The 72,089-nt window shown below is 35.1% G+C and overlaps 2 protein-coding genes across 3 annotated transcripts; one reads left to right on the forward strand and one right to left on the reverse strand.

Moving 5' to 3' along the window:
* The first annotated feature begins 14,378 nt into the window (after positions 1–14,378).
* LOC131150989 (auxin-responsive protein IAA29-like) lies at positions 14,379–16,622 on the forward strand. Of its 2 annotated transcripts, XM_058102124.1 has the most exons (4): positions 14,379–14,902; positions 15,047–15,297; positions 15,393–15,486; positions 16,281–16,622. In XM_058102124.1, the coding sequence occupies exons 1-4, from the start codon at positions 14,673–14,675 to the stop codon at positions 16,330–16,332; spliced, it is 627 nt and encodes a 208-aa protein (XP_057958107.1). In that variant the 5' UTR covers positions 14,379–14,672; the 3' UTR covers positions 16,333–16,622. The 2 variants fall into 2 exon arrangements, with proteins under 2 accessions (XP_057958107.1, XP_057958106.1); XM_058102123.1 differs by having other exon boundaries at positions 14,534–14,902; positions 15,047–16,622.
* Positions 16,623–53,353: 36,731 nt separating this feature from the next.
* LOC131151786 (protein FAR1-RELATED SEQUENCE 6-like) lies at positions 53,354–57,783 on the reverse strand. The gene is made up of 3 exons (XM_058103203.1): positions 57,340–57,783; positions 53,728–55,990; positions 53,354–53,644 (listed from the first exon to the last, which is right to left on the reverse strand). Exons 1-2 carry the CDS (start codon positions 57,518–57,520, stop codon positions 53,751–53,753), a joined length of 2,421 nt encoding a protein of 806 aa, XP_057959186.1. The 5' UTR covers positions 57,521–57,783; the 3' UTR covers positions 53,354–53,644; positions 53,728–53,750.
* Positions 57,784–72,089: the final 14,306 nt, after the last annotated feature.

A 72,089-nucleotide genomic window follows, 5' to 3' on the forward strand; every position in this document is an offset into this window, starting at 1 on the left:
ATTTAATAATATTTAACTAATTAATTGATTAATAATTTTAATTTATTAATTAATTTTTTTAATTTAATTTAATTTCTTTTTTCGGGTTATTACAGAGAGAGTGTTCTTGACAACTTTGACACCTTGTGAGGTACCGTTGAGCCATTTTTCGCTCTTTTGAGTTTTTGACGTCAACTCAGAGTTCATTAAACTCAACTTTCCCTATTTTTTCTTGATATTCATTGTACACTAGTCTTGGTTTGAGACTTTCTAGCCTAGAGGTGACATCTAGTGGGTCGATAGAAACCTAGTTCTTATAGCCTACTCAGGATATGAAGGCTGAGCCACCCCTAGAAATAAACTTATTTCATGGATTCTAGTTCGATCTTAAAGCACATGGGTAGTATGAAAACAAAAAAAAAAAAAAAGTGTTATGATTGTCTTAACTGATCATGAAAAGAAAAAAATTGAAAAAATAAGCAGAAGAAAGAAAAAGAGAAACAAAAATGCACAAGAATGAAGTGAAAGATTGATACTTACTCCACACAACTACAACAAAAGTCAGGGACACACCACATGTTCTCCACATACGAAGACTCTTCACCTGCCTAATGCCTCAGATGTATTTACGCCTGGCTTGTGAATAAGTTGATATAAAGTGGTCTTGATTGGATATGTCGAGTAGGTGAGAAGATGTTAGGGTGAAGGACCCGACACCTCGTAAATAGGCTGGATCATTTTCAGACTAGTCCACTCTGTACAGTTAGCGTTTGTTCTTTATAGTATATGGGATGTTTGATCATGACACTCCTCCTCACATACGACGAGTGAAATCATCATTTTTGAGTGTTTTTGAGGGTATACCAGTTAAGCTAAGTCAAAACGACCGTTCTGTAGGTGTCCATGGATATCTTGGGTGTAACGAGTCATACACATTACACACGCTTCGAGATTTCGCCTATTTATACTTGAATTTATATGACTACATTAACTCTGAATTGTGCTTGCTGGTTAATTTTAAGTGAGTATACTTTTCTTGATGGCTATATAATGATGAAACTGCACGAGTGACTTGCGTCAAAGTTGTGTGAATTGTGTATGAATGAGCTTGTGTGTACTTTGGTAATATTCTTATATGTGAAAAGATATGGTTGTGTTGCATGTGCGTTCATTCATTGAAATTGATATGGCACCACCCTAGATTGCATTCACGTTATTTGTTAGAGACTAGAAAAACGCTAGTTTGGGGGGGGGGTGTGATTATGCATCAAAATTGCGTAATTATGCATTTAAAATTCATGGATTAAACATTATAATTTTTATTAAATGTACTATTACATATAATATTTTGATCATCAAGTTCATTTGATAATTCAAAGATAATTAGCCTACTTTTGTTAAAAATATGTAGACACTCATATTTTATTACTGCAGGGTAATTTTCGAAAATTAAAATCGAGCCATGTACACAAAGAGAGGTCGTTTTCAACACTATTTTGTAATCTATGTTTAACTCTCTCATACGACCTTCGATTTAGATGATTCAAAATGATATAAAAATTTAAAAGAACCCTTTACAACTTTCATGTTTTGCATTTTGAGAAATACTGGCTGCATCAAGGTCGAAATCGGATCTGAAGTTATCATACACTATTTTTATGGACTATTTCGACATTACTTTGCAATCTGAGCGTAACTTTCTCGTCCTAGGTCCAATTGAGATAATTCAAAATACTGTGCAAAGCTTAGGAAATTCTATACAACTTTCATGTTTTGAGTTTGGAGAGTTACGGGCTATAGGAAGATCAAAATCGAGTTTGTGTGCTGGGAAACAAAAAAAGAAAAAAAGAAGAAACAAGAAAAGAAATAAATAAAAAAAAAATGAAGTGGGCTAGGTCTTGATGTGACTCGGCCATGCAAGTGGACGCAAGAGGCGCTGGTCTTCAACTTGCAATTTTCTGGGTCTTTGTTGGGCTTAAAATGTGCGTTTGTTTGTGGGGTTGAAAAGTCAACATAGGTGGGCAAGGATTGAAGATTTAAAAAGGAGGAAAAATGGTTTATGAAAAAAAAAAAAAAAAACCTTTTGGGGAGAGGAGGCCATGAAGGAGCGTGGAGGTTGGAGGCCGCAAGACACATTGGGTTGGTTTTGAATAATTTCTTTTGGGGGAGACACAGGGGAGGACGAAAGGCAGTTGGATATTATTCATTTAGTAAAGGAGGCCACACCACATAGGGAATCTTTTAAAAAAATTACTTTTGGGGGGAGCGGATATAAGAGGCCGAAGGTGGAGGCATCTGTTCGAGGAGGTCTTCGTTCTTAGAGTCTTTTAGAGAGGTTGCGCTGCATTTGAAAACAGCACGAACAGTTGTAAAGGAGGGCTGGCGGCATAGAAAAAATAACATCTTTTTGAGAACAGGAAAGCGGCGATCAACGACGGTGCTTAGGTGTTCGCGGCGTGTGATGGCAGTGTTGTGGGTGTCGTTTTGTATTCTACTCTCCAAATAAAAGAAAACATGGTGAAAACGTTTATGTTTGATTTAATTTTCAGCATGAACTAATTTTTGTATTCTAGGAAAATGATGTAGGCCAGTTTTAAACTAAGCTTGCTCTTTGATGCTAATCTGAATAGTTTTCTTTAATGTTTTTGTGAGTTATTCTATGCTTAATGCTTTTAATTAACTGACCATTAATTAGATGATGTTGGTCTTGTGATTTGCTACCAAAAGGGGGAATTATAGGATAGATCTAAGATAATTTAGCGTAAGTGAATATAGAGATTGAAAGACTTGTATGAACTTATGTAGTATTAAAAAAATCGACGGTCTTATTGCATTTTTGCATTATTAATTTGTATATTCTTATGTTAAATAATAAACGAGAATAGGTTCTGATTGATTATCGAAAGAGGCTTTTGGAAAAATTGGAGATTTGCTAACAAATAGAGAAAACGAAGTCAATTTAGCTAGATGAGTAAAGCATGGTGAGAAACCAGGAGAAATCAGTTTCTTAGAAGTTTTCACCCTCATTAATTTGATACATGGCAGCTAGTTTTATTTTCCCTTGAATAGTTTATTTAAATTAGCCTTATTTCAATTTCGCATTCTAAAATTATTAATCTTCTTAAATAAAATCAAGATTAGTATAATTTCGGTACTTGGTAAAATTAAGACATCAATCCCTGAGGACGATACTCTTCACATCACTATATTCTAAAACCACAATACTGTGCACTTGAAATTTTGTACCGATCACTGGTTCTGCTCTCAAGAATCCCTTTAGGTTTCCTTCCAAGCCTGACATGCTATACTGTGCGACACTGCCAAGGTGTCGACATCATCTTCACTGGAGGTATCCATATAATTATCCCCTCCAACCATGGTCTCCTTTCCCCTGGAATCCATCCTGAAGATAGGACAGAAAGAGACTTAGAAACCCCTCAAAATCATAATTGAAGAAAGTATGAAATGAAGAAACTACTAATATGTATGAATCCTAGGTTTAAAGATGCATTCCCCTAGTTCTGTCACAAAACTGACAAGTTATTAGTCTCCAACATAACACTGACTTGACACATATACTCGACTGCCCAAATATCCCAACCTAAATTTCTGAGCTCCAGTCTCTCAACCCAAAAATGAAACCATCGATAGATTTACCATGGTTTTCCTAAAATTTTCATTCCACGAAAAACACAAAAAACTGTAAAAGGAACTCTGCCTCTAAGCTTCCAGACCAAAACCCAACCTAGTCTACTCATTCTCATCCTTATCCTATCTCTACCTATCTCTGGCATTTATCAACCATCAAAGTCTGCAGAACCTAGCAAATGCCCCGACCTGCCACGTGGGCCTAAGGTGCTACTTTAGTAATGTCTATGTACCTGATACCATAAATAATAGTATAAATGCAGCATAAATAAATAAAATAGTCTCCATAATCCATTACCAGAGTTCTATGTTACTAATATACATCAGAGTCTCCCGATACTCATAATACAAACCGTAATATAATACCAAAACTATTTCAATCCATACACCTATAATACATACTTAGGGCTTCAAACCCAACTTAGATATAAAAGAGTTCTTATTGACACTCATAAAAGCTAACTAGCCATCAACCCGCCCCAAAGTTCGCTAAACTCGACCTTAAGAAGGTCCTGAAAAGATAATTTGTATATTAGGGTGAGACACTTCTCAGTAAGGAAGACTAAGTTAACATCAGTATGTAGTCAGCATGCATTTTGTGTTTACTGAAAACATTCATCCTTCATTTAACTAAAAATAGCTATTTTACTTTGTACTCACTTTATATAGTTGAAAATACACATCTCGTTTCCATAGTATAAACAGTTCAGTAAATAAATAATATCATTTACATAAATCTACAGATATGCATAGAAAACACTCCCTGGGACTAAACACCATTTACTTCCCCCATGGTACGAGTTGTGCAGCCCAAGGTCTAGACTAAGCCTTAGAGGATCAACCCAGACAAATTCATCTTCTGCTAACTCCGACTACAGGCATCCACAACTTGCTTGTGGGTCCGATTGCCTTACGACTTCCTGGTTTGGACTGCAAGGGAAGGTACACCCTTTACGGCCACTCGGCTGAGATCACCCTATACTTTTATCCAGAATAGTGTGGGCCTACATGGTCAAATACTAAATCTCTAGTAATGGTACCGTGCTTATAACATAACTGGTTCTTAGGGTTCTTAAGGCATATTGTGCAATTTAAGTAATAAAAGCTGTATTTCAAACTCATTCCGTATAAAAATATGTCATATTATAAAACTCGGCCCCCTAGTCGTCATATACATCTCAGCTCATAGCCGCTGAACATAATCTCGGCCCTTGGCCATCATTCAACACTCGGCTCACAACCGCTAAACATAATCCTAGACCTTGGCCGTCATATAAAACTCGGCTCACAGCCGCTAAACCAAATCCCTGCATTTTCACAAACAGTTCTAGTATTTCACAAACAGTTCTAGTATATTTCATAATCATTCCGAAATTCGGTTTCACGATAAACCATAAAATCATTCACCTTCCACACATTTTCAATATTTTAAGCATAGCCCGTAGGCAACTGAGAAACACAATCCATTTTGAATGATTCATTTTTGAAATAACAACTGAAAATATAAATATACATATATAGCATTTTAATTAGTTCAACTTTAATAAAACTCTTGACTTAACTTAATCCCCTTACATGTTTACTGAGAGAGTTCTTACAATGCTCCTAAGCCCAACCCACGGCAACACGAGCTCCAAAACCCTGAAAACACATTTTTCCCAAAATAATAACCATTAAATACCCCTAGGCCCATACACCCCATTTAAATAGTTATATGCTCGATAAACAACCTATTTCTACCCTTACCTCAACTTTGGGGTGATGCTTGGAAAGACCCCGTTTAAGAATCCACTCCACTAGACTTGTAAAGAATTTCCCCCAGATCCTCATGGTAACCTCCGATCATCGATTCGGGCAACAAACGGTCACAGGTTTAGAGAGAGAGAGAGAGAGAGAGAGAGAGAGAGAGAGAGAGAAAGAGAGAGAGATGATTTTTTAATGAATAAGAAATGAAAATTCCTATTTATAGACCGTTGACCTGGTCGCATTCGTCAATAAAATGGTGCCTTCGTCTACGAACTGTAGAAGGATGTTCATCGATGAAAGGAGGGGTTCGTCGATGAACCCTAAGCCTGAAATTCCTCTCGGCATTTCCTCGTCGACAATGTCTGAACTTTGTCGATGAACTGCAGAAGGGACTTCGTTGACGAAAACAAGGAGTTCATTGACGAATCTTGCTATTTGCCTTTAAAAAATTTTCCTTACTTCTTTTCTTATTTAATTTTTATTTTTATTTTTTGGGTTTGGGTTTCTACAACCTTCTTCAGCCGACCTGTCATTTAGATCAAAATGACTACGGTCGAACGAATCCCTTTGATGGCAGACCGTTCCTTCATCATGGTCGACCGAACCCACAAAGGGTTCCAGTTCACCTTCAGTTAGGTCGACCAACCCAACCCCTGGTCAACCGAGCCATGCCTGAAAATATTACTTTTTCCTTGGATGGTCGACTGACCTGAGCTTAGGTCAACCGAACCTCACAGATTTGTTATTTTTAACAACACTAATCAGGGGTTAATTTTTATTAATCTTTTTCCAAAATGACCGTTGTATCCCCAACAGTTATATTTTGTGGAAAAACTATCTATACCCCTTCATTTGTCCAGATTAGGGGTTGATTAGCAACTTGATTAAGCAAAATTCTCTCTAAATTTTTTATACTCTTGTTGCTTACATTCTATCATTTTTCAAGCATATTATACATATTCATTTATACTCTTTCTTATTTGATTATTTTTGTTAAAGAAGAGAGTCTTTATTTCATACTCCTCTTCTTGCAAGTCAATTGCAATTTGAAGGGACTTTGTTCTTCATTGTTTGGCATATACTCTCACATAATTATACATATTTGAAAAACCTTCTTGAGAATAAGCTTTTGTGATTTTTCCCATAGTATTTCATATTGATAAATATTGATTGGGAAAATCTCATTTTTGCTTCAGAGTCTTGGCATTCTCATTGCAAGACTTAAAATCTTGCACATTATTTTTTTTGATAAAGTTTTAGCAAGCTTAAAACCTAAATATCAGTGGTGCTTAATATTTGATAAAATATTTTTGAGATATTTGATTAGGGTTTCTAAGTTCCTTTGATTATTCATTTATCGAATATACTATATTGAATCAAAAGTCTCACTCTCTCTCTCTCTCTCTCTCTCTCTCTCTCTCTCTCTCTCTCTCTCACTCTCTCTCACACACACACGCACATTCTTGAGAGTTGACACATAATTTGACAAATCTCACTTGAGCATAAATTCTTATCATACGTAAGTGCATATTGTGCTTATTGTTGTACATCTTTTGCTTGTTGTAGAAGCATTATATTTGTACAAAAATTTGATTATTTGTTGTATTCCCAACGTGTGGTCGAAAGAGGGAGACTTGCCCTGTGAAAAGTCTCGAATTGCTTAGACTCGATTAGTGGAGCACCAGATTGGTTCAGACCCGGTTAGGAGAACCAAGTGCACCACCCTGTAAGGTGTATTGGTTAAACTCAGCCCTGTAATTTGAGCCAAGGGTACACCTCGCTCCTTGGAGGAGAGTTGTATTTGGTGTCGCTCTACCCTTTAAGTGAGCACTTGGTGGAATCCTTGAGCTGTGGCTTGAGCCGGGGACATAGGCAAGTTTGGCCGAATCCCAATAACATTTCTTGTGTCTGATTTTAATTTTGCGGAATTTAATTCCTGCACTTGAATGTTTATGTTTTATCATTGTGTATGATTGTGAATTACTAAGCCTACTATATATGCTATAAATATTTGCTCAATTAATTGCTTGGAGAATTGAGATTGTTTTAGAAAGACCCTAAGTTGTGAAATACTGCTAATATCTGGTTTAACCTATGAAGAAGTTTTAAAATTCCAGTTCACCTCCTCTTGGGAATACACCAATTCCAACACTTAGACATATACCGACTTTCCAATTTCTACCAAACAGCCGCAGAAGATTCCTCATCCATGCCGTGATACAACACGTCATCTGCCAGACAAAGCCTAGTAATCAAATCATTGATACTTATGGTACGTATACATATATGTTCAAAAATCGTATACTAATTTTTTTTTTTTTTATAATTCTTAATTTGTAGGGTTTGCAGCTGTCACAACATCAGCACAATGTCATACGCTACAGTTGGGTGTAGTTTTTGATTTTTTTTTTTGTATTTTTTTGTTATCTAAACTGACGGAATTTCTGTATTTTAATTTGAATTTGTATAATGTATTTATATTTGAATTTGAATTTGAATTTGAATGTGAAATTTGAAATTTGAAATTTGAATTTTTTTTTGTTATCTAAATAGATGGAATTTATGTATTTTATTTGAATTCGTATAATGTATTTGTATTTGAATTTGAATTTGAATTTTAAATAATTTATGAATTTTTTTTAGTAATTATGATTTAATGTTATGTATGCAAAAATGTAAGTACAGATTTTTATAAGAATTAATGATTAAAAAAATTATCAATTTTCAATTATTTGTGACGGTTTAAAAACCGTCACTAATAAGTAGTGATACTTTTGAAATTCGTCACTAATACTCTATTATTAGTGAAGATTTTGAAAAATTTATTAATACTCTACTATTAGTGACGGTTTTCAAATTCGTCACTAATACTTCACTATTAGTGACAATTTTAAAACCTTCACTAATACTCTACTATTAGTGATGGTTTTGAAATTCGTCACTAATATTCTATTATTAATAACGATTTTGAGCAGAACCAATGTAGAATTTATAGTGACGATATTAGGGTTTTAGTGACGGCTATAATCCGTCACTAATACTCTGTTATTAGTGATGTTTTTAGGATTCGTCACTAATAAGTATTAGTAACCGTATTTATAGAGACTAATTCAAAATCGTCACTAATAATCACAAAATCATGACTAATAGTATTAGTGACGGTTTTGTGATTATTAGTGATGGTTTTGATCCTTCACTAATAACCTTATTTTTTGTAGTGCCTTCCAGTTGATCTCTGTATAATGCCTTCACCATACCTTACTGCACTAATAGATCCTTAACCTTTCTCTGTCATAGTTTGAAGTTTCCTATTCCATCGAACTTAACAACATCGAATTTTGCAGAAGAAATTCCAAAAGCCATTATAACCTAATGCTCTAATACAAATTTGTTGTGCAAATTAATGTGTAGCGGAAACAAATGATTTTATAACGTAGCAACCAACAGTGAAATATATAGAAAAACACAATCACGCAGATTATACGAAAGCAATAAAACAATGACATGAAGAATTACGTGGTTCGGCAATGCTTAAATCCACAGGAGCAAACGACAATGATTTTTCACTATCTTCTATCCAAATAAATATGGATTACAACATACAAAATGTATATATAACCCTGCAGAGGTTTTTCCCCCAAAACCCAACCTATACAACTTCCCAATTCAAAATTCGAAAACTAACGTTGAGTAACCGAGGAAAACCATCAATGGTTTCAGACATACCATCGACGGTTTGATGTCGAGACCAAACAGTTGATGTAACACTACAAAATAGTTTATTGTTTCTTCTGAACCTGACAAAACTGTCAACGGTTTCAGGGAAACCATTAACCATTTACTCCTGCAAACCAACTTCTCTGTTTTCTACCATGTTTTCTCTTTTACATGCATTCCACTTAACAGATGAGTCACATATTAAAACAATCCCACATCTAGACCCTATTCAAATCCATCTACTAGACCTATATGATCCTTATTGGCTCTAATCACGCACTTGATCCTCCAATTATTAGCATGTTAAGAAGATTAACTTCACACCTCGATTTTATGATGTCACTTGCCTAGAGTTATGAACCGTTAGCTTTGATACCACTTGTTAGTATCGAAGAAGTCCATGAGTGAGCTTAATACTTATAGGTGACCACCAATTTGACCCAAAAACTTAAACTTATCGAGTCTTAGGCCTAACTATATATATATATAAGCACACATCTTCCATTTTTTTAATTTATTTTTTAATGTGGGACAAACACACAAATGAAATTTTCAATAATAAGTGACTTATAATTGTAGTTCTTATGCCGGCATCAAGTAAGTGATTCGCCTCTTTTACCATATGCTTAGGTAATTATTATATTCAAACAATTATTTCCATATCCCATGAGGTGCACAAAAATGACATAAACACTTTCATATAAAATAAAAGTTTAATAAGTGATAAATAATGTGTGACCAAGAGTAATACACATACACACACATGCACACTCTTCCATGTGTGATGTTGAATTTTGAACCAAATTGCAGAAGAAGTATACACGACACTTACCAAACACATGATATATGCTGTTGGTTGCTTCGTAGGACATGTAGCTAGAGGATCATATATCATCATCATCATCATCATCATATCTCTCTCTCTCTCTCTCTCATATTTCATTGGAAGGGGTGTTGAACAAAATCCGACAGAAAGAATCGTAATTATTTAAATCAAAAGGAAGCTGAGCCTAATAATTAAGAATCTCTCTAATAGTTTATATATATATTAAGTGAGATCAATGCATGCAAGCATGCATGATGGGTGAGTATATGAGAATGTTTTAATTCCCGTGGGAAAGGAAAGGAAAGGAATGGAACGGAATAGATTTAATTTGACTGTGGGGGAGGCGTCGTGTTTGAAAGAATGGGCGCATCATCATGCGTTTCAGCGCAGCCTATCCACTCTTTTTGACGCCCTCACCCAAAATTTGACCAATGAACTATTATTCTCTTAATAATTAACCCAAAAAAGGCACTTTTAATCTCTATTGAAATATTTTCTTCACTCATTTTCTCCTTAACTTTTTAATAAATATGTTATACTCACGATTCACAGGTAACTAGCTAGCTAATTTTACTAATTAAATTCATTTTAATTTAAAAAAAAATTAATAACTTCTTATTAATTATCTTCTCAACTTCAATTTGCATATCTTCTAAAAAATATTTAAATTTGTTCGTATTTTAAAAGGTATTTATTTATATAAATATCTTTCAAGATATATATATATATTAGATTACCGCTTTATCTAAAACTTTAAGCTGTTAAGTTGTCGACCAACAATGTATATCAAACTTTAACACTCCCTCGCACGTGCAGCCCGATAGCATGTAGAGAGATGAACACATGATAAATAGCACCCATAATAAGGAATGCAATATTTTTTATTTTAAATTGTGAACAATTAGACTAGAACCTAGGACCTCCTGGTAACCCCGCTTTGATACCAGTGTTGGGTGGTCTTGGGCATTTTCAACCTCAAAAGTTAGCTCATGGGGTAAGACTTTCTCTCACACTTAATAACTGACCACCAAGCCCATGCCGCAACCGATGTGGGACAAACCTCAACAATCTCCCCCTCACATATCGGGCTCCAAACTCCTCATGAATTGGGATCGGGCTCCAAATTCCGCACGAATTGGACTCACCAAACTGGTAGCACCACATGCCCAACATCCTAGGGAGAAACCATGGGCTTTTGGGCTGCAACATTCATATGCAGCACCAATAGGTTACCAAGTAAGCTGGTAACCATGTTAGAGAACACATCCTCAAAATTTAAGTATTAAGGAGAGAGAGAGTTAAGAAGATCTTATAATGACTTTGGAACTACTTACAGAGACGATGTGAGACTGGACAAACATTAATACTCCCCCTCGAGCCCATGGGGAAAAATGAGGCAACGAGAACCCATGAGAGAAAATGAGGCGAGGAGAAGTTCAACTCACGAAGGAGCTAAGTAGCCTAAGGCCCAGCTCTGATACCATGTTAGATTACCACTTTATCTAAAAGTTTAAATTGTTAGATTGTGAGCCAACAATGTATATCAAGTTTTAACAATATATATATATATATATATATATATATATATATATATATATATATATTCATAAAGTGCAATATCTCTATGACCTAACATATAGAATTTCTCAACATTATTTTAACAAGCACTAATACCAACACGAGATACATATACTTTCATGATACTGAAGCAACTATATGACATTAATATACATATATATATATATATATATATATATGTATATTAATGTTATATATATATATATATATCACTTATAAGTATCTTTTATGCACAATTTACAAACTACACTTAAATAATCATCAAATACATTTATATTAATCAGAGAATATTTATTAAAAAGAAATTAAGAGTGGAGGTAATTTTGGAAGACTAAGAGGTCCAATAATACTCTTCCCACAGCCTTCTAAAGATTCTAATGTTTCCTAGACAATACCAAATATCAACTACACGTATTGTATAGAGCCGATATCATTTTTAAAATAGTAATTATCTTATGACTCGTTAAACACGAACAAATATTTTGGCATAATAAAAATATCAAAAGGAGTGGCACTTTCATTGCTCATAGCCCAAATAAATGAATTTAAATTGGGAATGGAAACGAGAAAAACATTTGGAATGACTGCACCACGTTTTTTGACAAGAAATGGAAATGACATAAAGAAAATAATGTTAATTAGAAGCTAGATAGTCAGTCGACTGTAGGTGACTAATTTGTGGTTGGGTAAAATAGTACACATGTTACCTTAACTCGTTCAACAGTACCCTGTTCCCCTTTATTAAGTAAGACTTTCGGTCATTGTACCATTGTGTTATGCATTTGTTCTTTAATTATCATAAGCACGCATGGTTTACATTACTTTTGTTCCCCCCATGCTACCCTACAAATTTAAGTACGGCTTTCATTATAGTAAGTTGTCCCAATTCCAATTCAATGCTCCCAACAGCTACCTTCTTGATTAGACACATGAATAGGTCTTGCCATTTTTTTGTAAGACACCTTAATAATTGAAGCTGAGAATTTTTATAATGAATGCTTTGAGTTCAAACACGAAAAAAATGACTTTATTATTTTCTATTGTAAAGTGAAGGTAGAACATGGACTTTTAATGAATTTAAAAAGATTAAAAAAAAAAAAAGATTTGCACTTATATTGGTGCCATTGGTCTCCATTTATTTTGATAAAACTAGAGCAAAAAGAAGCGAGAAGAAAATAAAGAATAAAAGATAATAAAGAATGAGTTGCTATTGATGTGTGTTCAATATATGTACAATCTCATATTTATACAATGAACTGGGAAACATGTAATTAAAAGAAAATCAATTTGTATGCTCATTTCCAAATTTGAAATGATCTGCCGACTTTTCTATTTAGGAAAGCTTACGTGATTTTAGTCGTGCTTTGGTTCCTTCACTTTTGCCGTGGAGTACGACATTCCTCAACATATTAGTTAAAAATATTTTCAGGATCCAAATTCTAGGTATCAATCATTTTTAAAAAAAAAAAAATTTAAATAGATTTGTTTGGTATAGAAGAATGTAATGGATTAACCTTTGTCCATAGGCTGCTTTTATACATAATCACAATAAAATGTTTTATTTCATTCTTGTACACCGAACATAGGATAATTATATATGTATTTACTCATTATCTTGACACAATGCATGTTTGCAATACTCGGTGGGTTCGTGTTTTATCTACTTTGCAAACTTCTCCCGAGTTTTTTTGTCGGGGTGTCTTAAAGACATTAAAATTTAGGACAAGGGAAATTCATCTTTACTAAAGTTTCACAAAAAAGATGTCAACCTCGATCTCAACCATTCCCAAGACTTCAAAAGTATTACAAATTTTATCTAAAGTTTGGCAAAAACTTTAAAAAATTTTATGAGTCTCCCCTTACATTTGATTTTTTCTTGGGACGCTAACCTATATTCCATGTCAATTAATTTACCATCGAGTCTAGGATGGGAGTGTAATTAAGTATTTGAAAAATTAAATATCAAGACAAGTTTATTAAAATTTTCAAATGTTAAGGAAGGTTGTCCGCATCCTTTTACCAAACTTTAAGATAGATCCATATATTTTTATATATAAATTTGGACAAAGTATAATATAAAATCACATTAAAATCAGTGTTTCGAAGGATGCATCTTGTATTGCATTTTATGTAAATCTACCAAAATTCACATCTAAGATATAATTTCCAAGATTCCAAACATTGGGTAAATTTTGTTTACACCTATATATTTAAATTCGAGACTTAAAATTTATGGTTCCAAACATTGTTTAATGCATTCAATTGACTTGTCCAAATTGACGTTGCAGTATAGATTAAATCTCATTTTTCATGTCTCCGACTCTATCCACTCTTGTAATCATAAATTTGCGCTTAAATACAACTTGAGTTGTACAAAAAACATTTGAATTGATAATAAGTTCAGAACTTGCATGTTCATATCCCCACTACCCACATACACAATTAAGCTTCAAATTTGAATTTACATAAATTGAAATAAAATTCAGCATAATTTTATATTAAATTTTATTTAAATCTACATTAACTCAAAATTAAGATCAAAATTTTTAGTTCTAACATGGGTGAGGTCACACCAAACACCACCGAGGTGTTAAGGTCTAAAACCTCTCCACGCATTCTAACATTAGACACTATTGTTGCAAGCCGTTTTGACTTTTATGATATATGCCATATACTTTAAAGCACTTGGAATTCAGAATTCTATAATTTAAAATATTGAATGTGAAGTTCTGGTAAACAGTGTGGGGGGTGCATAGGGACACAGGAGAGACAAGAGTTGAAGGGTTCAAGTGTTCAACAGTTAGGAGATGTAGCCATTGGGCGAACCCGGTCCACCCCCACGTCCAAATCAATGCCACCCTTTCCACCCACGCACCAAACATCCCTGTCTCTCTTCAACTTCTCTCTCTGACTCTCTCTCTCTCTCTCTCTCAGCCGACACACACACACACACACACACAGTCTCTCTCTCTCTCTCTCTCTCTCTCTCTCTCTCTCTCTCTCTCTATATATATATATATATATATATATGCAACATTTGTAGAGTTTCAAACAGCTTCAGTTCATTCACTTTAAACATAAAAATTTTTGTGTTTTAAGTTCATTCACCGATCGAGTCCTTCTTGTTCTCGTTATATAAATACTTGCTTAATTTCTGCATATATTAATTGACGTATCTATGGAGATTGAGATGAAGATGGAGCTTGAACTGGGTCTCGCCCTTCCAACCCACAATACCGACATTATAAAGAATTACAGTAATAATAATAAGCGTGGGTTTGAGGAGGTCTTTGTGGGGGAGATACAAACGCGGCCTTTGCTGCAGCCGTGGAGCACTCATCGCCAGCCCAACGAGGAAGATGATGATCACAAGAAACAAAAGAAGACAGCCTCTTGCCCCATTTACAAGTGAGCTACCTAGCCCTTAAATTAATTAAGTAATTAATTCTTCACATTATGCTTAGTTACTTCATTCAACTTCTTTGCTTTATATACATATTTATTTGTATATTTCATGATACTTAATTGACTGGTATATATATAATTAAATAGGAACGGTAAAGAGGAGAAAGGAGTGGTGGGGTGGCCGCCCATTAAAGCATGGAGGAAGAGGCAGTTCTTTGGGTTGGGTGATCATCATGTTCAGAAGAAGGGCACTAATGAAGGAGGAGGATCAATTAATAACTCTTCACTGTTTGTGAAGGTGAAGATGGAGGGGGTAGCAACAACAAGGAAGATTGATCTCACCCTCCATCATTCTTATCAAACGCTCACAAGAACCTTGAGCACCATGTTCTCCACATGTAAGCCAATGACTCCCTCTCTCTCTCTCTCTCTCTCTCTCTCTCTCTCTCTCTCCAATCTGTGCGGTGCTGGGATTAAGTTGTGTATTGGACAGATGAGAAGAATGATCACAAAGATGGTGCATGCTATAGACTCATCTATCAAGACAAGGGAGGGAATTGGCTGATTGCAGGAGATGTTCCATGGCAGTATGTACACTCTAGATTGTCTTCTCTCTTTTGGCTAAATTAATTAAAGCCTGTTTGCTGTACAGATCCAGCTAAAGAAAATATATAAATATTTAGGGCTAGAGATCCTTTTTTATATTTTATTTTTTAAAGTTCCAAATTACAATAAAAATTTATGTAGGCAAAGTTAGGAAATAAAAATTCTCAATTTTCTTATATAAATCCTGAAACTAGAAAACAATGCTAGACATTTTAAAACTTATTTTAAAAACTGGAGAGGAACAATAAAATTGAATAGAGTCTGGGTTTTTTCAAGCCTGGTTTTTTATTTTTCTTTTAATCATATAATTCTCAATAGCGTTTTATTTAGGTGGCAAGTACAATTTAAATTTATATATATATCTTCGATCTAAATTAAGCATAAAAAGTCGGTTGAAAATTAAATGCATCCCTTATAAAATAATTGCATGGAACTATATCCATATACGTACAATAGTCAATGAATTATTAGAATTTGGGAAGACTTCAAATCACTTGCAATGGATATATTCCTCTAATATCTTAAACACCTTTTACTGACTTTGACTTATAAAAATTATTATATGCCAAAAAAGGAATGAACAACAAATCTTACTTTTGAAATCAACTGCAATGATGAAATTTTTACTTGAAGAGAAAATTTCATGATAGACATGTAATAAAAGGGGAGTTTGCTTCAATTGGTACATCAAGAATTACATCGTGTGCGTGCATATGTATGTGTCTATATATTATGCCAGATGATCTAACCCTTCTTGAAAATGGTTATTTTGCAGGAATTTCATGAAGTCTGTACAATGTTTGAAGATAGAAAGGATTGGTGTTTGATTGATTGTTAGGGCTATAGATTGTCTTGTTGGTCAGTCTTTTTTCTTACATACTATCAAATCAATATTCATTAATTTGAATAAGTGATTGTAAACTATGAGTGGAGTGAGGCTACTAAATTAAATCTAGTTAGATAGATAAATTTAGGGAAACTGAAGTAAGGAAATGCTTTAGTATGTATTTGAGATTATATTTTATCTAGAATTTTATTGAATGTATTATCCTGAGTGATTTTATGTATGTAATATAATCATATTTCATAATTGGCAATTAGTGTTTATTTATATTTATTTAGACAAGCTTTTTCCAATGCATCTTACTGCAAGATTCAATCCAATTCATATGCCTTTTACTTGAGCTTCTGCTCTCAAAATATATGTTGATAAATTATTTAAAGAGCTCTTACAATGTGCTTTTTGCATGTGCCATGTGCGTGTTGTGAATATATAAGAACCTAAAGTAATGCAGAAACTAATAATAAAATAGTAAAAAGAACAAGATAAGAAATTAACGAGGTTCAGTATAAAATTACCTACGTTCTTGGGCGCCGAAGATCAATCCACTACTTTTTGAAGAAGTACAACTTTGAGGTGTGTTTGACCACTGGAGAGTTGAGCTTTTTATATAGCTTCAATCTCAAGTCCAAAAAACACTTCTCTCCAATGTGGGACAAATAATACAAAAAATTCAAAACAACTTTTTATACCAATGTGAGACAAAAAACAACAAATCTCCACCTTGACGATAAATTCAACAAATTTTTCAATCACCGACATTTTCTGGAGTTCCACATCATCGGCGCCTTCCAAAAATATTCAAACTTGCAGGATATTGATCAGATTCAAACAATGTTTGACCTTGATTGTTGTCACAATCTTAGTTGACATATCTGTGGGATTTTCAGTTGTAGCAATCTTCTGAAGAAGTATATTGCCTCCATCAATAATATCCCGCATAAAATGAAATCGAACGTCGATGTGCTTCGTTCATGCATGATAGATTTGGTTCTTTGCCAAATGAATAGCACTTTGACTATCACAAAACACAACAATGTGCTTCTAAACAACTCTCAAATTTTTAAGTAAACCCTGCAACCATATAACTTCCTTAAAAGCCTCTGAAACTGTCATGTACTCTGTTTGTGTTGTAGATAAGACAATGGTAGACTGTAAGGTAGACCTCCAACTCACTGGATCATTAGCAAATGTAAAAACATATCCAGTAGTTGATCGACGTTTATCCAGATCACCTGCAAAATCATAATCCACATATTCAACAACACATTGATTAATAGTAGTATTTTTCTCAAATACTATACCAACATCAATCGTATTCATAATATATCTCAAAATCCATTTCACAACTTGCCAATGTCCTTTACCTAGATCATGCATATACCTGCTCATCATACTAACAGCTTATGAAATATCAAGTCTAGTACAAACCATTGCATACATCAGACTACCAACAACACTTGCATAATGAACCTGTGACATATACTTACGTTCCTCATCTAATTTAGGAGATAGAGCCACATTAAGTTTGAAATGAGGAGCAAGAGGAGTGCTTACTGGTTTTGACTGCTTAGACATGCCAAAACTCTGTACTACCTTCTTCAAATACTATTTCCGAGACAAACTAACTTTTCCTTTCATTCTATCTCAATCTCCATGTCAAGTATCTTCTTTACTTCAGCAAGATCTTTCATCTCAAACTCTTGATTTAAATGACTTTTCAACTTGTTGATTTCTTCCCTATTCTTTGAAGCTATCAACATATCATCAACATACAAAAGTAAATATATAAAAGATCCATTTTGTAATTTGTGAAAATAAACACAATGATCATGTTTATTTCTGACGTACTTCTGACCCATCATAAATTGATGAAATCATTTGTACCATTGTCTTGAAGACTGTTTTAAACCATACAATGATTTATCCAGTTTACATGTCCAATTTTATTTTATATCAACCTGAAATCCATTTGATTGAGTCATATAGATTTCATCTTCCAAATCACCATGTAAAAATACAGTTTTTACATCGAGCTGAACTAGTTCAAGATCAAATTGTGCTACCAAAGCCAACAAAATTCGAATGGAAGAATGTTTAACAACTGGAGAAAATACCTCATTATAATCAATGTCTTCCTTCTGTGCGTAGCCCTTAACTACCAATCTAGCTTTGAAGCGAACATTATTTGCATATGGAAATCCTTCTTTCTTTACATAAACTCATTTGCAACCAATTGTTTTCTTACCCTTAGGCGGCTGGGCTAATTCCCAAGTCTGATTCCGATGAAGAAACTGCATTTCTTCATCCATCGCTCTTTTCCACTTATCTGATTCAAGGTTCCTCATTACTTCTTTGAAAGTGTAAGGAACATTATCACCCATAGCTAGAAGTGCGTAAGCCACCATATCAGTATATCGAGCAGGTTTTGAGTTTCTCGTCTTGGCCTCTGAGAAACAATTGATTCTTGTCGCTGTGAAGATTCTCGAATTGAAATCTCCTCTTCTTGTACATTATTCCCCACCGTAATTGGAGAGTTACCTTGTGTAGTCCCATTTCTCATTGGGTTTCCCAAAATTATCTCAACCTCCACCTGTTGTTGAGTACTACTGGTCTTCTCTTCAACTCGTGACTCCTTGCGTGTTGTTTTCTTCATCATCGCAAGTTCATCAAAATTCATATCCCTGCTTAAAATCAATTTTTTTTTGTCTCTAGACACCAAAGACGGTATCCTTTGACTCCTGCACTTATCCCCAAGAATATTGTTTTCTTAGCTCTTGGATCCAACTTAGATTCTTTAACATGATAATAAGTCATAGTACCAAATACATGTAAAGAATCATAATCACTAGTAGGCTTTCTAGACCATACCTCATAAGGTGTTATTTTCCCTATTGCAGATGATGGTAGAAGATTGATGATATGACACGCATATCTAACAGCCTCAGCCCAATACCTTTTGTCTAACCGAGCATTAGACAACATACATCGAACTTTCTCCAGCAAAGTCCGATTCATGCGCTCTACCACCCCATTCTGCTGTGGTGTATCTTGAACAGTGAAGTATCGAGTAATACCTTCATCCTGACATATCTTCATAAACGGGTCACTTGTGTATTCACCACCATTATTTGATCTGAGCCGTTTAATCTTTCTGCCAGTTTGAGTTTCAACTATTTTTTTCCACTTAAGGAAAATATCACGTACTTCCTTTTTATGTTTCATAGAATACACCCAAACTCTTCTGGAAAAATCATCAACAAAAGTTCAAAATAATGCATACCACCCAACAAAGCTGTTTTTGTGGGCTCCCATACATCTGTATGGATACAGTCTAAAAACCCTTCAGTTTAGTGGATTGCAATGTCAAATTTCACTCTAGTCTATTTTCCCAGAATGCAAGTTCACAAAATTCAAGTTTGCACACTTTTACACCCTTTAACAAACCTCACTTAGCTAATTGTTGTAAAGATTTTTCTCCTGCATGTACTAATCACATATGCCATAACCTAGTTGTATCTGAACCTGCATCTTTTTCAGAAACAACAGCTACTGAGCCAATAATTGTACTACCTTATAAATAATACAAGTTATTTTTCCTTATTCCTTTCATCACCACCAGCGCACCTGATTTAATCTTTAAGGTTCCATCTTTCAAAGTGATAGTGAGTCATTTAGATTCTAAGACACCTAATGAAATCAAATTCTTCTTTAGGCTTAAAACATACCTAACATCAGTCAAGATCTTAATAGTTATATCTTGACATTTTAACTATATTGATCCTATTCCAATTATTTTACAAGTACTATCATTATCCATAAAAACAACCCCACCATCTAATTCTTCAAAATTAGAAAATCATTCCCTATTGGGACACATGTGATAGGAATAACCAGAATCCAAAATCCACTCCCCAAAATAATGTGATGAAAATGTTCCAACAAGAGAAAAATCTGACTCACTTCCATCATCATTGGCTATACTCACATTAGAATGTGCTTTGCCCTTATTTTTCTACTGTAATTTAGGGCAATCTTTCTTCCAATGCCCTCTCTCACGATAAAAGGCGCATTCATCTTTAGTAGGTCTCCCACGAGATTTATTCCTCCCATGAGATTTACTTATCCTTCTAGGCATACGATTCTGAGAGCGTCCCCTTATTATTAGTGTTTCTGTTGTTTCCTTATGGACCATCTTATCATTCTTTTTGCATTCAGCACTAATCAATGTAGTACACATAGCATCATAAGTAACTTTATCTTTCTTATACAATAAAGTGGTGGTTAGATGTTCATAATCATCAGCGAGAGAATTCAGTAACAATATAGTTTTATCCTCATCTTTCATCTTTTCATCCAAATTTAACAAATAAGCCAAAATTTTATTGAAAGCATTTATGTGGTCATTAATCGAAATACTTGGTTGATACTAGAAGTGAAAAAAATTCTTTTTCAAATAGAGCCGATTTTCAAGACTCTTGGTCATAAATGTATCTTCCAATGTCTTCCACAATTTATTTGCAGTTGTCTCCCTCATAACACAATATTTCTGATTTTTAACGAGACACATAAGAATCATACCACATGCCTGACGATTGATCTTTTCCTGATCTCTGCCACCTATATCTACTGGTTTATCATCCAAAGCAATATCCAATTCTTTCTAATACAAGATGTCCATCACCTCACATTACCACATATCAAAATTATTGGTACCATCAAATTTCTCCACCTAAAATCGAGCATTAGCTATCGTTTTCAATGATGATGTCAAAGCCGAAGGGGTTGGCATTTGTGTGGACAAAGTTTCTTCTACTGCTGCACTAGTTTTTGCCATCTTCTATATATTCAATAGCAACCAACAAAACAAAATACCTAGGATGAATAGTATGTACCAATTGTGTTTACTCTGTATTATCCTATGAAATTTCACTTTGACTATGCTGACCTCTAGGGAGCGACTGAGCCATAATGGTCTCTGAGCACTCACTTAGACAAGGTCTTTCTTAGGCATCAAATGTAGAATCAAGGATCCTAACAGAGGAACACCTCCGCATCGACACTATTGAACCTATCTCTAATACCAATTATTGAGTCGGGCACCCCACTTGTGTCAAATACCAATACTACAACTATTTCTATTGAATATATAAGAAACTAAAGCAATGCATAAACTAATAATAAAACAGTAAAAAGAACAAGACATGAAATTAACAAGGTTTGGTATAGAATTACCTACGTCATCGGGCGCCGATGATCAATCCACTATTTCTTGACAAAATACAACTTTGAGGTGTGTTTTACAAATGGAAAGTTGAGCTCTTTATATAACTTCAACTTCAAGTCGAAAAAAACACTTATCTCCAATGTGGGACAAATAATACAAAAAATTCAAAACAACAACTATTCTATTAATGTGAGACAAAAAACAACAGTGCGAATAATTTTTGTACAAAAAAAAAAGTATTGATAACCATTTAGAAAATACAAGAAAATGTCGTCATTAGTGTAAAAAAAAATGTTTTAGTAGCAAAATCATTTATTGTGCATCAAAAAGTGTACTAGTAATTTATTATTAGATATGGATCAAGAATTCCCTTTTTTAGAAGAGGAGAGGGATATATTGTCCAAAAGCAATACAATTTATGGTCAAGATGAATTGGGATGATGCAAGGGGTTTTGATGCATTTTCCTTCTAGTGAACCTTTGCATATGGACGCATGATCATGAAGGAAATAAGGCATCTAGCTAGCTAAAGTTCTTTTCGGTATGCTCTTCAAGGAGGACAATCTAGCTCTTAAAGGACAAAGCTAACTAGTAGGTGAGAACATATGTCTTAAGATGATTTAGAGTGTTATTTTGGTGAGGATTATTCTTGTCCCTCTCTTAGAGTATCTTAGATAAAAATGAGCAAATTTGGAACCTTGGTGTTACACTTATTATTAAATTGTTGGGAGACACATTGGATATGCCTATCTAATTATGAAAAGATTAACCCAATTATGGGCATTGAAAGATACAACATTGCTATTTAATTGGGACATTTTTTTGAAGACCAAACACAAATATAGAAGAGTATAATAATGCTTTGTAAGATTGTCCTAATTGGATGATTATCGTCATTCCCTTGAAAAAATTATAAAGTAGACTGGGTCTACCATGTCATCCATAGACTAATCCAATAAAGTGATAATAATTCATGCACTAGAAAATATAACTAAACTACAATTATCATTCTCTTTAAAACAAAATCCATTAGTTGTCAGCATCTTATTAGTTAGTCTATTGATGACGTGGTGGATCCAGTCTACCTAATAAATTTTCCATTCCCTTACTATTTAGAAATGGCATCTAAACTTTAACCTCGAATCAAATGTCATTGATAGTGTGACAATTTAGATGAGGCTTCTCAATTTTTTTATTGAGCATTTTGATAAACATTTTTTTTAATCAATAAGGAGATAGAATGATGAGCAATATGTTTTATTGACTTTTTGAGTCTGATCCCTGTTTTAATTATGACAAACTATAACGTTTCATTTGTGTGCCAAGTATGTACAGATTTATCTTTCTAAAAGAGCACAAATGATGATGCAATATGGAAGCCCTAAAAAGCAACTAAAAGAACACATTCCATCGTGTATTCCAAGGAGCAGAGTTTAAAGACTCCGATTTTGAGTTGTAATAGTAATTAGGGCTTATTTATGCGTGCATGTCAATTGATTTAAAGTGAAACTCTACTATGACCATAGATTGACCTTAAGATTCCCAACTTAGGTGAAAACCTTTTCATACTAAAATACTAAGTTTTACAAAGGTTTTAAATGCTTTTGGAATCAAAGACTTGGCCAAATTCTCAGTTTTTGTTAAGGCCAGCCGATCCACCTGTAAGGCCCAGTCGACTGGAGTGTCCTTATGACCAAAATTGAGATTTTCATATAAGGCTAGTCGACCGGCCTCCCACTATTATATTTGGGCCAATCGATCAGCGAGGGCATATGGGCTAAAAATGTAATTTGAACATGCCTGGCAGATCGGCCACAATTATGCCTTGATTGCTCAGTCGGCCAGACTGAACAAATAAGTACTTACATGCATGCCCAGTCGATCGAATGTGAATTCCGGTGTAATCCCAAGAGGGGGAGTGAATAGATATTTAAAAAATTTAAAATTTACAATTACCCAATTACAGGTTGCTTGACAATTAGCTCAGTGTTTCACAATTTGTTAATTTAATGTGTCACTTTATCAAGCAAACAATAATGTTCAGTTACTCACAAACGAAAAAACATTTTAACTCATACACAATAAACAAGTAATTTAAGTACAAGCGAAAATTAAAAAGAGTTAAGGGAAATAGAGATGCAAAAAAAGATTTTTACAAGGTTCAGTCAACCCGGTCTATGTCCTTGCCTTAAGCAACCCATTCGAGGATTCCACTAAACCTGCTCTTTAACCAGGACGAAGCTTCCCATTACAAACCGTTGCTTACAAGAGTCGTAACTTCCTCCTTACCCGATTCACAACCTGAACTGTTAATATAACAATATAGTTACAATTTTCTGCAAAAACTCAAATGCTTCTATCAAGCTAGTGAGTACAATTTAAATCCTAATACAAACTCAAATGATATAACATGACGCTCAGTTGAGTGTATGTAATATGATCAATGAGACCTTTTGCAATAACAATGAATGATAGTTGTATAAAGTACGTAAGACAAATATGCTACAATGATCTATTCAACTATATGATCTTTATAAATAAAGAATATATATATATATATATATATATATATATATATATATATATATATATAATATGTGCTCCAAAGATCAAAAACTTAATTCAATATTTTTCAGAAAATATTTCTCAAGAATATGTATTTATGAGCTCTTAAAATTTGCAATCAAATAGTTTCTGCAATAACAAAATATCAAATCTTTGAATGAAAATATAGTTTTGAATATCTCAAAGATTTTAGCTTTAGAGAACTTTTCTCAAGTATTTTATTCAATCAATGAATATAAAATACACAATAATGATTTTTGCTCCCAAGAAATATATTAAATAAAATGAGTATGGGAGACAAGAAAATAGGTTTTGAATGCTCAAAATACTTTGATTATCAAACCTCAATACTTACGATGTTTGTAAAATATGTGCGTTAATGCCTTTTGATCAACGTAACAAATGCCCAAACTTGATGTGAATGCTTTGGAGTGCAGACACGAGATTAGCAATATGTTCAAGACTCTCAAATGTATGCAAAAAGTGATTCTCTAGGGTTGAGAGATTAGGTTTATAAGTGTTCTCGACATTTGATCAAATTCTGGCCATCTGGATCATTTAGAAATAAAGAGTTTTCGTTCATGTTAGCGCTGAGACGTTGTTCTATGCCGCGACCTTCGTCGACGAGTGTACAACACTCGTTCATGAATGAGAGACTTGTCTAAGATTTTTAAGCTCTTGGTATTTTCTTGTGGATGAGAACAAAGCGTTCGTCGCTGAGTGGCCTTTATGTGTCCATCGACGAGGCCATAGGGTTCGTCGACGAGCTACCTTATTCAGCATGAGTCAACCTAGGATAAGTGAATTTACATTTTTATATGATGCATGTATCCTAAGGCTCCATTTATATGCCATTTTGAGCTTCCCAGTATATTATGTGAGATATGTAAATACAATCAAATCTAAATACCCCTTACAATTGAAAAGCTCGAAGCTTCTTCATCCTTTCGCTCTTCTAATTCCATGGAGTGTGACAGGTTGTATATGCTTTTAATCCTTATGGCTTCCATGACTTCCTTACCATTTGTGCATGTTAAGTAATGATCATGTTCACAATCTCAATCCACAAGTAAAATACTATGTGATTTGTCATTATCAAAACAAGATTGGACTCATAGAGTCAATAATCTCCTCTTTTTTGATAATGACAAATAGACAAGCAAAAAAATTTAGGTTTAACCTAACTAGGCTCCCTCTAAGAATATGCATGATAAACAGTTTAGCAAAATAATCCAAACAATATGTAGGATAAAGACAATAAACTTTTTAGGATTCTTATCTGAACTATTTATTTTCCTTTTGTCTTGAATAATTAATTTTTATTTTTCCTTTTGTCCAAATATTACTGTGAAATATTTCTCCCCCTTTGTGTCAAAATTTTATCAAAATTTTACCGCGGGATATTTCACCACCTTTGAACAAAATTTTACTGCGGGATATTTCTCCCCCTTTTGACATCAACAAAAAGGTAGACATAAATTTACAAAGTTAAATATTTCTTCCCTTTTTAAAAAAATGATCTCTCCCCCTATGTTAAACAATTTATCTCTCCCCCTTTCTAAAAGTATATTTGTTGTGTTAAACCAAATTTCATATTGAACATACACAACATTTCAATCGACAATGATATAGGTAAGCAATTCAATTCATTAAAGTAAAAAAAAAATCATGTGTGCATCAACACGTATCATATAGCCATAAAAAAAATGACATAGTCATTATTGAATTTTAATTTACGTTGCTCCCCCTTAATTAGGTATTCTAATGTATCTCTAAGCAACTTTTCGACTATGCATCAAGCTTAACTCACGTCTAATTTGAATAAACCTCTCGTCTGTAAGTGGTTTTATGAATATGTCTGACCATTGTTCATCTGTGCACACAAACTCAAGTTCCACATCACCCTTTTGCACATGGTCACGAAGGAAATAATGTCTAATTTCTATGTGCTTAGTTCATGAATGTGATATAGGATTTTTTGAGATGTTTATTACACTCGTAGTGTCACACTTTATAGGAATAGTTTCATAGTGCAATCTATAGTCCAATAGTTGTTGCTTCATATATAGCGTTTGAGCACAAAAACTTTCAGCCGCTATGTATTCAGCCTCGGCTGTAGACAATGCAACTGAATTCTGTTTCTTGGAAAACCAAGAAACTAAGGATTGCCCTAAAAAGTGATAAGTTTGTCTAATGCTTTTTCTATCTACTTTGCTACTGGCAAAGTCAGTATCAGAATAATTGACAATCTCAAGAGATGTGTACTTAGGATACCATAAACCAAGTTCAATAGTTCCAATAAGGTATCTAAGTATCCTTTTAACAGCTAATAGATGTGATTCTTTAGGAGCAGCCTGAAATCTTACACACAAGCATATGCTAAACATAATATCAGACTTAGTAGCAATCAGATATAACAGGCTACTTATCATTCCACGGTATAGCTTAACATCTACTGGTATACCTTGCTTATCTTTGTCCAATTTTGTGGAAGAACTCATAGGTGTTCCTAAAATTTTACCATTTTCCATGTTAAACTTTTTGAGCAGATTTCTAATGTATTTAGATTGGTTTATGAAAATTTCATATTTTGTCTGTTTGATTTAAGGTCCTAGAAAGAAGTTAAGTTCACCCATCATGCTCATTTCAAATTCACTTTGCATGTAGCTGACAAACTCATTACACAACTCTTCGTTGGTTGCTCCAAAAATGATATAATCTACGTATATTTGTACAAGGAGCAAATTTTCATTTTTAGTCTTTATAAAGAGTGTTGTGTCAATCTTCTCTCTAGTAAATCCATTATCTAGAAAAAAACCACTAAGTCTTTCATACCAAGCTCTAGGAGCTTGCTTTAATTCATACAAGGCTTTAGTCAATTTATAAATATAATTTGGAAATTCGTGGTTTTCAAATCATGGGGGTTGTTCAACATAAACTTCCTCATTAATATAACCATTTAGAAATGCAGTTTTGACGTCCATTTTATATGATTTAAAATTCTTAAAGGTAGCATATGCCAATAACATCCTAATGACTTCCATTCCAGCTAGAGGAGCAAATGTTTCCTCAAAATTTATTTCTCCCTCCTGATTATATCCTTGAGCTACTAGTCTGACGTTATTTCTGACTACTATTTCATTTTCATATTTCTTGTTCTTGCAGATCCATTTTGTTCCAATAATAGTATGATTATCAGGTCTCGAAACTAATGTCCAAACTTTATTTCTCTTAAATTGATTTTATTCTTTTTGCATAGATATCACCCATAATTTGTCCTCAATTGCTTCACTCACATTCTTAGGTTCTTCTTGTGATAAGAATGCAAGGTAGCTAACCAAATTTCTAAGTGATGATCGTGTAGCTACTCCACGTGAAGGTTCACCTATAATTTGATCTATAAGGTGATTCTTTACATATTTCCATTCCTTAGGTAGCCCATTAACCTCTCTTTCTACTTGATTATCTTCAGAAGATGTTTTCTAAACTTCATTTCTCTTATCTAAATTATTTTTAATAGATAATTTTTCAAATTCCTTGTTTATCTCAATTTCACCCCCATCGGTCTTTTTGGAGAAAGGATTCGACTCATCGTACTACATGGATGGATTAAATTATAGTCAACGTTCTTTTGTTATATATTTTACATGCTTTACTATCTAAGGCATATCCTAAAAAGATACCTTCATCATATTTCACATCAAATTTTCCTAAATGTTCATTATCTCTAAGTACAAAGCATTTGCAGCCAAAGACATGAAAATATGAAATGTTTGATCTATGACCATTTCATAATTCATAAGGAGTCTTATTTAGAGATGGTCTAATTAGAACTCTATTTAGTACATAGTAGGCAGTGTTCACTGCCTCAACCCAAAAGTACTTAGGTAGCTTATGTTCGTTAAGCATAATTCTAGTCATTTCCTGTAAGGATCTATTCTTCCTCTCAACTACTCTATTTTTTGTTGTGGAGTCCTAAGTACTGAGAAATCATGAGATATTCCCAGTGAGTCACAGTATTCTTCCATACCTTTGTTTTGAAATTCTCTACCCCTATCACTCCGGATTTTTGTATTTGTATATCCCTTTTCATTTTGAATTTTCTTGCATAATTTAATAAATTGATCACATGCTTTATCTTTGTAACCTAAATGTAGTACCCATATAAATCTAGAATAATCATCAACGATAACAAAAGTGTATGATTTTTCTCCTAAACTCTAAATTAGGTTTGAACCAAATAAATCTAAGTGTAACATTTGAAGTGGCCTAGTAATAGAGATTACTTTCTTCTTCTTAAAACTAGATCTTGCTTGTTTTCCTAATTGACATGCATCACAGATTTTTTCTTTCATGAATTTTGTCTTAGACAATCCCTTAACTAACGCTCCTTTAACTAGTTTAGATAATAAATCCATGTTTGCGTGTCCTAGTCTCCTATGCCAAATCCAGCTAACCACATTTATAGCAGAGAAACATGTCACATGTTGAGAAGCAAGATTATCAAAGCTAGTGGTATACACATTTTCGTGACGGTCAATAGTAAACAAAATTTTGTTATCAGTTTTATACTCAACAATGCATTTGTCATGTTTAAAAGAAACTCTATAATCTTTATTACACAATTGACTTATACTTAATGGGTTATCTTTTAAACCATCAACCAGTAACACATCATTTATAATGAGTGATGGATCTTTACCAACTTTACCTACTTTTATGATCTTGCTTTTTGCGTTGTCCCCAAACGTGACAAATCCTTTGTCCTTTGGTGTGATGGACGCGAATTTAGCTTTATCTTCAGTCATATGTCGTGAACATCCGTTGTCCAAATACCATTTGTCCTTTGAGGAGGATGATCTAAAGCATACATGCAATAAACATTTAAGTAACTATTTTTGGTACCCATTTTTTCTTGGGACGATGGGGGTTAGTGCTTGAATTTCCTTTAACTTTTCATACCTTTTTAATTTTAACATCTTTTTTCTTGGAAGGACAATCAAACATTATGTGACCTATCCTTTTACATAGCATGTAGTATATTTATAGGAGTCTTTTGATGGAATATAAGCTTTTGATTTTCTTACAAAATAACCCATGTAAAGATATTTTTGTTTCAAATTTTCCTTTCCATTAAAATCAAGTCCTTCTTTATCTAGGCAATTTCTTTGTGCCCCAAGAAGTCTTTCAAAATTACTTTGGCCTTCTGTGAACTTATGGATAATTTTAGAGTTGTCTTTTAAATTTCTTTCCAATTCCACAATTTTTAAATCATTTTCTTTTATCACAGATGTATGAGACTCATTCTGTTTTTCAATAAGCTTTGATAGTTCTTTTACTTTACATTTCAAATCAGAAATTTTCTTAATTTTCTTCTCAAGCATTTTAAGAGTGTACAAATATTCCTATTGCAATTCCTTATAAGAAAGCATGCTATTTTCATTTTCAGAATCACTGGAATAATAAGATGATGCTGAGAAAGATGATTGTACCTCAAGATCAGCATGTGTCATTAGACACAGATTGACAACTTGATCATCACTGGAATCAGTGTCTGAACTACCAGTGTTGTGCGTGTCCCAACCGACTTTTAGTGACTTCTTCTTTTTCTTGAAGACTTTCTTTCATTTAGGGCAGTTAGGCTTGATGTGTCCAACCTCTCTGCAATTGTGGCAAGTTGGTGGATCATCCCTCTGTTTCCTCTTGTTTGACTCTCCTTAACAGCTTTACAAGCCATCACTCTATTAAACTCATTTACATCTAGTGCACAGTATAGAAGGTTTATTGCAGTAGCATTTATTTAAACTGATTTCTAATCATTATCTATAAACTTATCTTCAATTTTAGGTACATTTTCTTTATCTACTATTTTCATAGGAACGTGATTTCCTTTGGAGACTAATCCCCACACTTTCCAATTGGCATTTAGAAGATATATACTCATCCTTTGTTTCCAATAGGTGTAATTTACACCGCAAAAAAATGGTGATCAAGTGGATGAGTGTCCCTCACTGAATGAGGTTATACCGATGTGTGTTATTGTGATCTTTTACAAAAATAACGGTTAAGTCTATGTAATCTCGCTCTGAACCAAATGTGAATTTCGGTGTAATCCCAAGAGAGGGGTAAATTGGGTATTTTAAAAAGTTAAATCCTTAAGCCTAAATTTTGAAAACTTAAAATTACCTAATTACAGGTTGCTTGACAATTAGCTCAGTGTTTCACAATTTATTAATTTAATGTGTCACTTTATCAAGCAAACAATAATGTCTGGTTACTCACAAATGAAACAACCTTTTAACTTATACACAATAAACAAGTAATTTAAGTGCAAGCGAAAATTAAAAAGAGTTAAGGGAAAGAGAGATGCAAACATATATTTTTACAAGGTTTAGCTAACTCGGCCTACGTCCTCGTCTTGAGCAACTCACTAAAAGATTCCACTAAACCCACTCTTTAACTGGGATGAACCTTCCCGTTATAAACCGCTACTTACAAGAGGCGTAACTTCCTCCTCACCACGGTTCACAACCCGAACCATTAATATAATAATATAGTTACAATTTTCTGCAAAAGCTTAAATGCTTCTACACAGCTAGTGAGAACAATTTAAATCTTAATACAAACTCATATGATATAACATAAAACTCAGTTGAGTGTATGTAATATGATCAAGGAGACCTTTTGCAATAACGATGAATGGTGGTCATTGTATAAAGTATGTAAGACAAATACGCTCCAATGATCTATTCAACTATATAATCTTTATAAATGAAGAATATATATATATATATATATATATATATATATATATATATATATATATATAATATGTGCTCCAAAGGTCAAAAACTTTATTCAATATTTTTTAGAAAATATTTGTCAAGAATATGTATTTAAGAGCTCTTAGAATTTGCAATTGAATGGTTTTTGCAATAACAAAATATCAAATATTTGAATGAAAATATAGCTTTGAATATCTAAAAGATTTTAGTTTTAGAGAACTTTTCTCAAGTATTTTATTCAGTCAATGAATATATAATACACAATAATGATTTTTGTTCCCAAAAAATATATTAAATAAAATGAGTATGGGAGACAAGAAAATAGGTTTTGAATGCTCAAAATACTTTGATTATCAAACGTCAATACCCACGATGTTTGCAAAATATGTGTGTTAACGCCTTTTGATCAACGTAACAAATGTCGAAACTTGATGTGAATGCTTTGGAGTGCAGACACGAGATTAGCAATATGTTCAAGGCTCTCAAAAGTATGCAAAAAGTAATTCTCCAGGGTTTAGAGATTAGGTTTATGAGTGTTCTCAGCATTTGATCAAATTCTGGCCATTCGATCATTTGCAAATAGAGAGTTTTCGTCCGTGTCCGCGCTAAGACGCTGTTCTGCGTCGCAACCTTCGTCGATGAGTGGATACATTCGTCGACGAGTGTACAACACTCGTTCGTCGAAGTGAACATGAGTTCGTCAACGAAAGACCTGTCTGAGGATTTTGAGCTCTTGGTATTTTCTCGTCGACGATAACAAATCATTCGTTGCCAAGTGGCCTTCATGCATTCGTCAACGAGGCCATAATGTTCATCGATGAGCTGCCTTATTTAGCCTGAGACAAGCTAGGATAAGTGAATGTACATTTTTATATAATGCATGTATCCTAATGTCCATCTATATGCCATTTTGAGCTTTCAAGTATTTCATGTGCGATATGTAAATATAATCAAATCTAAATACCCATTACAATTGAAAAACTCAAAACTTCTTCATCCTTTCGCTCTTCTAATTCCATGGAGTGTGTCATTTTGTATATGCTTTTAATCCTCATGACTTCCATGACTTCTTTACCATTTGTGCATTTTAAGTAATGATCATGTTCACAATCTCAATGCATAGGTAATATACCATGTGATTTGTCATTATCAAAACAAGATTGGACTCATAGAGTCAACAACAGGCAATGTTCATCCGGTCGACCGGATATTGAAGCCCGGTAGACCGTTTTTCGTGAATTAGGAAATCGCCTTAGGGTCGGTTTATCGGACGTCAAGGTTAGTTGACCAAACCTCTCGGGTTTAGCCAATTTAAGCTCCAAAACGATCAGAAAATTGAAATTATATTAGTATTTTATTGCCCAACGGTCAAATAACGACCATATTCTAAAAATGTCTATAAATACTTGGTCAAACCTCTTTTAAAATGTTAGAAAAACTCATTTAAAGTTATATTGTTCATTCTTTGGTTTCATTACATATTTTCTACTCCATTTCAAAGATCAAATCCATTTTCCCACTCTTTATTTTGAAAAATATTTTTTTTCGAAAAATCTTCGGGTTTATACAAGTTGGCTTTGAGCATTTATTAAAGTTATATATCTTTCTTGAAAAGTGTAGCGCCCCTGTTGGCTTTTTGAATCCAATCTCTGTTTTGATGCTGACAAACACAAGTGTTTCTTATGTCTATGTTTAAGTGCTGAACAAGTATAATTCAGGTCACACATAAGATCAAAAGAACGTGGAAGCCAAGACAGGACTTAAAGCTCAAATTTGGCGTATTCCATGATGTCAAAGAGTACATGAGAAGAAGAAGACATAATATTTCTTTTGTAATAACATTTATTTTTATTATTTGATCTGTAATAACGCATGCATCTGTATGATATGGTTATTTGCTCAGACAAGATCATTGATTGACCATAGAGAGCCATAGGACTGTAGACTGACTTATCTTAAAGAACATCTCAGAAGCATGCTAAATTAAAATCCACTTCCAAATGAACAAAAGCATCCTTTCTTAGTATAAAATTCTTAATGCTTAATCCATGCTTGAATGTACAAATCTTAAGTTAAGCATACATTCTCCATTGCATAAGCTTGTGGTTTAGGGAATTCATCTCACACTATATGTCATTTAATCCTAAACCCATCCTTGAACTTAAAATCCTTGAACAAGTAACAGTCATTACTCTAGGCTATAAGCACTAATGATCATAAATTTCTATTATATTAAGTGCTTATTGCAAGACATTCTTCTTAGCCAAATTAGAGGCATCCTTGAAGGGATTCAAACTGTTCATCAAATTATAATATAATCCCTATGTGCTTAATTCATTAATTTCTCTAACTTTTGGCTCATTTCCTTCACAGGATATCTTCACCAAACCATGATCACATTCGGTAAAGATTTTACCTATTCACTAGTGCGTATCCTTGCTCTTGATTGTGATCATATCTAAAAGATACCTTCTATTCTCCAAAGAGCATTGTTCACAATATTCACATCTCCTATATGCTCTTTGCCCAAGCCTGGACATGATTACCATCACGAAAATATTTTGAAAAATGTCCTGCTTTCTCCAAAATACTCTTCTAAACTTAATGAAAATTTTATTTTTTAAGAGTATTTATCCAAATTCCCTTCTCAAAGCTCTCAAACGTTAAATCAAATCATTTAGAGCTTTACATCGTTAGCGTAGTGTCAATGGCTAAAGTGATTGCCTAGGTCTCAATCTACATGAAGAAACATATTTCAAGCAAACCTATGCATGAACAATAAAATCCAAAACCATTTGAACTTGAGCCTCTTACGAGTTGAAATTCATAAGAAAGGAAGCAAACATAGGCTTATCACCTTAACGAATATTTATTGTGACTTTTTGGTCCAATAAGCCTAAAACATTCATCGCCAAGCTAAAACCATCGAAAATCTTAAAAAATCTTGGCTAATGGAATTAGAAAATTATGAAAAAGGTGTAAAAGGATTAGTGCATAACTCAAGGGGAGCATTACACTTTCATGATTATACAAATTAAATTATCTTATTATCTCATAACATTCATGCCCATATGCCTTAATGAATAAAAATACTGCACTGAACTCAAAATTATGCTATGTTCTCTACTATTTATATTCCTTGATGGATATATTTTATATTTATGAATTTTTTATTAAACTACTGAATTGCATGCTTAAACTAGAATGTCTCCTGTATGGCGGATGCAATGATGCTTAAACTGAATTATATATTACTTGCTTGAATCTATTAGGTACAGGTTTTATGGGAAAATATCCAAATTACAGACGGCATGTTGCTGAAATTTTGAAATTTTTTTCCCAAAATAAAACCATGTACAAAGATGATTATGATAAAATATTTTTGAAAGGATAAGTGAAAATCAATTGAATAATTAAATTTCATCCTCACATAATCATCGAACTGTTTAGGGGAGCCAAACTTCACCCCTATAGGAAGATCATAAAGGACTCATATGCATAAATTCGCTTTTTGAATATTGAAGCTCTTCAGAAAACCCGAACATCATGTCTAGCTCTTAAAGTTATATGATTAGATATGCAGTGTTCTTAGGGTTATGAACACCAAATCATGTCTTAATATACATATTCTGATGCATCTATAGTCTATAAGGAGACTATATTGGGCTGGTGATAAAGATAGTATTAATTCATATCCAATATAGTTGCTCCTTTGGAAAAGGCTTATACTACTATGCATAATGAAATAAATCTCTAACTAGTATAAACAATTTATTGCATCTAAACTAGAATTCCAATTGAAAGGGGGAGCAACTAAACTAAATTTCTTATCATGTTATGCTCACCAATAGTTCTTGCTTAGATCTAAATTGAATTTTATGTGGGAGGTGCTTAAATATGATAATTTTATTAAAAATCTTATTTTGAATTATATTGCTTAGCCACAGGTTCCTCGGTTTTGCCATATGATCTTGATTTAAATTGTATCCTTAGGACTTATATGGTTGTATTCTTCTGGTCATATTTTGCTCTGTGCTTTAACACCTACCAGGAAAATGTTTGCTTGTATGATCTTTAAATTTTTTTTTTCAGCAAACACGTCCCCTGTACCTCTTGATAACATCATTAGAGGAAATAATTTTTATTTTTTGTTGTTGTTTTATGGCAAGATATATTTTCAAAACTAAAATTCATCATCTCTTGCCTTATATATATGTTTTTGAACTAAATAGCCGGTTCATTCGTTTATACATAAAAATGCATGTTAACTTGTTAGACCAATTTTATGCACAAACCTACACCTGCTATCATATGTCGTATGTTTTAAAACTCAAATCTCTTATTCATCTTTTAATGACCATGATTATCATGTGATATGGTTAAAATTGAAATGATTTTTGAATACTTCTGGTCTGACCATGATTATCATGTGTTTTAATCTTTTAATGACCAGTTATACTGTTTTGTGTGCTAAATTGCCATATATATATATATATATATATATTTTAAAACAGTTATATTTTTTTATGCCCAAATTCTTTTTAAGTGGGGAAGCTATTTTAAGCTAAAAGTTTGTTAAGAAATGCCTAGATTTCATATTAGAAAAGGGGAGAATTTTTTTGAGCTTAAATGCCTAAAAGGGGGAGTATTTTCAAAAAGGGGAGTTCATTTTTAAGCTAAATTTTTTTAATGCTCAAATGGTTTTTATAGCATAGCCCTTTTGCTGATGCCAAAAGGGAGAGAAACTTGTTGAGCAAAATGATAAAATTTCTGAGCTATATATTGTATGCCACATGTATGCGCTTAATTGTCAAAACTAAATGCATACTATTTGAAATGTCTTCTTTTGTAAATATGTTTGATCTATATTATTTATTTTCAAGTTATGCATATTCTGGGGGGGAGCCTTTCAAGCTTTTCCCATTTTACTCATGCATGTTTATCATCATCAAAAAGAGAGAAATTGTTGACTTTTTGAGTCTAATATCTGTTTTGATGCTGACGAAACACAAGGATCTTATGTGTGTATTTAGTTTGTGAACATGTTTACAATACGGCACACACATGAGGTACAGAAGAAATAGAAGCCTAAAGAATACAAAGAACACATTCGCTTGGCGAATTCCATAAAGAACTAGAAGAACAAAAGAAGATTGAAAACATTATTTGTTTTAAATTGTATATGTATTTAGTTTATGGTCTATAATAATTGCATGACATGCATGATATGAATGATAAGCTTAAAGACCATAGACTAACCTTAGGTCCCCAAACACCTCATGAAAAATTCCTTCAGCTAAAATGACATACTTATACAAACAAGGATTAAACGTATTAGGTCAAAGTTCGGCTTACCTTGATTTTTCAAGGGGCTTGGTTGACCAACCCATGAGATTATAAATGCATCGATCGAACGAACAGGTCAGAATTCAAAATGTGTACCATGCCTCAACCGACCAACCATAGATAGATTGAACATATTGCTCACGGTCGACTGACCAAGAAATTGAGACTTCTTCACCCACCTCAGGCGACCGTTCCTTTAGGTCAAAATGACCACGGTCGGCCAAACTTCAAAGTTTGGCAAACCGAACCCCTCACTGGGTGACCGAAACCACGTAACCTTGGGAAATCGCTTGGCTCAGCCGACCAGTCATTGGCCACGGTCGACCAAACTGAAAATTTGTCTGTGCGCCATTGTGAGTGTTCGGACGACCAACCCTAGGCATCAGGCGACCGAACCTCTCAGTTTGCTATGTTTTTACCGTGGTAATTAGGGTTAATTTTTCATTAAACAAATTCTAAAATCCCTAATATGTCATTAACAGTCATTTTCTTACCACACTCTCTATATACCCCCTCATAACTCATAATTAGCAAGATGATTAGTCAGAAAATTCTTTCAATTTTTTATATCCTATTTTCATCTTCCAAAACTTATTTTTCATCCTTTCTTTATTATCACTTTGAAAAATTAATTTTTAAGAGAGTGTTTTATTCATCTTGGGCATTCTAGTTTAGTTTTTACTCTCGTCTTGCATTCATTTTTCAAATCTTATTCTTGAGAGTAAATCCGAAGGTTCTCCCACATATTTCATTTGACAAATATTTTTGGGAGTAAATATTCTTTGCTTGTGAATCTTGCACATCCATTGCAAGATTCAAAGGCTCATTTTATTGTGTTTGCAAAAATAATTTTTTAGCCATAACCCTAACCTCTCCTACACTTTATTTTGAAAAATATTTTTGGAGAAAAGATTTCATTGGGTTTGCATCTTTGAAGTGCTTTATCATATACATCTAACTCAAAGATTGCATAAGTTATTTTGACAAAATCACATTCTCACATTGAACTTGTATTTCATATCATACGTGAGTGTATATTGTACTTAGTGGGGTACATATTTGCTTAGTGTAAGAAGCATCTTTATTTTACACAAATATTTGATATTGGTTGTATTCCCGACGCGTGGTCGGAAGAGGGAGCCTTGCCCTATGAAAAGTCCCAAACTTGCTCAGACCTGGTTAAGAGAGCACCAGATTGGTTCAGACCCAGTTAGGAGAACTAGGTGCACCAGTCTATAAGGTGTTGTAAACGGTGTCGCTTCACCCGTAAGCGAGCAACGAGTAGAATCCTTTTTCTTGTGCTTGAGGTGGGGTCATAAGCAATATTGGTTGAACCCCGATAACATATCTTGTGCATACTTTTAATTTCCGCACTTTATTTACTGCACATGTATATTATTATTTATTGCTCTAATTGATTTATATACTGAGTTTGTTTTATATGTTTAAATATCTGCTTAGTAGAATATTTGTGATATTGGAAAATACTTAGACAGACCCTAGGTTGCGATATATTGCTTGGGATTTGAACTTAACCTAGGAAAAGTTTTAAAATTCCAATTCATCCCCTCCCCCTCTTGGGTATACACCAAAGTCAACATAATACGTTTAAATAGTGCACTAGGGTTTCAAAAATTTTCCTTTGAATTTTCTCTCAATTTGGAAACCAATCACGGAAGATTTGGAAACAAGATCAGTGTTGTCAAACATTTAAACATAAGTATCAGTTGCCTGTCCTCGAGGGGTTAGTCGCATGTGCTTTTAAAATTAGCGCATTCTAAAAGTCAGAATGGTGTTAGTCATCTGTGCCTATTCTGTTTGTATATTTTCAAACATAGAAGCACCACACTCGCCTGATGACTTAACATCAGTTGCCTGTCCTTTTAGCCAAACTTGTTTTTCAATATTTTTGGTTCCAAACTTAATTCATATATTAGAAAACTTAATTTGGACTATAGAAACCATTTTCCATGAATAAAACCAGGTATCTAAGTCCAATGACATATCCTAAGAGCTTCAATAAATCAATATTGAGTTTTGAAGTACTTACATGAGACTTCCATTTGAGTATTCTATCTAAGTGCGTAAGTCTTCATGTTGTGAAGCTTCCAATATGTCTACTGAACTTTGTGCACTACTTCAACGAGCTTCATGCCTCACATGACTAGAACTTTCATGTTTATCATGTCTCATAACCTTAAGTGTGATTATCCATTCAAGCTCTTCAAGCATATCCACTTGAAACCTTAAGATCACTTAAATCCTGAAACTCAAACTTGCATAACCAAGTTAAGTAACCTTGATTTGTTAACCATCGAAATGAGATTAAGCCTTGTTAGGCAAACAGTAGCCAATAAGGCTAGCAGGTTCTATGGAATTGCCACTAATATTTTATTTACTTCGGTGTAGTTAAGTTCAACTAAAATGTCAAGCTCCTTCGATTTGCAACCTTCACATCAAACTTTTCCCATCACTCTATAGGAAGTTTAGTGTCTATAAAATTATTAGTGCTCTCTATATCAATTAAGATAGTAATAGGTTGGCATTTTAAGAAGCCACTAATTTTCATTGTTTAATGATTAGCATAACCAACTAAAGCATGTATTGAAGAAGTGGTAGATTCTAACCATGCAATGGAAATTATAGCAAACATAGTTTGTAGCCAATGTACTTTGACCTCACACCGAATGTTAAGTAGGAACCTCCAATAAAAGTACCAGTAGGAACCTTCAATAAAAGTACCAATGAGTTTGTTTTAATTCCAATCTTTAGTCTTGTTTGATAGTAGCTAAAATTGTGCCTTATACTCCGAGACAGTGATAGTTTGGTGTATTTTAGCCAGCTCTCTATTGATATTCTCATATCCAATGGGCCCTAATCAGACAAATAATCCAGAAAAAAAAAAATTGCATATGAAGCCATTCCATAATGAGCTTCAAACCAATCATACCATTGAACAACTCTAGACGTTTCTAGAGTGCGATGAAAACAAAAGTATTTTTCGGCCCTGCAAACCTAACAAGTAGGATCATAACTGTTCCACCGAGGAAATTCCACCTTTATTTTAAGCACTCAGGTGTCTAATTCAGGCATACGAGGTCCAAACTGAGTAGGGTCAGTCCCAACATGTCCGTCACATTGAGCTAGACATGCTGAAGTTAACAATACCAGAAAACTCCTCCCCAATTAAAAATTATGCACTTAGAGCAAACTTAGTAAACTTAACTCATTTTAAGCATCCAGGTGTCCAATTCAAGCATACAAGGTCCAAACTCAGTAGGGTCAGTCCCGACACGTCCATCATATTGAGCTAGACGTGTTAGAGCTGATGGTGCCCAAAAAATCGTCCTTGGGAGCTTTTTCCTTACTTAGAAGGAAAGATGGAATAAAAAGACAAAAAACAAAAAAAAAAAAACTTAATAAACTTAATTCATTTTAAGCACCCATGTGTCCAATTCGGGCATACGAGGTTCAGATTGAGTGGGGTTAGTCCCGACATGTCCGTCACATTGAGTTGGACGTGCCAGAACTGACAGTGCCCAAAAATTCCTCTCTGATTGCAAATTATACGCTTAGAGGCGAACTTAGTAAACTTAGTTTATTTTAAGCACCCACATGTCCAATTTGAGCATGGGAAGTCCAAACTAAATAGGGTCAGTCCCAACACGTCCATGACATTGAGCTCGACATATTGGAGCTGACGGTGCAAAAAAATTCGTCCTTGATTAAAAATTATGCACTTAGAGACAAACATAGTAAACTTAGTTCATTTTAAGCACTCATGTGTCCAATTTGGGCATACAAGATCCAAACTGAATCAGGTCAGTCTTGACACGTTTGTCATATTGGCCTGGACGTGTCGAAGCTAAAGGTGCCCAAAAACTCATCATCGATTGAAAATTATGCGCTTAGAGGCGAATTTAGTAAACTTAGTTCATTTTAAGCACTCAAGTGTCTAATTTGGACATACGAGGTCCAAATGTAATGGGGTAAACCCTGACACGTCCATGACATTGAGCTCGACGTGTCGGAGTTGACGATGCCAAAAAATTCATCCTCGATTGAAAATTATGCGCTTAGAGGTGAACTTAACAAACTTAGTTCATTTTAAACACCCCAAGTGTCTAATTCGGACATACGTGGTCCAAACTGAGTAAGGTAGGTCTTGACACATCCACCACATTGACCTGGACATGCCAGAACTCACGGTGCCAAAAAACTCATCCTCTATTAAATTATGCGCTTAGAGGTGAACTTAGTAAATTTAGTCCATTTTAAACACCTAGGTGTCCAATTCGGGCATACAAGATTCAAACTGAACGAGGTTAGTCCCGACATGTCCGTGACATTAAGCTCGACGTGTTAGAGCAAACGGTGCCCAAAAATTCATCCCCAATTGAAAATTATGTGATTAGAGACGAACTTAGTAAACTTAGTTCATTTTAAGCACACATGTGTCCAATTTGGTCATGCAAGGTCTAAATTGAATGGGGTTAGTCCTAACACATCCGTCACATTGACCTAGACGTGCCGGAGTTTACAGTGTCCAAAAACTCCACCCCAAGAGCTTTTTTCCCACTTAGAAGTAAAGTTAGAATACAAAAAAACTTAGTAAACTTAATTCATTTTAAACACCTCGGTATCCAATTCGGGCATACGATGTCCAAACTGAATGGGGTCACTCCCGACACGCCCGTCACATTGAGATGGACGTGTCGGAGCTGATGGTGCCCAAAAACTCATCGCCGATTGAAAATTATGCGCTTAGAAGTGAACTTAGTAAATTTAATTCATTTTAAGCACCTAGGTATCCAATTCGGGCATATGCGGTCCAAACTTAGTGGGGTCAGTCCTAACACGTCCGTCACGTTGACCTGGACGTGCCAGAGTTGACTGTGTTTCAAAATTCTATTCAGGAGCTTTTTTCCCACTTAGAAACAAATTTAGAATATAAACAAACTTAACAAACTAAGTGGATTTTAGGACTCACGTGTCCAAGTCGAGCATACGAGGTCCAAACTGAGTGGAGTGAATTCCGACTGATCAAACTTAGTTATTTACAATCATATCATTTTTGTTAACTATGTCCGAATGTCCAATAATTTTTCTATCAAATTATTTTTAATTATAGTATACATATATGTTCAAAATTTGTATACTAATTTTTTATATAATTATTACTTTGTAGGATTTGTGGCTGTCACAACACTATGACAATGCCAAGCATGTCGGATGCACACAACTTTTTACTTTTCTTGTATCCTTTGTTATTTGAACAAAATTAATTTTTGTATTTTAATTTGAATTTGTATTTGTATGTATTTGAATTTTGATCAAATTGTATTTTAATTTTAAATAATTTATGAATGTTTTTGTAATTCTGATTTAATTTTATGTATGCTAAAATGTAATTATAGGTTTTTATAGGAATTAATGAATGAAAAAAAAATTAATTATTTAAAAGTATTAGTAACAATTTGAAACCATCACTAATAACAACACGACAAAGTATTAGTGACGATTTTAAAATTGTCACTAATAGTCCATTATTAGTGACAGTTTGGGAACCATCACTAAAGCCAAGTATTTCTAACAGTTTTTCAAATCGTCACTTATAATCCATTATTAGTAATGGTTGTCAAACTGTCACTAACAGCTGATCTCGTGAGCATTAAATACAGTTAAACAACCGTCACTAATAATGGACTACTAGTAACGGTTTGAAAACCGTTACTAATGCTTGGGCTTTAGTGATGATTTTGAACCGAAAATATATAGAATTTATAATTACGGTCTTAGGCTTTTAGTGACGGTTTCATTCCGTCACGAAAACTCATTATTAGTGATGGTTTCCATAATTCATCACTAATAAGTATTAGTTACCGCAGATCTAACGACAAATTTCGAATCGTCACTAATATTGATTAAACCATCACTAATAAGTATTAGTGATAATTTTGTATTATTAGTGACTATTTAAAACTGTCAGTAATAACCTTGTTCTTTTGTAGTGTGGCTGTACAACCTACCCTTTATTCATGGCAGTGAGCATTTCCATTAATTTGTTCATCTGATCTTTGATTTCTTAGACATCTTGTCTGACTTCTTCATGGCTTTTCTTAAGTCCCAACATTTGGATTTCTATATGTTCCCCTATAATTTTGACTTTTCACCAAGTATTATAAGGATGCAAGAAAGCTGAATGTTGAAACCCCAAAATTCCAATTAAACTCAGTTGTCTCCCTAACACCATAACTCTGACACATAGATTCTGCAGGCTGTGAGTAGATTCTCACTGGCAATGCTTATGGTGGAAATGTATGTATGACTATGCATGAAATGCATAAATGCTTATGAATGCAATGCAACCTAAAACAACCACTTTGCCAAAATTCTTAAAGAAAATCCTAACACACTACATATTTTCATTCCATTAAGTTTGAGAAAAATACAAAATGGATACAAAAGGAAAGATCATTCTTTTTTTTTTTTTTTTATGACTAATTTCATTACAGTGGTAAAACAAAAAAATGACCCCATATGCTTAATGGAAACATCCAAACCAACCCAGCTCTTGGTGTAAATTATGTATAATTTGTGCAATTTCAAGATCAAACTGTCTGGGATACACTTTGTGCTCAACCTGCTTCATTTTCTTAGCTATGGTTCTTGCCCTGTTAGCAGCTCACTGGGCTTGAAAGGTCATTTCAAATTTTTGGTGATCTAATGCCCGAAAGTTGGTCTCCTAATATCTTGCTTTTGTACATAAGACACTACTTCTTCATATTTGACTTGCAACCCTTTATACTCAATGTCCTAACTTTGCACTCAGGCTTCAAGTTACTATAGGACTTGGAATTTTTCCTCATTCTTAGTCTCAAAGGTTTTCAATAGTTCCTTACTTAGCTTGCCTTTTGCTTGAAGTTCCTTTCACTTCTTTCTCAAGGCTATCTTTTCTTCCTTAACTTGTAGGTACATTTCTTTCTTCTATTTAACATTTAGTTGGCACCTCAAGATTATCCCATGCTCTTTTTGCTTCATCTGTCGAGCATTCAATTTGACTCTGATGGCTCTTCCGTTAGCTAAGCAAAGTTTTCCCTGCAAATTTACCTTTTTCTATAGTCATATTATTTCTTGAGCTTCCCTTCCCTTATGAAATTAAGGCGAGATCATGCCAACCAAAGACTCTATCTAAGTCGTGGGGAGGTACCTGAGGACACAATGATTGGAAATTCATGACCTAAGGATTAACCTAGTTAATGCACCAACCTGACCATATTGCCCTCAACTCCTTCAAAAAATTTGATCGAGTGTCAACTTTAATTCGAATTGGCAACACCACATCAATTCCTTCAGTTAGATTGTCTTCCTGTTGACTTTGCTAGCCTTCTGAATATCGTTGCAACTCCATTTGCTTTTCCTTGTACACCACTACTGAGCCATCCAGGGGATAATTTGAGGTTAATCCATAATTTTGGCAAAGTAATGTGTATGCCTGAAAATTAATGCAAAATAATGCGGCAAACTTCTAATAATGTTAAATGTATAACAAAGAAGAAAGGAACTTAACATGATTATTAATTCTGACTAACACTACAAGGTAAGAGACCTGGCAATACCCCCAGGATTAATAACACTATTTTATCCCCAAAACAATACCCTCAAAATAATATACAACAAAAGAATGGACTAAGTCTATGAAAAAGGATTAAGCTCCTATCCCAACCTAGGTGGATTCATTGATTAAAGGTTTTCTCCAAGGCTGTGTCCTAGGAGAGGAAACTAGAATTAAGTACGCGCAGTTCAAGCTCTTTTTTTTTTTTTTTACAACAATAGGTCCCTAGAGTGCCCTTTATCCTTCACCAACAAGCTTAGATAAAGTACAAATTGAATGGAGTGATTCATATGTCCCTGAAGACTTATGCCTCATAGGAGTTAATGCTACTACATCCCTATCTAATCCTAAGAGGATAAAGCCTAGGTATAAGGCTATGAAAGTGTGTATGCTCACATAAGGTTGAAAGCCCAAACCCACATTCCATCACATCATTAAACCCTGCATAAATGTCCATTCATTCACAAAATTTATTTAAAACATAAAAACTACATACACAACCATTATTTATATACATAGGTAAAATATTAAAATCATGTAGTAATCAAAATGACCATTAAATTCAAATTAGGACATTTCATAGCTAATTAATGGCTCAACTCTTTAAGCGTCCCCACGCTAAACTATCACAAACTCCTTGAGAAGGGTTTGAAATGGTGAATGCTATTGATATTGATGGTTCATTGGGGTCGCCACTAACCTATTATTTTCTTAGATGCGGTTAGTTCACCTAATTACTATTTGTTAATTGATTTCTAAACTAATCCTAAGGCCAACGAACCAATAGTCTCGAGCCACATTTACTAAAGCTGGGACCAGGAGTACAATTATGCAAAGAAAAGGTATTAGCACTCCCTACATGCCCACTCTATGAACGGTATCTAATTAACTATGAATTACCTCAAATTGAATTAAATGGTCCTCAATTGACTCCTAAACAAACAAATAAACATGAAAATTTTAAAAGAAAATGTAAAATTAGTTGCAATTTAGGAATTTCAAATAACATCTCCAAAGGAGGGGATCTTATTAGATAACCCCCCCCCCCCCTCAGAACTGATATAGGTGAGGTCTGAAACACCTCTTTACCTTTTATTTCATCATCGGACGCACACATGCACACGAACACAAAATATGATATATATATATATATATATATATATATATATATATACACACACACACACACACACACACAAAAGTATTAAACAGGTAAAATAATCATACAAATGTATCAAATTCAAGTAAAAAGAATTGTTAAAACATTCCCTATTTTTTAGAATTTTTTGAAGAATTTTTTTATAGAATTTTCCAAAAATTTTCTACAATTTTCTGGGATTTTTAAAAAATTTTCTCCATTTTATTTATTTTTTATATTTTATTTATTTTTCACTTTTTTTGGGTTCCCCGAGTCAAAAATGACTTGAAGAATTTCTATTTACATATTTCTAATTTTCCTGATTTTTCTATTTTTATTTATTTTTTACTATTTTTCCCAATTTTTTGAATTAAAAACAAGTTAATAAAATTTAAAACAAATGAACCAGTCTAGGGATGGGGCTACGTAAATGGATCATAGGTTTGGAATTTGACTTGAATTGAACTATGTTAGTTTAGGCTGGGCCAAGCTTAGTGTAATTGGGACATGGGTCAATTGAATCTAAACTTAGATTGAGTTAGGGTCAAGCTCAATTGGATCTGAGGAGGTATATGTTTAATTAGGTAATGAGTAAGTTAGGATAAACAAGTCTAGGTTATGGGTTAAAGGGTCAGTTGACTTAGACTTGGGTCAATTTAGCCCAAGTCTCAAGGATGAGTCTGTGTTTATAGATCCGGGTCTTTAGATCTAGGTTTTGGGTATAGGCATGCGGGTTTTTGGGTCAAATTTCGAGTTTTATTGTTTAAAATCCTCTTGGCTCACCTTTTCCTTCTCCCCTTTTCCCCCTTGGCAAAACTCTGCCCTATCTTTTTTTAATCTCTTAACCACATCCTTAGTTTTTCTTTTCTCAAAATTTCCACCCCACTCCTCTTTGCGAAGCTCCTATTTATAGGTTAAGTAATGAATTTAACTCTGATTAATCAATCAACTTTAAAGTAGTCAATCAAATTTAAAATAAATTGATTTTTTTTATTTACTAACTTGATTGATCAATCATTTTTTTTATAAAAAAAAAAATTGATTGATTTTTATAGTTTTTGATTTATTTACTAACTTGATTGATCAAACAAATTTAAAACAAATTAATTGATTTTTTTTTATTTACTAACCAATTTCTCTTGTGATGTGTGTGCAAGTGTAAGCACGGAGGTATGCATGTATTCTTCCTTTGATTGCATTGATTTTTATATTTTCTCTATATCCTTTTGTTCATTTATTCTTTGGGTTCATGGTTAGCAATTGAGTTTAGTGATAGGCTGAGCTACTTCAGAATAGCAATGAATCTTATCTTATACCTCATCAAAGTCATACATCAAGACCTCGAAACAACGGCAAAGAATGTGAATTACTGGTAATCGATTCTATTAATCACAACAAGGAATCGTAGCTCTCGCGACGACGACGGCGGGACCCTTAGCCCTCACGACGACAACGACTTGGTGTTGTTCAGGGATTCATAGAGGAGACTCAGACGGCGGTCTGTGCTGTTCCAAGATTTAAAAAGGAGATTCAAAGCTCTCGCGACGACAGTCTCGTGAGGACGGCGAGTTCGGGAACGTGAGGGAGCCGTTTGGGGATTTGCAGAGATTCAGACGGCGGTCTATGCAGTTCCGAGACTTGCAGAGGAGATTCAGAGCTCTCGCGATGGCAGTCTAGATTCAAAACTAGGAGGAAGTTCGACACCCACGGTGACTTTGAGCTCTGCCTCTCTCCCGCTCGCATCCCATATCCACATCCCTAGTCCTCTTGTTTGTGCATGATTTGCCAAAGAGCAGAGTCACTAGCCACAACCACAAACAGTCGCCCATCTCGCCGCCTGCCGGATCTCCAGGACATTGAATTCGGCAAGACATTTTTCTACAAGTACTCGAAACATCCTTAATTAGGCATGTCTCTCTTCAACCATTTTTGCTAAAGTGAGACGCCTATGGTCTAGGGTTTCGATGGCAGCACTTGCCGGCCCTCTAGTGGATCCTCCACCAATGGGGCCTCTTGGTGGTTCAAGACCTTTTTCGTATGCCCATGTAGTATCACGTTCTCATGCTGTTAACCCGTTGTCTTCCTCTTTCAAATTAGCCATGAGCTATCTTGTTGATGTAGATGGAGATATTTGTTTCATATTCTTTGAGGCTAAGATGAACAAAGTGGCGGAAGATTTCCGATTTGCGTTGGTTTTGAAATTTTTACGCTCTAGACCATCCATTGACGTTATCCATTTGAATATCATAAAGTCGTAGAGCCTTTCGGAGATCCCTTCTATTAGTTTCATGGATGATTTTCACGTACAGGTTCAGATAAGAATGAACGAGATTTTCTTCATGGATGGTCTCGTGAAGGAAGGATTTTAGCAAGGTTTCCGTTTCGTATTTTTCGATGGACAAAAGATTTCAATCTAAAGCAGGAACCATCCTTGGCCCCTGCATGGTTATTTCTCCCTGATCTTCCAATGCACATGTACATGCCTTATTGTTTACAAATTCTAGCCACAAGGTTTAGTCGATACCTGGGAACTAACAATGCTACGCTTAACCGAACTAGGGCTACGAGTGTGAGAATGTGCGTGGAGGTGGATTTATTGACAAATCAGGTGGATGCTTTCCTGATTGTTGTTTCTGCAAATCATAAAATTTGATAGGAAGTGAGGTACGAAAAGCAAAGATTTTATTGTGAGACATGTCATAGACAAGGGCATTCAAAGGTGCTATGCCGAGTGGGTGAAAGGAAATAGAAAATTGAGGATAGAAGTGATGATACGAAAAATGCTAGACAAGAAAATCGACAAGAAGTTTGGCATGTAAAGCAATTGGATAAAGGGAAGGAAGTTCAGAGAGAATTGATAGATCCATACATTGTTGAAGAACCTTTAGAGGTGGCTCATGTTTAAGAGGGTGCAGCGACATCACAAATTTTTCCAGTGGTTGAGACAGTTCCTTAAAGTGTGATGGAAGAAGGGGAGTTTGTTCCTGAAGATCCGAGGCCTAAAGAGGAGATTTTGCAGATCAACACAAAACAGTATGAGATTGAGCAGAGGGAGGAGATTGTTGAACTAGTCTTGGGTGCTCCCGAAACTCATATTTTGATAGTGGAAGATGTTATAGTAGTGCGTGATCAGTTGATGACATCCAGTAATATGGTTTTAGAAATCTTGGAACAAGAGTGTACAATCATGCCCAGGTATGTCCCATATAATTGTGAATTGGATAGGAAGGTGGAGACAAATACTTTAGAGAAACTCCCATTGGAAAAAGGCTATTGTTCGAATGATGATTTACATGTTCTGCTTGTTAAGTTGAAGAATATTAATGGGCAAAGTAGGAAGAAGTCTCAACAAGTTATTACCCGTCCAAAGAAACTTGATTTATAATTAATACAATTCTAGTGTAGAACGTGCGGGGATTAGGCACGTCTAAAAGTCATTTACAAAAGTTAATAAGGAAATTTTTTCCTTCTATTTTTGTTCTTTCAAAGCCTTTTTATGATGAAAGTCTGATGTCGCAATGGGTTGACTTTCTAAATTTTCTGAATTTTTGTGCAAATGCATCAGTGGGGGGCAAACTTTGGATGTTTTGGGAAAATGAAGTGCACTTTGAGTTATAACATATGTCTGATCAAGTTATTTCGGGTATTTTTAGTTCTGTGGATCAGAATTTCTTGATTTCATTTGTTTATGCTAAATGTTGTCAAACAAATCGTCGGGAATTATGGAATGATTTGGAGTTTGTAAAGAGGGATGATTTCCCTTGATTAGTGGCAGGAGATTTTAATATCATCTTTTCATATTCAAAACGTATTGGTGGTCATACGAGGCCATTATCGGCTTTGAAGGAATTTAATACTTGCTTGGACAACTGTGATCTTATGGATTTGGTTGGTACTGGCAGCAACATGTCTTGATGTAATGGTCACAGTGGAAAATCTCGGAGTTGGGCAAAATTGGATAAGGTCCTCTATAATTCGAATTTTCCCCAATCTTTGCCAAATATTTATTTTGAGTATGGAAAGAGGAGGACTTCAAATCATAACCCATTGATTATTCGATTTCATAGAAATTTGCATTGGTATGGTCCTTCTCCCTTCAGGTATCAGAATATGTGGAGCACTCATCAGTCTTTTAAGTCTTGCGTGGAGGAAGCTTGGAGAGAGAAATCACATGACACGAGTTTAGTTAAACTTGCTGCTAAATTGAAGCATACAAAAGTTACAATCTGAAACGGGAACAAACAGGTTTTTGGACATATGCATCAGAACATTAAAAAACTAGAGGAAAGTATCTAGGTTCTAGAGGCTCAACTTTAGGAAGGGTATTCGCCAAAAATGGAGGAAGATTTCTTCCTTACTAAACTCGAGTTGGAAGCATGGGAAAAGGGGGAGGAGATCGTATTTCTCAGCTAGCCAAAAAGAAGTGGTTGGAGGCGGGGGGATAACAATACAAAATTCTTTCATGCATTTATGAACCAAAAGACGAAGAAGACTATGATTCATTCATTGAAACTTCTGAATGGAGAAGTGTTGGATTCTATGGAGGCTGTTAATGAGGGTGCAGTAAGGTATTTTCAAACTTTCTTAATAGGTGTAGGCCCTAGTCAAACAGCTAACCTTGTTGATATAATATCTCTTATGGTTTCTAAAGAAGAGACTATTGCTCTTTGTCATGCACCGTCTAAGGTGGAGGCAATGGATGCTATTCTTTCTATCCCGAAAAAGTAGCCCAGGTCCGGATGACTTTGGTTCGACTTTTTTCCATGATTGTTAGGATATTGTAAAAGAAGAGGTGATTGATGCAACTAGAGATTTTTTTGCTGGGTCTCCTCTTCCTAGATTTTATTTTACATCTTACATTGTTTTAATCCCAAAAATTCAAAATCCCAGAGTTTTGACAAGTTTAGGCCTATTAATCTTTGTAGTGTTATTTACAAAAATTTTTCAAAAATTATTGTTGCAAGGATGATAGGTTTGTTGTCTGCATTGATTTCTCCGGAGCAGGGAGCTTTCATTCCTGGTAGAAATATATTTGAAAATATTTCATTGGCACAAGAAATGGTTCATTCTCTGCATAAGAAGTCTAATGGTGGAAATGTAATGATCTAAGTAGACATGGCTAAGGCATATGATAGGGTCGATTGAGATTTTTTTAACTTGGTTCTAAAAAGCTTGGGATTCTCATAGAGATTCTGTGGTTTAGTGGCGGAATGTATTTCCTCTCCTTGGTTCTCCATTATGATGAATGACACTTATAAAGGTTTCTTTAAACCTTCTCAAGGACTTTGCCAAGGAGACCCTCTATCTCCCATCTATTTATTATTTTACAGGAAGTTCTTTCTCGACTTCTAAAGAAAAATTTTATGGAGAATAAGATAGGGGCTTGCTATCATCCTCGTGGGACGCCTTTGGTATCTCACCTTCTATATGCGGATGACATTTTTATTTTTGCCAATGGTAAGAGAAGTTTCATTCGAATGCTTATCAAGACTCTTAAGAAATATGAGGATTGGTTTGGTCAAATATTAAATAAAGACAAGTCAAGTATTTTTTTTGTCAAAGAGTATTACTTATGCTCGGAAGAGTTTCTTGTTAAGGATGATTGGCTTTGCGGAAGGAGGGTTCCCTGCTACATACTTGGGTGTTCCTTTGGTATCTGGTCATCTTAAGACCCGTATTTTAGAACCTCTAGTTGCTAAATTGAGGAAAAAGATAGCTGGTTGAAAATTTAAGCTTTTATCTCAAGGGAGCCACTTTATTTTAATTAAACATGTATTATCATCAATGACAATTCATCAATTGGCGGTAATGGACATTCCTAATATTGTCTTCACAAAGATAAATTTTATGTTATCGAATTTTTTTTGGAGTGGAGTAAATGATAAAAGTAAAAGGAAATAGTGTTCCTGGCCTAATATATGTAAGTCTGTTTGTGAGGGTAGTTTGGGTATTAGGAATTTTGAGGAAGTAAAAAAATCATTGCATATGAAATTTGTGTGGAGATTGTTAACTATGAATAATATGTTGACTCAATTCTTTAAAGCCAAGTATATGTATAATAAACACCACTTGAGAGAAATAAAGTCAGATAAAGGAACTAGATTTTGGAGATCGATTGTTCGTGTGATACCTGAAGTATTAGAGCATGTTTGTGTTCAAATTAAAGAAAGGTCAGCCTCTTTCTGGTTTGATCGATGGTTAGCCTCCAGTCCCCTTTGTACTAAGGTTCAGGAAATCAAAAACCATAAGCTACGAATACGAGATTGTTGGGATAGAGATGGGTGGAATGTTGGATTATTAGTGGATTTGTTAGGTGAAGATCAGGCTGAGAAAGTAATGAACTTTACTATTTCTTGCAAGGAAGGTCAAGATATAGTAATCTAGGAACCTTCAATAGATGGGAAATTTACCACGACAAGTGCTTGGAAAATTATAAGGGAGCGTAAAGAGGAATTCTTAGTTGCAAAATGGATATGGCATCCTATGTTGCCAAAACGGGTGTCAATTTGTATGTAGAAGTCTTGGTTCGCTTTTCTTCCAATTGATACTCGCATTAAAGAAGTAGGTGTTCAGATGGTCTCTTGATGTGATTGTTGTTCAAATGCCAAAATTGAATATCTAGACCATGTGTTTTGCACGGGATCTTTTACTCAAGAGTATGGAAACAAGCAACAGTGGCATTGGGTGTTAGTTGTATGACAACGAATACATGGAAATTCAGAGTTAATGTCTGGTTTAGTTGTGCAAGACGGGCCTCACAATTAGGCATTTTGGTAGGCCTCATACCTAATCTCATCATTTGGAGACTTTGGACTCATCGATGTAGAGCCAGGATGGAATCAATTCATGATTCGGTGAGAACTGTTTGACTTGATATTAAATATTGGCTGAAATCTATTTCGAAAAAGTTAACTAAATGTGCACCTACTTCTTGCACGGATATTGCAATCTTTCATGCTTTGGATATTCAAGTAAAAAATGTAAGGGTTTGTCTTCCTCGTGTAGTCAGATGGTGTAAACTTAGGATATGTTGGGTTAAGTTGAATGTGGATAGAAGTTGTAAAGGTAACCTAGGTAATTGTGGTAGTGGAGGCGTGATAAGAGATGAAAGAGATTTATTTAAAGCAACTTTTTCTTCATTACTGGGTTATGGAACCAATAATATAGTTGAATTGAAAGCGATTATTATAGAGATTAATTTGTGCAAAGATATCGAATTTGATCAAGTGGAGATTGCCTATGACTCTACTTTGTTGGTTTAGTAGATAAACTCTGGGAAGTGTTCGGCTTGAAACTTATGGGAATTGTGGGAAGAGCTTGTGTTAGCATTGAGAGACATACTGTACAAAGTGGAACATGTTTACAGGAAAACGAATAAAAGTGTAGATTTCTTTGTCAAGTAAGGTGAATCTAGTATATCTCGATCATATAGTTACCAAGATGATCTTCCACAACAAGTCAGGGGAATGATTCGATTGAATTTGTTAGGATTTCCTTCCTTGCGCTCGTGATGTTTTGTACTACTTTTCGGAGTTTTGTTTGTTAGAGTCTTGGGGTTTGATTTTGTTGTCCTCAAGTCTCAAGGTTGAAACCATGGTATTCCTCCGCCATAAATGAGGGATTTTCTAATAAAGATAGAAGGTGCCACTCTCTTTTTCTAAAAAAAAAAAAAAATGTAAGCATGGAGGAGTTGGTCCACATGAATTTTTTATTTTATTTTTTCTTTTTTTCATGTATTGTTTTTTAAAATTTTTTCTTGTACTAATGAATTTTATAAAAAATATTTTTTTACTAAATAAGGTCCTAGACAAAATGGGGTGTGTACACTCCCAAACTAGCATATCAGAACATCTATATTATAATATTATGGTTTGGGGAGGACTTTCACTTGTTATCCTTGACAGAAACAAGAACTTTCTTTTGACTGACAGTAACTATGCTTTAATAAATATTACTTTTTATTTATTTGGTTGGCATCATATTTGTACTAAATTGAATGGAATATCAATTTTAAAGCCCTGTAATATTATATTTTAAACCTAATCCCCTCCCCCCCCCCCCCAAAAAAAAAAAACAAATTAATGAAATAAAACCTTACTTGCAAAAAATGCCAATCTTATGAGACAAAATTCAGTTGGAGGAGAGGAAATTGGTTTTTGGTCTGATTATGAGCAGTAATGAGGCATTCTTTCTAACAATTAGTAGTGTTGGGTTTTGTCCAATCCACAACCAAACACAACCTTAATTGAATTCAAGATCCAACTTGACCCACTACACTACACTCACTCAAAAGAACTTCAAAATATAGCTAATAAATCAACCACACCAAAAGTACATCCCCAACTAAAAATACTTAATAATAACAATGTAATATGATACTTATTAAATTCTTGGGTACTAATGAGGTCCATCTTGAAACCAAGAATTCTGCTCAGAAAAGACTTGGCATATGAACCAGCTTGTTGCATCAACATAAGACAATATTCCACTCTAAATAAAATAGAAACGTTTAAACTTGTAGTTATAAATTAAAAAAATAAAAAATATACCTACAAACTGACGCCTTGTATGGGGAGAACTCAACAAGAGCAGAGGAAGTTGGTGCTTGATCATGTCGTCATCCCTGATGAAGCATTTTTCCAATAATTAGTAAGATAATGAACATATATACACAAAGAATGTAATAATATTTAATTTGTCACATACCTTGCACAATTTGTCTTTTTTTTCTAACACTCTTTTCTTGCCTTTTTTACAGATTGCTCAAATTTGTAAACCTTTCTGGTAGTAGGGGGTCGCCCATCTCTTCTAACCATCACTGGGCCATGCACAATAGTTTCTTCAACAGGAAATGCATCTTGCAACCCTGTGCTTTTAGTTCCACTAGTATCGAAGTATTTTATACGCAACGTCTCCATCAATCCATCCAAAGTTGCATGAACAATAGATGTGGCTTGTTGATCCTCTGATGCATGATCCCCTATAAGTTCAAACTTCTTCAACATTCCATCAAATCGAATCATGGCATCACTTCCACACCAACCATCGTAGTCAACTTTAATCTTTGTGTGATGCCTTTTTAGGTCCTTTCTCCAACGAGGAAGGATATATTTCATGGGAACAATTTCTATTCCCTTTCTTACCAAAACCGTGAGAACATGTCTACAAAGGATACCTTTAAATTCAAACAAATGGCAAGCACAACAAACATCAACATTCCTTTCATTATATATGACAGGAAACTTACATTGTTTTTTCACCCCATCAATAAACACCCACTCCAATACTGAAATTTCCCAAACACCTTCGGTGAGTAAAGTTGGTGGATGCTCTACACAGTAAAGCATTGCCACTAACTCCTCTTGAAATTGTTTGAACATTGTGGAAGTGTACACTCCTTGGAATTTCTTTTCAATTGGAAATTGAGTCACACAAGGAATAATAGAAGAGAAGTCTTTAAAATCAGCTTGAGTTTCCTTCTCAATTTTAATCCTTAGTGCACTATCATATTGTTGCACAAATTGCTTTAAAGATGTTTTGGAGTTCACATACCCATCAAAAAAAGCGTTCATACTTTCATTGCGTTGTGTCGAAGACATACCAGCCCAAAAGGTCTCCCTCACAAAAGCTGGCACCCAACAGGAACGCTCCTCGTACAAACTACTCAACCATGCATTATCTTGTAGATTAAATTTCTGTATGAAGCAACCCCAACTAGATTCAAATGCCTCCTTTGTCAAAGTATCATAAACCACATTTTGCATATCATATTTGAGTGCCTCATACTCTGAATAACCCCTCAATTTTTCAGGTATTTTCTTCATTATGTGCCATATGCACCAACGGTGTCTACTCGTAGGAAATACCAATTCAATTGCCTTTTTCATGGCTTTATCTTGATCGGTAATGATAGCATTGGGCATGCATCCATCCATGCATGACAAAAAAGCATTAAATAACCACACAAATGTTGGGATGTCCTCATTTGATATTAGCCCACATCCTAAAAGTATTGATTGATTGTGGTGGTTTACTCCAGTAAAGGATGCAAGTGGAATGTCATATTTATTTGTCAAGTAAGCCGTGTCCAATGTGACCACATCACAAAATGAAGCATAAGCTGCCCTACTCCTACTATCAGCCCAAAACACATTCTTGATTCGATCATTCTCATCTATATCCAAACAGTAAAAAAATCCCTTATTTTTTGCCTGCGCCTTTTGAAAATATTGAACAAGTGCCTGCCCATCTCCAACCCCAAGGCATGAATGCCTTGCTTTCTCCATAAAATTGCAACAATCTTTCTCTGTAAATGGGATATTCTCATAGCCACTATATTCAGGTACCATGGAATTGAAATTACCAATCATGCTAATCCCAGCCTGGTCATTTATTTTTAACTTCCTCTGAGTAGCTTTGTTTATTTCCCGATTGCGCGAGAAGAGATGTGGTTCACTATGGCACAACCCATGATTGTGCTCAAACACAATCGAGTTCACTTTACATGTTCCATCCAACCTTGAAACAACACAATTGACCCTTGCTTTACACCCAGTTTTAGTCATAGGGTTGGGCTTAAGGGGATTTAGTTTAACAGATTTCATCTTCCCTGCTCGAGAGCATGATATGGTTATCCACATATATTTGCCATCAGCTGAGTAAGACTTTGAGAGCTTAGTTACTCCAAAACCTTCTTGCTTACCGTATTGTTTATAATATTGATAAAGATCATTAAGTGAGTTGAGAAGCATGCCGACTTTAGGTGGAGCAACTTTCTCGTTAGCACTCAAAAGATTTTGTGTCCCTTGCTCATCACCAATTTCTTCTTCACCCAAATCCTCCTCTATTTCATTGGCACCACACTCCTCTTCACTCAAATCCACATCTATTTCATCATCACCACCATCTTCTTTACTCAAATCATTCTCCAAGTCAAAATTACTTTTGCTAGGTGATGTGCTTTCCATCCCTACAAAGGCATGTAATGAACGAGCATAATCCCCTTAATTCATTAAGTTCAAAAGTACAAATAAATCATAAATCCATGTGAGGAGACAAAATCAATGCACAAACACATTGTTCATACACAACAACAACAACCAAAACAAAAACCCTTACATTAGAGAAATTATTTTTTCAAGGTGAAATGACCATTAATATATTTTTTTTTCAGGGCTTATCCTTCAAGACTTCAAGCCTTCAACTATGATTCTCATATATGTTTGATAAAATCTTAAGATACTCCTTCACTATGTGTAAAGGTGTGCGAGAAGGTGAAACTCATTATTATGATGGTCACAGCAGGCAAATCAAATTGTATTATCATATTAGGGAAAAATTACTCTCTAATAGTAGTAGATATACTAGCATGGCCCTTGCAAATGCTAAGGAAAGCTTCACATCTACTCATCATAAAAAACTCCAACACTAACTATATGTTGGTCATGCTCCCAAATTTTTTTTTTCCTTTAAATTGCAGAATTTTCTTTTCTCAGTTGTAATTTAATTCAGAAATTTTTTCCTCGTAAATTTTTTTAACTAAAATGACTTAGGTTTGAAGAGTACTTCTGAAGAGTTTTAGTTTCTCCATTACTTTCTTAATAAAAATTTTTTTGTTATCTAAAAAACCCCCACTTCAAAGTTCAAATCCTTATCTTATAGTTTTTATTTTTTAAAAAAGAAAAAGGAAAATTGGTATGAACTTACAAGAATTTCATAACATTTTTTTAAACCTTGGGCATACTTTGCAGAACATTTTTTAAGATAACAAAAGAAATTTTATTAAGACCCTCGTTATTATAGTTTTTTAAAACTACCAAGGAATTTTTTTGGTGAAATTTTAAAAAAAAAAATTAGGAAACGTAGCCAATAACAAGGAAAATGACAAGGAAACAAATGTTAGATACCAGGATCATTTCACAGTATTTGCTCAACCAACCCTAACCCTAGTCATCACAAAAAAAAACCATAATACCAACAAACACCCATCTTCATAGTTTAAAAAAATTGCAAGCTACGAGGAGAATTGTACTGAAATTAAAAAATTACCACTGAAATTTTTTTGAAATTGGGGAAAAAAAATAATCTAGGCAACATAAACAATAAGAAGGAAAATACAAGGAAACAAATGTTAGGTAGCAGGATCAATTCACAATTCACCATACTTGCTCAACATATCCTAACACTAATAAAAAAAAAATAGTTAAAATTAGTTGAAATAAAAAATAAAAAATAAAAAACAAATTAATACAAACAAATTAGTTGAAATTTTTCGAAATTTAAAAAATAAAAATGTAGGGAGCATAGCCAAAAACCTACCGATGAGAAGATGATCGGAGCGGAGGCTGGGCAGAGATGAATCAGAGAGAGTGAACAGGTTTGCAGCAGCTGGCTTCAACGCAGCTGACACGCACAAATAGATAGAGAGAGAGAGAGGGAGAGAGAGAGAGCGCTTGGGTGTACAGTAAAGCAAGGTCTTTCCTTGCTGAACTTTACTCATTTAAAAAAAAAAAAAAAAAATTGCTTTGTTGAAAAGTCAGCATGTGACGCAAAGGTGGGGCCACTAGCCTGTGATGCTTTGCCCGTGAATGTGTGTTCTCGTTTCAAGGCTCTGCTTTCCAGTGATGCGAAACAACACGGCCATCACAGGCCACGTAGCACGAGTTGATTGAAGTAAACAAATGAATCTCATGCTGTTCCATTGTCCCTGCCACGTAGGCCCGTGATATTACGAGCCTGCATTGTTCAGCCTTTTTCGTTAATTTTCAAATTTCAAGTAATGGTGCTCATCACGGCTTGTGATGGTCAGGGGCCGTGAGCACTTCCCCTTTTTTCCTCATCTTCAGAGTGTTCTGGGATCGGAATATCACATTCAAGCGAATCAAGCCTTTGTTTTTAACCAAAAAGTGGTGATGAGATTTGAGACTTGAGCCTTGAGCCTGCAAGCTCCTATGCAGCTTCTCCCTGTCGATCAATGTCTTTGCTTGCAAACTGTTTGATAGAATTACTCAAAGAGGATTATCCATTTGAAGCCATGGTGTTCTGTGCTTGGGGAATTCTCATCTGCCATTACAGAGGAATAGGAAAATGCTTAGCATCAGGAACCCATGACCACCTCTCTTCACCTCTCTCTCTGTTCGTCACATGAGTCGGTAGTGCTCAGGGGCCTGTGATGAACAGCATTAATTCAGAGGATTGGAATTTTCTTTTCCTTTTTCTTTTTGGCTGTGTTTGTGTGGCTTTGATTCAAATATTAACTGTCCGAGAAGGGAATGCTGGAATACCAGAACTCTGCTTTTCGATAAGCTCTTCAGGCATTGTCAAGGGAATGAAGTGGCTACCATGATGTTCAGAGCTGGCCACAGATCCTAGCCAACTGTTTTATTTTAAAGGGTAAGATTCTAACGGTTAAAAAATATGTTTATTTTTATTTATTTATTGTGGCTTTTATCACAATCGTTGGATCGTTTCTAAATCCAACGGTTGTGCGGTGACATATATATATATATATATATATATATATATATATATATGTTTGTAAGTCATGGGAAAAAATAGGGATTGCTTGTCATTTTGTACAAGGAGAGCTGGAGAGGGGTTCTCTCTATGAAGAACTTTTCTTCAACGGGTTCAGTGGTGAAGGGGTGTACAAGAGATCTAGGACCGGGGAGAGACTGATCAAATCTTGTACTGTCATCATTTCATAATGGAATTTTCACTAGGTGCACGCTTCGTGGACGTTGGCAACCTTGCCAAACCACGTAAAATCTCTCGTCTCCATTTTTTTGTGAATGTTCTTTGTATGATTTATTTTGTTGATCAGAAGATTAAAATCGTTGTACATCAACAAGTGGTATCAGAACACGGTTTCGATTGGGTGCAGATCTAATAGATCAGATTAGATCGAAAGAAAATTTTTTGGATCTGAAGTTTTTTCGTGGGAGTGCTCAAGATCAGAGCAGTTCGTTCAGATCGGATTGAGGTACGCGAAAATTCAGATCAGGTGCTAGAAAATTATTCTAGAATTTTTCAATTGAAGGTGTAAAAAAAAATTCAGAAGGAAAAAAATTTTCACGCATGAAGAACATGATGAACAGTGCCAGAATTGGATGACAAGCCTAGATTCAGAATCAAGTTGGTGTGCAGGTCGAGGCATAGATCCTCCCCGTGGAGCGTTGACATCACATTGACGTCGCGCTGACGCAGGCGCCGTTGCTGACGTCATCCTGATAGGTGTTGACGTCACTGCTAACGTCAGAGGAGAGAAGGACAAAAAAAAAATTTAATGGTGAGTACTTCGATGGCCAAGTTCGAGGTGGAGTCCTTTAATGGGAAAAATAATTTCAGTCTGTGGCAAAGCACTATGAAGGATGTGTTGGTCCAACAGGGACTGATTAAGGCATTGTATGGGAAAGAAAAAAAGCCAAAGATCATGTCAGATGATCAATGGGAGGAGCTGGAAATGAAAGCGGTAAGTACCATTCGCTTAAGTTTAGCTTTAGAAATTAAATACAGTGTGTTGAATGAAACATCACTAGCTGAGCTTTGGAAAAAAATTAGAGAATGTTTATATGTCAAAGTCCCTAGTTAATAGATTGTATTTGAAGAAACAATAGTATCAGTCGAGGATGACTGAGGGCACAGAAGTCAAAGACCACCTCAATTATTTCAATAAGATAATCACGCAGTTGCTGAGTATTGAGGTAAAAATTGAGGAGGAAGATAAAGCTCTGATTCTATTATATTTGCTTCCTAGTTCACTTGATACTTTGAAAACCACACTACTGCTAGGTAAGGAGACTCTTACAGTTGATGAGGTGACTACTATCATTCTGAAGAGTGAGAATTTTTACAAATCAGATCATCCAGGACATGGAGAAGGGTTGGTGGCTAAGGGTGAGTCTAGCCAATAGCGGGGCAAGAGTTCTAGCAGGGGTAGTTGGAATTGAGGGAAATCTCAATCCAAGTCCAGGGGTAAGAGTGGGAACTGGAGGAGTGGTTGTTTTTATTGTGGGAACGAAGGTCATATGAAGAAGGACTGTCTAAGGAGGAAAAGAACAGGAAGAAGACTGAGCAGACTACTGTAGTGGAGAGCAGTTCATCATTTTTTTATGGAGATTTTGGCTGTTACTATAGGTTCCAGTTACTTAGCCGATACCTAGACTTTGGATTCGGCGTGCTCATATCATATATGTCCATACAGGGACTAGTTTGACTCCTATGAACCAATCTCTGGAGGGACAGTGTTGATGGGTAATGATGCTTCAAGTGATATTTTTGGTATTGGAACGGTCAAAATCAAGATGTTTGATGGTGTGGTTAGAACTATCAGGGATATGAGGCATGTTCCACATCTAAAAAAGAATTTGATTTCCTTGGGCTCTTTGGACAGTAATGATTTCTCTTTTTCAATTAGGGATGGTGTGCTGAAAGTGGCTAGAGGTTCACTGGTAGTAATGAAGGGTCATCTAAGGAACAATTTGGACACTCTGGTGGGTAGCACAGTGACAGGTGGAGCTGTAGCTAGTACCTCTTCAGATACAGATACAGATACAAATACAAATGATACTACTCTGTGGCATATGAGGCTGGATCACATGAGTGAGCGTGGTTTGCAGGAGTTGCATAGGTAGAACTTACTGGGAGGTAATTCTTGTTGTAAGCTTAAGTTTTGTAAATACTGTTTGTTTGGTAAACAGCGCAGGGTGAGTTTCAGAACAGGAAAGCATACGAGCAAGGAGATGCTGGAGTACATTCATTATAGGGTCCAGTATAGGTACAGTCTCACAGTGGTGCTATTTATTTTATCTCATTTATTGATGACTTTTCCATAAAAGTTTGGGTGTATTTTCTAAAGCACAGGAGTGAGGTATTCAGTAAGTTCAGGGAATGGAAAGCTCAAGTAGAGAAGCAAACTGGGAAACGGGTGAAGTTTTTGAGATCTGACAATGGACTAGAGTACAAAAATAGCCAGTTCATTGACTTCTGTAAGGAAGAGGGGATCACTTGGCACTATACAGTTCCACATGGGCCACAGCAGAATGGGGCGGCTAAAAGGATGAACAAAACATTACTAGAGAGGGCAAGGTGTATGAGGATTCAGACTAATCTACCTAAGTCAGTCTAGACAAAAGCAATGAGTATGGCATGCTACCTAGTAAACAGGTCTCCTTCTACAGTTATTAACGCAAAGGTGCCTGAGGAAGTATGGACAGGTAAGCCAGTAGATTACTCTGTGTTGAGAATATGTGCATGTGCAAGAGCAGGACAGATCAAAGTTGGACTCTAAGTCCAAACCGTGCGTATTTCTTGGTTTCCAAGAAGGAGTGAAGGGATACCGGTTGTGGGACCCTATAACATGGAAGGTGGTCATTAGCGAGGATGTGGTCTTCGATGAGGAAGCCATGTTGAAGGAGAATGCTGATAGGAAGGTGGAGTCTGATTCAGCGGGAGTACCTATTCAGGTGGAGCTGGACAGTATTCAGAATTCAAGTATGGGTAATACTCAGACTACCGTTGTTGATTCTGTTGCACAGGATACAATGAGACAGGCTACGATTCCTCAGGAAATTCTTCAGACAGGTGATAGACATGAGCCTATAGGGCTAGCCACCGGTAGAGAAAGGAGGAATGTTAAGCCTCCGGTCAGGTATGGGTTTGAGGACTTAGTTGCATTTGCTCTGATTACTAGTAGTGGAGATCCTTCTGATTTTCAGGAAGTAGTTCAGAGTTCTGAACGAGATAGTTGGCTTGGAGCCATGGTTGAGGAGATGGAGTCTCTTCATAATAATGACACTTGGGTGTTGGTTTAGAAGCCTAAGAATAGGAAGCTGATTGGTTGTAAGTGGGTTTTTCAGAAAGAAAGAACCTACTTTAGAATTAGAAGGGATAAGATATAAGGCCAAGTTAGTAGCAAAAGGATACTAACAGGAAGAAGGTATAGATTATAATGAAATCTTTTCTCCTGTTGTTAAGCATGCTTCTATTAGATCCTTGTTAGCATTGGTTGCCATGCATGATTTAAATCTAGAACAGATGGATGTAAAGACAACTTTCCTTCATGGTGAGTTGGAGGAAGATATCTTTATGGAGCAACCGGAGGGGTTTGTGGAACAAGGTAAAGAGTACCTGGTATGTAAGTTGAATAGGTCTCTTTATGGTTTAAAGCAATCTCCTAGGCAATGGTATAAGAGGTTTGATTCTTATATGTTGAGGATTGGGTATGTTAGAAGAAGTTATGACAGTTGTGTTTACTTCAGATTGCTATATGCGGATGACATGTTGTTTGCCTCTAACATTACTGATGGGTTGAATGTGTTGAAAGTCAGGTTACAGAATGAGTTTGAGGTGAAGGATCTTGGTGCAACTAAAAAGATTTTTGGCATGGAAATCAGGAGGGACAGACAACAGAAGAAGTTGTGGCTGTCACAGGGTAAGTATATTGAGAAGGTGTTGGAAAGATCTAACATGGATAAGGCTAAACCGGTAAGTACACCTCTAGCTGCTCATTTTCAGTTGTCTGCTAAACTGTGTCTTTCTACTGATGAGGATAAGTTGGATATGGCTAGTGTGCCTTATGCCAGTGCAGTAGGGAATCTAATGTATGTTATGGTATGTAGTAGACCGGACTTGTCATATGCAGTTAGTTTGGTAAGCAAATACATGGCTAATCCAAGTAGAATGCATTGGAATGCGGTGAAATGGATTTTCAGATATTTGCGTTGTACTTTTGATTATGGTATCCTATTTGAAAGTACTGATGATTGTAATGTTCAGGGTTATGTGGACTCCGATCATGCAGGTGATATGGATAAGAGTAGGTCTACTTCTGGCTTCATTTTTATCATGGCTGGTGGTTCCATTAGTTGGAAGGCTATGTTGCAATCTACTACAACTTTGTCTACTACAGAAGCTGAATACATAGCTTTGGCAAAGGCAGGTAAGGAGGCTTTGTGGTTAATTGGATTGATTCAGAAACTTTGTGTTATGCAGAATATGTTACACGTATTTTGTGATAATCAGAGTGTGATCCACTTGGCAAGGAATCAGGTCTACCACTCTCGCATGAAGCATATTAACGTGCGGTACCATGCAATTAGAGGTTGGGTTGAAAGTGGTAAGTTCCAGTTATTGAAGAATGCTGCAGATATGCTCACGAAGCCTGTTCCATTAGCTAAGTTCAAGCACTGTCTAGACTTAGTTAATGTAGTCTCTTATCGATTGTTAACAGAGCATCCCAGTGCGTGGGGATGGAATTGTGCTTGGCTGTGATTAAAAGCCAAGGTGGAGATTGTTTAAAAATATGTTTATTTTTATTTATTTATTGTGGCTTTTATCACAGTCGTTGGATCGTCTCTAAATCCAACGGTTGTGTGGTATCATATATATGTTTGTAAGCCTTGGGAAAAAATAGGGATTGCTTGTCATTTTGTGTAAGGAGAGTTAGAGAAGGGTTCTGTCTTCAACGGGTTCAGTGGTGAAGAGGTGTATAGGAGATCTGGGATTGGGAAAAGACTGATCAGATCTTGTACTATCATTGTTTCATAGTGAATTTTTCTCTAGGTGCACGCTCGGTGGACGTAGGCAACCTTGCCAAACCACGTAAAATCTCTCGTCTCAATTTTTCTATGAATGTTCTTTGTGTGATTTATTTTGTTGATCGGAAGCTTAAAATCGCTGCGCGTCAACACTAACCAATTGTTAATAAGTTCTATGCAACATTTTGGATATCGTACTAAGAATCTGATCTGAGTGTAGTCCTTGTTCAAGAACAGATTGAATGACTGATGTTTGGGTGGGTCAATGCCTGGAAAAAAGAAATCCCAGTAAGCACATATTTTGATAGTTTTATCAACTTTCCTTTGTCCCATGTTTTATGGGTGTTGGGCACAAGCGTGCACACATTTTGTGCTCCAACTATTGGTACTGCCATTGTTTCTTAAGCTCTTTCTATGTTGCAGAAGGTTTAGCTCAAACAGTTCCTATGGACCATTACCCAAGGAGCTTGGAAATTTGACCTCCTTACAACACAGCTGTACGTAACCCAATTTTCTTGTGAAATGCATGCATGAGTTTCTTTTCAAATTTTTTCAAAGAAATTTCCACAAATGAAGGAAGGAAAATGATGGGCATTTTCTGTCATACTGCCAATGAGTGTGAGTGGACCAATTCCAGAGGAACTTGCAAACTTGAAATCCCTTAAGACTATTGTCTGTTCTCCATAAAATTACAAAATGCATTTTTGTAACATATTTAAGCGTGAATTTTTATACCTCTAAGCTTATTCATGATTTTTCTCCTTTTGATTTGTTGGGATCCGGTCCTGTTGTGTTCTCTGAATTCTCAGTTACTCGTATATGGTCATTCTTTTTCCATGGCTATGGCGTCTAACAAATTGCAGATTAATTTTACATCTAGGCCAGAATTTCTCATATTTTATGTCCTTGGAGAATTGGTGATCTTAGAAACAGAAATACTTCTCTGTGGTATTGCTGTGTTACCTGCAATGATTGAAACCTAATAGGTTTGATTAATGTAATCATACCCCCCCCCCTTTTTATGATTTCAAAACGTAAGCACTCCTTTAATGCTTTAGAGATTGTTAAACCTTGATTAGTATCCTAACTGGTCCGTTCTGGTTCTGTAGGCGGCAGAATGATTAAGTCAACTTTTAGTATTAAGAAGGCATTCTCTTACTTCAATATTATTTTTATACCCAAGGGAGTGGCAGGGGTTCAATTCTTGATTTCCCCTGGTGCCATGGGGATGTGAAGGGGGTGGGGTTTTCAGTAGTTTTAGGTGACTTGCTCCTAAAGGAACCGCCATATTGATTTTCCCCGAATATTAGAGAGGCTACTGAAAAAAAATATTTATACAATATCATTCTCATACTCACATTACATGGCATTTCAACAATCATCATTCATTGTAGAAGTATTAACTGAAATTGACAACAGCAGCACCCTATGGACTTCCCATTGGATCAATGCAGCTCAACCTGAGATAGACTCAACATCCCCTAAGCTTTTAGACATCTTGTAAATTTTAGGGTAAAACACAATCATCTCAGATGAGATTACCTGGATGACTGGATCTTTCTTTGCATTTATAAAATGATGCTCACATCTTTTGACATTTAAATATAATGACAACTGGACTCCCCTTCGTTAGTTGACTCTCTTGTGAAAACCAAAGTCAGCTCATGTGTTGCCATACTTTGCAACTGAAAAGAAGTTAGAGAAATGAAGAAAATAAAAAATATCGGGTGCATCTTTTTGCTAGTAAGCATCTTCTTTTCCACAGATTAATCTTCTCACAAGCCAGCTTTGGATTGGCCAGCACCAACATTCTCATTGAAACTCATCTAAGAACAGTGTAGAGTTCTTTTTCAGCATTAACACTTCTTCTACTTACCATTTAGAGAGTTAAATTCATTATTACAAAAAATATCACACCATCGTAAGAGTAAACCAATGGAGTGGCATAATAGTCATTATTTTTAATTGTCTAGAGAGGCAATGTCATTTTGAACATTAAGAGAGATTGGCATCTTTTTCAAAATCTCAGGGGAGGTAAGCGTACTTTTCCTAAATTTTAACAATAAACCTAAAAATCCCAAAAATGGTAAACAGTCTCCTGGTAAACTCTGGAGGAATTATACAAAGTGTTACCATTGCCCCCAGCATCATCAGGAAAAGGGGGTGGCACATTATTTTTTGTTTCCTTGTTGATATTTGCAATTTTCCCAATCACTAAACTTGCTTTAACCTGTAGTGTCATATTCTTCTTGCAGTTTTTCACCTTGAATAGCCTTTCAAAACCCAAGGGAAGAATTGTGCATTCTTAAATTTCAATAGGGTTTTTGATATAATTTTCTAAACTGCTGTAATGGTCATGGAAACAGTAGCCATTTGGGATGTTGCTGTGTCTCCGAGGCAATGCCAACCCCACCGGTAAAGTTCGTGAGCCATGAATTTCAGCACCCAAGAATCATTTTGGAAATGCCTGGTGCCTGGTGTGAAACGCCTGGTACGGAAGACCATAATTTTTTAAATAATTTGTTTTATTGAACTGCCTATTTGATTACTGTGAGGTGCAAACCTTTTTGCTGCAAAAATGAGTCCTAAAAGTTGATGGTGTCGCCTCCTTTTGTGAAAAATTAAGAAGATAAACCATTTTAGAGTTGAAAGAAAATTTCTTCATTTTTTGTATAACAAGTAAAAACTTTTCTATATTTTAACCATGTTATATTCAAACTTCCATCTCCCTTAGTCAGCATCCAGATGAAAATCTTTGGTTAAGCTGGACACATTGTATCAATTTTGCGAGTTAAGATTGGATTTCTAAAATTAACAACCAGAATTCTCGTTTTTACAAATATACAAATTTTCCTTTTTTATTATGATTGGCATTTTGGGTATCAAAGAAACCTCAATTGAATTCATGTTTTACAAGGTGTGGGAAAATTTTCTACTCAAGGTTGAAGTTGATATCCACTAGTTTACTTGCAATTCCACTAGTTTATGTATTTACTTTGCAGCCTTGTTTTCTATCAAATGTGGAAGAAGGGAACAGATATCAGCATCCTGCAACAAACTCAATGACTGATTCAGAAATATTGGGTGCTGCCCCATTGTCCTTAGGTTCCGATTATTGATAACCAGTCAGAAAACTCTGTATATTGCACCATAACACATAACAAAGACAAGATTCACAAGTCACAGAAATTTATAAGTCTGAATTGTATGAAACAACCAGGATTTCACCAGGTTCTTTGAGGTAGTATCATATTCGTGGTTTGAAGAATGGCAAATGCACTGTTGAGCTGCATTTTCAGAAATTGCAAGGATGAATCTGATGAGTCTTGGAGAGGTCTATGGAGGCACATATTCGATGCTTTCATTTGATGAATTGCTGAAATAACTCTGGTTTGAGTCGGAGAGGCATGAATTGGAAAAAATGGGCTTTGGCAACCTGTAAAAGATGGATCACAAGTTGCATCTTTTCAGCCGCCTCCTTGGTCCTTATCAGAGGCCAAACCCACTAGTATTTTCCTAGCTCAAGAGGTTAGAGGCAAGGTGATCCTTTCTCCCATTTTTAAGTTTCTTTTAGCAGTAGAGAGTGAGTTCAATGATTTACAAGGTTGTGCAAGGAGGGATTTTGGCCAGTTGACTTGTAGGTCATGGAACAAATGCAGTCATTGTGTCCCACCTCCTCTTCGCAGATGCCACACTTCTTTTCTCTAGGAATTCACGAGAGAACTTAATGTGGTTGATGGGGCTGCTTCTTTTCTTTGAAGCAATTTCAGACCTCAAAATTAATCTCAAAAGCAGGATTTTCTCCATTAGTAATGTTGTGAATGCACCGAAGAGTGCTTCCAACATAAGCAGCTAACTCAATTCCTTTCCCACGACCTGCATTGGTTTCCCTTGAAGGCCTCTTTAAAGCGAAATCTTCTTGGGTGCCCATCATAGAAAGGTTTGAATCTATGTCAGTTGTCTGGGAAGCAAGCTACTTGTCTGAGGGAGATAGTCTGACCTGTTAGGACCAGAGGAGCCAATGGGTGGGCTTGATACACATAGGTGAACACCGACTTGATCTAAAAACTTAAGCCTATTAGATCTTGGGCCCAACCATGTATATAAGCACCCATCATCCACTCAAATTTTTCAATGTGGGACAAACTCATAAAGTGAAATTCTCAACAATCTCCCCCTCACTTGTGAATTCCAACTGCTCCCCCTTGAACGGAAACCGTCTCCCTTATAGGAGTAAGCCCAATTTCCCAACAGTTGCTCAAGTGAGCCTTACCACTAATGCGTTACGTGCGTTGGATTGCATTCCACGTGCCTCCGAACCAATCTTACCTCTCATGTCTTGACCCTATTCGGATCCATCTGCAGCCTAGATGATCCTTATTGGTCTCGGCCACACACGTGGTCCTCCAATTGTCAGCACGTTAGGAAAATTAGCTTCATGTCTCGACTTTTTATGATGTCGCTCACCCAGAGTTATGAACCGTCGGCTCTGATACCACTTGTTAGGACCGGAGGAGCCCATGGGTGGGCTTGATGCACATGGGTGAACACCAACTTGATCCAAAAGCTTAAGCCTATTGGGTCTTGGGCCCAACCATATATATAAGCATCCATCATCCACTCAAATTTTTCAATGTGGGACAAACTCACAAAATGAAATTCTCAACATGACCCTCCTCAAAAGAACCCTTTCTACAATCTTCCAGTCCAAGTGGCTCGTTCTTCGTTTCCTTTTCTACATTCTGAATTGCTGCCATATGTGCAAATCCAGAGAAGAAACAGTCAACCATGTTGTACTACACTGCCTTTTATCTTAAATGTTTGGGCAACTTTACACTGCCAAACTTGAACTTGGTTATGCCAAGATTTGTCATGGATACCTTCCTTTGATGGGGTAGAAAAGGGCTGTAAAACTCTGTTAAACCTCTCTAGCCTTGAAATCTGGAGAGAGAGGAATCACATAGGATATAGCATTCAACAGCTCTAAAAGAAACCCAACTCTGATAGCCCGTCAAACTGATTTTATGGCTTTAGATAATAGATGAGTTCTTTTCATGGCTGTTTCCTTAAGTACTTGTGTTACAAACTTACATCTTTGTTTCTTTATCTGCTGTTCATTTCTTGCTTTACACATATTTGGTGTGATTTTAATAAGATATCTTCCTTGCTTTTCAAAAAATAGATGTAGGTAAAGAGTGAAACACTTTGGAATGATGGTAAGATTTTTTTCAATAGTGCTTTTTTTTCTCTGTACACATCCAATTTCGTCCATACCCACTTTAAGCCCTAAGGGACACCACTTAGGGTCTCTTTACCCCTTTCAAGGGATCTATGAGCCCAGTTTCTTTTAATAAAGCCTCTTGAAATTTTCATTGCATTTTCTTTTTATTTTTGCATCTTTTTCATTTCCAATAGATTAGTCTCTTTCCAATTGAATAAAATTTTCAAAAATGCCTTATTTGTTTCCATTTAAGTCTCAAGAAATTACAAAATCAAAAAGAATTACTCTTGGTTGAGTACCAAAATACAAAAAAGATCTTTTCTTCCTATTTACTTTTCCTTTCTCTCCTATTTTTAGGTGGTTTCTTAGGCTTTTGAGGGTCTTTCCATATTCAGTCTCTGTCAAAGCCTTACTCTCTTACTCATCCTCCCATTTTGGCCAAAAATCAAAAACAAAAAGGGTGTTGTTCTTCACTATGTGGATGTGCTACTCCTTCACGTTTTCAAATGCAATCTTCACAACTCAACACGTCTATATTTAGTATAAACATCACAAAACTAACACAAAATAAACCATTTCCATCTTCATGATACTTTCACCTAAAAAACAAGCACAAAATCATCAAAATTCATTCACAAAACCTCACATGGAGCTCAAAATCCAAACTTAAGTCACAAAATTTCATTCCACCAACTTCGATCCAATTTTTCAAATTAAAACTCAATTAAGCTCTAAATTTCAAATTGAAGCCCAATTGAATTTCAAATTTTAAAATTAGGGCTCAATTGATCATTAACTTTAAAATTAAGATCAAATATAATTTTAAAATCAAGATCAAATTGGAACCTAATTTCAAAAATTAAGACCCAATTGAACTTGATTGAACCTTGAATCCCAAAAGGCAAACCCCCAACCACATCCACATTTTAACTCAATTTGCCACCAAAATTGTGCATTGGGCACAAATTGACACCACATGCACCAAGTTGGAAGCAAATTCAGATATTTCTCACACACTACACACCCACAATTCAAACAATTTCACTAAATTTCACATGTACAATTTCATATGCTATCCTCAATTTCGCCCAATTTCACCTTTATCACATTTAATTTCCTCGCCCATATTTCTCTAAATCACATAACAATTTCACTCATCAGTCAAATTTTGCACAATCACACAAATGTCACATAATTTCACTCGGTCATACTCACATCACTTGTCTTTCAGCTAAATTGCATCAAGTTGCACATGCACATGCATATCTTAGCAAAACCCCATCCCTATAATTTAATACCCCTTATAACCACCCTTTTGATTATTCATCACTCTGATTTCCATTTAATTGAATATTTCCTCAAATGAGATGCCTACACCTCACTTTCTTAGTTACATCCCCTTTTATCCCTATTGATCTTTTCTTATTTCCTTGTTTTAAAGCCTCAATTGTAGGGATAGATTGAGAAAGTGGCATTAACAACATCCCTGAACCCTTTATTTTCTCCCTCTCTAGAATTTTGAAGAGGAACTCATTTTGGAATTGGGGCAAAAAAAAAAAAAGTCACTCTACTTCAAGAGAGCTTTCACCCTCTCCCTCTCCATTCTTTCCTACTCTCTCAAAAGTCCATCCTTCATGATTAGACTCTTCAAGGTCAGGTTTCTACTTTCTCATTCCCATTTAATCTTCTTCATATGTTTGCCAAATAGGATGATGAACATGATTGAAAATTTGATATGATGTGTATATTGTTGATGAATTCGATTAAGAATGTGTTTGCTGCATGTTCTGTAATTAATTGAATTGAAAGTGTAGATAATATGTGTTCTCATTGGAAAAACAACATATGAGTATGATTAATTAGGTGTGAAATTAGGAATAGCTTCCCAAGAGGGGGGGTGAATTGGAATCTTTTTATTTTAATAATTTTTTTTTTTTAATCTAGTTCTTTAGATACTAGATAGAACACAACAAATAATATATAGACACACCTTAGAATACTTGTAATTCAAACAAATAAGATAATCAATAATGTTCAAACAATTTAACCACTTAATCAAGGGTAATATATATTTTGTTGATTTCCCTGTGAATATGTACCACCAGCTTTGAATTAACTTCCGGTATGTACCTTTCTTGATTAAGATTTCCGCAGATTAACCAACGTACTCCCTTTTGGGTTTCCGCAAACGGTTAATCAAAAACGTACTTTCTAAAATATCAAGAATCTTTATTTCTTTCTCTTTAAAACTTATTACCTGCACTTTGAAATCATACAACACAGAAAGTAACGTATACAAAATAGAGAGAAAGACACAAGATTTTTACGAGGTTCGGTTTCAACGCAGCCTACGTCCTCGCCCTCGGCAAAATACCAAAGGTTTCCACTATCGTAGTTCCGTTACCGGGTGGAACAAAACCTGTTTTCAATCACTCCTTTGGTCAAGGCTAGAGCCCGCCTTCTCCAAACAATATATCCTTGCTTGGTCAACGTTCCAACAGCCTGGAAACGTTCAACATCTACAAAAGAAATATCAAAACCTGATGTACAAGAGAAGCTCACTCAAAGAGCAGATTAGTACAGATAAGAACTATGTACTTCAAAAGATAAAATATCAACAATGAAATAAACTTTTGAAGCTTTTCAAAGAATTCACCAAAATCCTTTTCTCCAGATGAGAAATCAGTAATTCTTCAGGATTTGATGAATAAAATATCAGAACAACAATACGTTCAGCTTTGCAAGAGATTGAGTAAGAGATATTAGAACAAGAGAGCTTTTAAGAGAGTTTTCAATACTTGAATGAATTCTTAATTCACAAGAACCATATATTTATAGGCTTTGAAGTAGGTTCCCTTGTTGTAAAAGTTTCCTAAAATGTTTCCCAAGTTGTTTAGAAAATTTGGGTTTCAAACAGCTATATTTTAAAAATAAGAATTTTAAAAAATTTGTCCGTTGAACAGTGTTCAGTTGACTGCAGTATCATGATCAGTCAACTGAAGTTCCTTAAACCCTTAAAAATTTGAACTAGATATAGAGTCAGTCAACTGAAGTCAGAGTTCAGTTGACTGAAATCGCAGGTTCAGTTGACTGAGGTCATAGGTTCAGTTGACTGAAGTGTCTTATACTTTCAAAAATTAAAACAGAATACAGGGTCAGTCATCTGAAGTCAGAGTTCAGTTGACTGAAATCGCAGGTTCAGTTGACTGAGGTCACAGGTTCAATCAACTGAAGTTACTGCTGCAACTCTCTGCCTGTTCTGGAAATTCTTCAGTCAGCTGAACTTATTCTTCGATTGACTGAAGTAATTC

Source organism: Malania oleifera, chromosome 3 (assembly GCF_029873635.1).
Source record: "Malania oleifera isolate guangnan ecotype guangnan chromosome 3, ASM2987363v1, whole genome shotgun sequence".
NCBI classification, from domain to species: Eukaryota; Viridiplantae; Streptophyta; class Magnoliopsida; order Santalales; family Ximeniaceae; genus Malania; species Malania oleifera.

Bases quoted from the DNA above. Each gene is read 5' to 3' on its own strand.
- LOC131150989 (XM_058102123.1), top strand. From the start codon at position 14,673: ATGGAGATTGAGATGAAGATGGAGCTTGAACTGGGTCTCGCCCTTCCA. The intron at 14,903-15,046 runs GTGAGCTACCTA...ATAATTAAATAG, and splicing joins GCCTCTTGCCCCATTTACAA to GAACGGTAAAGAGGAGAAAG.
- LOC131151786 (XM_058103203.1), bottom strand. From the start codon at position 57,520: ATGAGTAAAGTTCAGCAAGGAAAGACCTTGCTTTACTGTACACCCAAG. The intron at 55,991-57,339 runs GTAGGTTTTTGG...ATGCCTTTGTAG, and splicing joins CTCCGATCATCTTCTCATCG to GGATGGAAAGCACATCACCT.